Source organism: Chaetodon trifascialis, chromosome 17 (assembly GCF_039877785.1).
Source record: "Chaetodon trifascialis isolate fChaTrf1 chromosome 17, fChaTrf1.hap1, whole genome shotgun sequence".
NCBI lineage: Eukaryota > Metazoa > Chordata > Actinopteri > Chaetodontiformes > Chaetodontidae > Chaetodon > Chaetodon trifascialis.
This window is the reverse complement of record NC_092072.1, coordinates 14,816,844-14,882,540: the sequence shown is the minus strand read 5'-3', so window position 1 is coordinate 14,882,540 and position 65,697 is coordinate 14,816,844. Positions and strand designations below refer to the sequence as shown.

Below are 65,697 nucleotides of genomic sequence, written 5' to 3'. Positions count from 1 at the left end.
TAGTATTGTTGCACTTCACAAATTAATGACCATGAGTTCCTACTTGATAAACTCCAACTATATCGAGCCCTCCTTTCCTCCATGCGACGAATATCAGCAGAGCGGATACATCCCCAATCCCGGCGACTACTACGAGCGGCCAAAAGATACGGGCTTCCCCCATCACGACGAGCCATCCTATCCGAGGTCAAACTATACAGAATCGAGCTACGATTATGGGAACGTTCCCGGCACCGGACTAGATGATTTCGGCGACGGGCACCACGCACAGCCGCAGCCGGTTCCACAGAGCCACGGTCCGCGCCTCGCCACGGCCCCAGACGGTGGCGCAGGGGCAAATGCCAGCAAAGACTGCAGCCTCGCCAGTGAGGTATATCCCGGCGTAGCGAAGGGCAAGGAGCCGGTGGTCTATCCTTGGATGAAAAAGGTCCACGTTAACACCGGTGAGTTATCGTCACGGTTAAATAGCAGAACCACTGAGAAACAACCACTGGAACACACGCAAGCCCATTGAGGCAGCACTAGTAGCAGCCCTTAGAACAGCAATTTACGACTATCGAGCAGCAGGGTCGGTAATTAAGGACCCTCGTAAATTTTATTGCCTGTGTTCGTCTGTCGGGGCCATGTGCCTTTGTTGCTTTTTAACCCAAACTACCTCCACCACTGGAGCCGAGCCAAACTGTAATATCCAACCCCGCTGTTTTGTTAATCATTTCTAAGCTTGATCTGTCCCCGGATGCGAGTGCTTGTACACTCGGCATCTCCACATTAAGGTCATGTCCGTAAACTGAAACAAGACAGAGAGTAAAACAAACAGGGCGTCTGTGATTTCCCAGCAAACCCAGAGATGGTTTATAGTTTTTCTACCTTGTAATGTGTCCAGTGGAGGAAGTAAATGGCTTTGGAATAAACGCTATCACCCTGCATGTAGCCTAACACCTGCTTGCTTGCCTGTGTATGGCTTTTCTTCCCCCCCTCCAGTCAATGCCAGTTACTCAGGAGGAGTGCCCAAGAGGTCCCGCACTGCCTACACCCGCCAGCAGGCTCTGGAGCTGGAGAAGGAGTTCCACTTCAACCGGTACCTGACTCGGCGCAGGCGGGTGGAGATTGCGCACACCATGTGTCTGTCCGAGCGCCAGGTCAAGATCTGGTTTCAGAACCGGAGGATGAAGTGGAAGAAGGAGCACAAGCTTCCCAACACCAAGATCCGCTCCTCCAGCTCGGCCTCAGCCTCGGGGGCCCAGCAGCAGCAGCAACAGCAGCAGCAGATCAAAACAGGCCAGCAGCTTGTCCCCACGCCGTGCACCGCAGGTCTATAGTGCTTGAACGAACCCCACCCCACAAAAACCCAATCCAGACTGAGATGGCAAATGACACAAGTGGAATTTGATGGACCGATTCTCAGTATTTTACACATGGTGTTCTCTCTTCCCCTTGCCTCTGCCATTGGGCCCCTGTCACGTCCTTTGTACCCTTTCCCTCTCCGCTCGCCCTCTTCATATAAGCTTGAAAATCACCTTCAGTTTCCACGGTGGCAACTGAAGTGTTTATATATTTGTTTATTATTATGAAAGAAGGATAACGCACATTCAAACATAGGACTTGGATCAAAAATGTATCATTACAGTTAAAACTGAGAGAGGTAAAAGTAAGTTTGAACTCATTTTTATATGTTCTCTTTGATTATTGATTTTTTTTTTTTATTATTATTACTCATGGAAAGTTCTAATATACTTGAAAGATATTTAGCGAGACTCTAGATGCCTGTTAGAAAACCGGACGGCTGTTTTAGAGGTATGGCATCAGTCAGAGTAACAGTGTAGTTTGTGTGTTTGAGTGGGTTGGTTTACTGTTGAATGTAGTCCAGGTGACTTTCACATTTAATGTACATAGGCAAATCATAATGAAGGCACAATAGGCAAAGAATTTCGTCAAGTAGAATTATGTTGGTTGTTGTTGTAAGGTCTAGTTTTATTTGTGCTAGTCCGTCCCATGTTGTGCTGTGTTCTAAACTGTGAATATTTGTATGTGTTGTCTCAGTAAAGACCGTTGTGATGTAGACTAGCGTAGACCCAATCTGTCCTTGTGAAATAAATACGTGCTTCACTTATAAGGCTGACTTGGCTTTGGATATTTTGTCCTGGCAAATGCTGATTTGATTTGAGCGCAACATGTATTTTTGAAGCCGCGCGTATTAGCGTACTAAATGCATATATGTGCATCCCTTTAAAAAATGAAATTAAAAAAAAAAAAGAGTTGGAATTTGAGGATCGCATTTTCAAATATTCATTTTCGTGCTGTTTGTTTTCATTTCAGTAAATGGACCTTTTAGAACTTTGATTTGAAGCATCTGAATCAGCCATCCAGTGTTTGGAAACGCGTGCGTAAAATTGTTACAGTGTGTCCGAGCATTGGATAATTTACTGCGTCCCACTTTCATAATACTTTGTATGTATTTGGTATTTTATCTGAATGGAATAAAAATCAATCTGTTATATCCGATGCTATTTGCAGAGAGGATTAACTTGTTAAACCCGGCGCACAGTTTCTCTCAGATTTACAGGGACAGAAACAGCTCCAACATATCAAGGTGTTAAACGTGTGCAACCAGAATCAAGCGTGTCTCATATCCAACATACTGCATAAAATCTGTCTGAACCCATTAAGTCATTTAATGCTCAACTGAGTGAAATTCTACTCCGTAAAATGTGCACGGATGTCACGCGTATTTCGTGGATAAAGAGGAGATGTGATTGAAAGTTAGAAGCCAGATATCAGCTGCTTAAGCGTCGCAGGCTTTGCTACTTACACGGGAATCAAACCAACCCCGAATTGTTAAATGTGTCCGGCCACACATATTGTTCTCACTTGCCATTATAAGGAGATCTCAGCCAACCTCAGTACGCCAGAGTGTGAGTGTTGGTCACTACCTGCTACATCCAAACAATAGAGAGTTCAACCAGGGGACACGGCCGGCTCTGGCCAATCACCGGCTCAGAGCACTTCTTCTGACCCCTGACCTTTCGACACACACAGTGTTCAGACCATACATCAGTGCTGGGACCTCCGCGAGCTTTTTCTTCTCATTTAAGATTTACCCAGAGACAGCGCGGAAACAAAAACGATGTTAAGGTGTGAATCTGATCCATGAATTTTCCCGAAAGTATTCCTAGAGACAGCTCGTCTGCAGTTCATCACAGAAACACCGCTGTCAGGCCGTAAAGAGAAGGCAGATAGGAGCTGAAAGATGCTGCCACTGTACATGTAGTTCAGGATAATTTCCAATAGATTTCGTCACTAATAGTTCCTGCTCAGTAGATTTTGACAGTAACATCACAATGAACGCGTTTGCAGTGGATTTAAGCGGAAATTAGATAAAAGCGGCATTGACCAAATTTCCAGACAGAATTTACACAAATTCTAGTAAACTTTTACATCCTCGGTATAGTTTTGTTCACTCTTGCACGTTGATTAGCTATTAAATCTGCACAAGAAAAAGAATCCTGCAGAATGTTAAACCCCTCTTTGCACTCAGCCCTCTGTGCAGCACTCGCTGCAGACATGGAAGCTGTGCAGAAGATGGCGTTGAGGCTGATTGGCACCGTTTTTGCGCAGACTCCAAGAAGTCCAACTAGTTAAATTAGAGACTTCAAGTCATTTGATTCGCGAATAGAGGTCACTTCCAATGTACTGAAATTTTAATTCACCCTTTCACGTGACTTGTTGAATAATGAATGCCCCAGGGTCAGAAATAGATCTGAAAATCTGCCTTATTTTCATTTGAAGTGAACCTCTTCAGGCTGCGAGTCACATCCCCTCTCCCTGACAAAACCCTGTCCGCTGGACACAGACCGTCATGACCTGTGAGTAACTTTAGCTTTTTCTTCTCTTAAATTTTGTGGAGAGCTTAAAAAACTTGCATAAAATATGCCGGAAGCGGAGTTAGTTTCATGATCATATGGCGCAGATACTGTGATATGATCTGTTCATCTGCAGCTGACCATTGCTGCAGAGTTTCTGAGCTGGCTATATCACAGTTTCCTTATTGTTTAACTTAAAAAATCATACTTCTCAATTTGATTGCAAAACATTTTAATTCAGCTTACAAAAAATATTTATTACAAATTTGTGCTTAAACATAATGCTTAAAACATATTTGAAACTTTCAGTACTTTCAGTAAATATGATAGAGGACAACAGGTGTAATTTTCCACAAAGCTTCTTTAATCTTCAAACCACACAAATTAGGATCATAAAAATAAAACTCTACTTTAAAAAAAAAAAAAAAAAAGTTTCTTGAGACTTAACATTTTTGCAAATGTGTTAAAAAATGAATTGCTATAAACATTTAGATGCAGATGAGTAATGGGTGTAGCTGAAACTTCTCTGGGTGTGAAGGAACACAGTCACTTAAAGTTGACATGATTAACAAAAAAACATCAACAGTCTGCCTTCATATGTGCCAAGTTTACCTCAAAGATATTGCAGCCGATTTAAAGATGGAACAAAGCTCAATTGTTGTTTGCATGGATTTTGACAGTTTACCATTCCTTATTTTGATTAATATATTGATTTCACTGTTGAATATACAAGTGAGAGTAAGTGTATTTAAACAACAGTAACAATACAAATGGCTGAAAGAGCCTTTCAATGAGAGTGAACACAATAGCCAATTGAAAAACAGGTTAAACATTAACAGAGTCCTTGTGAGACAAAGTCTATATTAATGAGAATACTTGTATTATTAGTGTTATTATTAATAATAGTAGTTTTAGTTGTACTTGCTGGGCTATTTTAGACGTACATTGTTACATTGTGGAGCAATGTAACAGACAGCTATTGAACGATAGCCTGTGATCTATGAATCCATGATCTGGGAACAGCCACAATAAAGAGCCAGCAAGTTCAACAAGAAAATTCAAATAGCTTTATTACAACCACCTTCACGCACACAATTATGCTCTCCTAGTCCCTCTGCATCCACAAGAGATGGCTCCAAGTCATCTTGAGCGTTGAATTTCGCATTAGCCTTGATGTTGGCCGGTGTAAACCTCGCAGAAAGAGTTATCTTCGACAGAGTGTATCGGTAACCCAAGCCTGGCTGTTAAGAGCTCCGAGTGTCAACATTGTGGGAAGATATGGAGCGCCGTCTGGCCAACATCCAGAGGTCTCTAACTCCTCTTCGCTGACAGCGATGAGGAGCCCTAATTTGTGTAAATAACTCTGAAACGTTTGTTTTATGCGAAAACCGTTGAGATTTGAAACATAATCAATCAACTACTACTTTTAAGCAAAGGACAAGTCTGGAAAAAAAAAGCGCAACAAAAAGTGAAAGAAGGAGGCTACCAGCTGAGGGCCTTTGGTTTCCAAAATAACTTCCCACTCGACTCTCTATGCCTCTGCCCGGGTCAAGGAAGAGTTCAGGTGCGGTGGCGACAGGCTACGTGGGATCAGCTCCGGGTGCACGGTCATGTCATCCTGGTGACAGCTTCACATCTGTAATCGTGGAAGAAGAAAGACAGAACAACATTTTAAAGACGCAAACATTCCGCTTAACAAAAGAAAAACAATCTTCTTTTCATCACCGTGCGCCTAAAACCCGTGCGTAAAACTTCATTTTTAACCCTGATCGTTGATGTTCCTCCTAGGTGAATTAATAAGAGCCGGTCTGCTTCTGTTCCTGTCTTTAAAAGTTTACCGCTCAACTTGTAGTTTGAGAACACAAAAGGCTGGTGTGGGAGTGGGATGCCGTCTATGTCCGCCCCGAATGATTAATAGTTGTGGTGGGGTTTTTCCACGCCCGCTGCTCGGCGTTGACGGCAAACAAGCGCCAAACGGTGCCGAGATGAGAGAAGTTCTTCCGGGCTGTAGGACTGCTGGCAAGGAGTTGCAGAAGCCAGATATCTTCTAAGGCGCACGCGTGACACGCTCTTTAAATAGGAACTGGTTTATATTAAGGTGGTTTTGGTAAACTACAGCAGGACAGGGGCGCTTTTACCATTGTGCCACCTACCCCCCTTCCCCGCCCCCCTTCCAAAGCTCCAAAACTATTCCTTTACGCACAAACCTGTAATTTCACTCAGCTGGTCGCTGGTCATAGGAAACGCGTAAGCACATGTAGGTCGAATGGGGGTCCATGTAGTGATCAGCGGGGTCGAGCAGCTACTCTTTGGTTACCTCACCTCCACTTTCCGCTCACTGCTGACTGACACGCACCCCTCACGACCACCAGGACGCACACCCTCCCTTTGTAGGACAGGTAAATGTGTGACTTTTCCCTCTCAATTTGGCCGACAGCATGCAGGCTTTTGCTGATGGAGAACCAGAGGCTGACTAAGTGGTACTACAACCATGCTGTGGGACTGAGGACTGGGGGGCGATATTGAGTAAAGCTTTCTGTAGCCTTGGCTGTGCTGTAAAGGGAAAGGAGAAGAGGTTTGCTGGGGTGATGTGTAATCATTATGCCAACGTTAATTTGGTATTTTGTCGAGGGGACCCTCTCCATCTCACACAGTGCAAAACATTCTGGTTTTAGCTTGGCTCAGAGGTCTGGCCGCACTTGAAAGTCAGCACAATACAGCAGGATTAGCTCTTTCAGCCGCTAACAGGCACCAAATATATGGCACTTTAAAACTGACAGAACAGCCTTTCCCTCTGAATGGGCGACACGTGGAAAAGCTGCTTCTCTGCGAGAGACTTGCTCCTCTGCCAGATACATTGCAGTGTCACATAGCCCTCTTTTTTCTCCCTCCAAACTGATCCTTTTCTCCTCAGGGGCAATGACTGCCTCCATTAATGATTCACGGGCTCAAATAAAAGGGATTTAAGTTGACGTTGCGTCACGTGAGCGGGGCGCATAATACTGCGCGATGTTATGGCACGGGGAAGAAAACCGGAGCCCCGGTCTGGCCATATGATGCTGATTATATGCGGGTTACCCCCACTTTCCGTGAGGGGAGTCCGGGCTTTGTAGTTTTGTTTATCGAGAGGGAGAAAAAGAAAAGAGAAGCAGACTGAAAGAGAGAGGATCCCGGGTTTGTGGATGTATTATACTGCTGTCACGGACGGATATGTTTTTCCACGCGGACAGAGTCAGAGCGTGAGCTTTGGGAGGATGGATTTTATTTTGAGGTATTTCCGCCGATTGTTCATTACTGTCGTGAGTTATTGCTGCGCGAGGCAGAGGTCAGTTAAAAGAGGTCCAGAGGTTTTGCAGGGCGAGAAAATAGACAGGTACCAAGAAGCTATCGATATTCATATGTGTTAATATCTCAGATGTATCATAGCTAATAAAGCGAAATATAAATAGGCCTACAGAATATACAGCCTGCATATATAGGTGACCATTTAAGGGTTTATCTGGGTCATTAGGATTGAGCCATTGTTCCCTTTTGTGTTTCTTAGCCTAAACATTATACTAAAGCCATTATTAGGTACAGTGTAAACTCAGGAGCAGCTAAGAATTAAATATTTCTACATCTTTATTAACATAAGCAGGCATTGGGATAAATAGGCCCAGACAACCGTTTGTAAATAAGGCGGCCATTTAAATATCTGCTTCCAAGACAAACCCCAAACAGAGCGCGCGGCCGCTTCAAGGTGCAACCGGTCCTATAAAACAAAACATCTCCTGTCTTTACGTGAGTTTTTCCCCCCTTTTTTGTGTGTAAATGATACATCAAGATGGGCTCCATAAAAAGCAGGGGAAAGCGGTGGGGTTGTGTCGCTCCGCCGGGGAAACGAGGATATAATGGAAGACGGAGTGCCATCCAGGACCGCGCGGCCGCGCTGAGGTCACGGCACTCCTGCTTGATTTATGGGCGCGGGGACTTGGGGAAGATGGTGCGCGAGAGCTAATGACTATTCGATCCGTTTTGAGAAAATGCAGCAGGGAAACAACAAGCACGTTATCTGCATATAGGCCCGCTTTTATGTTATTAATGATATTAGTGATATTACGCTGATAGGCAGCAATATTTGGTTAGAATGTTCTTGTCTTCTAAGAGTCTTTGCAATCTGGATTTTATTTATGCGGTTTGTTTATTGGTTTCTGATGGCCATGTGTTTCATGCGGATGAATATATTTTGGTTGATATTTTGTTGCACAATGTGATAAAATGATTATAGACGTTACGGTTCTTCGAATCTGTGAAGATATTATACCAAATAGATATATTTAACAGGCAGACTTAGAGCCAATGTGAAGTCTAAAAATCTGACCCAAATAATAATCTTGAAAATGTTTGCATGGAATTTTACTAAATTTTAATTTGCCTCTTTCCTTGCTGTTTCTTGCTTTACAAGCCATTTTAAAATGAGGCCTAAACAATTACGCATAAAACAGTGTTCTTGTTTTTTCATAAAAATATCCAGGTCTACAGGGAGCGCCTGTTCCAAAATAGAAATCACACTGATGTATTTTACGCGTTGAACACGTTAAAAGGTTGTTTTATCCTCTGAGAAATTAAAATCATTTATTCCTCTTTGCAGAAACGCAGCCAAGTAAATTCAGGCCATCGCACGGTCTCCGAGACACCTTGAACTGCCTTCGGTAAGTCCATATATCTTTATTGATTTGTGTTATGAATGCTTGATGGCGATATCCTTATTCAATTTCTAATAAGTACCACACACGCCCACTGAAGCACTCGCAGGGGTAGAGAAGCAGCTTATGGCTTGTACATTTCCTTGTAGCAGCAATACGAGCAGCCCGAGAGCAATAATTCCTTCTCTTCCACTTGTCTTTGTGGTGTAATTTGTCACTATAAAAGTGACGAGGGGAATCGCAGCTCTTGGAGCGGTGCCTCACTCCTTTCAAAAACTCCTTTCTGTGAAAGCCATCTGTTCGTGGCTGCTGTAGTTTACTGCACTGAAGTTTTAAAACATTTTGTTTTTTTCTTTCATCAACATTTCGGATCTTTCTCTTCCCTCCAATCTCCATATTGTTTTAGGCCTTATTATATGCACGGCGGCATATGACCACCACCTCACTGACATTTAACCCTCAGCTCAGCGCCGAATTAAAGAGAGAGACGAATCAGCATTTTAGCAGAACACAAGGAGTAAATAATTACACAATGTGACTACTCTGGTTTGGAAAAGAAAACGCCGAGTTGGCTAAAAAAAATCCTCACGCGTGAATTTTTGTCCCACTCACCCTCCCACGCCGTCCGCGTATTCTACCCCTTTTTTTATTAGTGTCATTGAATTTAGTCCCGGAGCATGAAACCAGCAGAAAAGCTGCAGTTCTGGGCGCGTTTACAGCCCGGGGAAGCTTGAGAGGACATAAATCTATTTTTTTTTTTTTTCATTCTTCCTTTTGGCTGCAAAAGGCAGCATTACCGCGCAGAGGGATTCCCCCTGCTGCCGCCTCTCTTCTCCCTGCTCCTCGCTGCATGTCCTCCGCCTTGCCTTTTGGTGATGAAACTTCTTCCCATTTTTCACACCCTGCTCCCGGTGGGGTTTTCCCTTGATACACACAGAACAACGGCTTTGATGCGAAGTTGTTGTGCTTTCTAATCTTTTAAAAAAACATACATTGTGTTGTGCTCTTCATAGAAGAAGCCATGGACGCTGAAATGAAAACGAAATGCGCGTCCTTGTGCCAAAATATTGAGGATCATGTGCAAATAATGCGAGTTAATGATTAAGCCCGTGGGTAGAAGCCCTTTATGTCCCGTGAAAATGGAAATGCAGCATGGTCAGCGGCGGATTATTCCTTTGTATTCTCCCCTCACTCCAACATTCTCGTCCACTGAGGCCACAATCCCACTGCAGGACGCGGAGAAGATAATAACAAAAAAAAAAATTAAAACACTTCAAACATGGGCTTCCATGCTATTTCTAACGATGCATTATTTTTTTCTAGACACCCTGCCTCATTTGGTTGGGGGAGGAGGAGAGACAGCCAGTTGATTTGAACTGGCTTTCAAGGCGCTACTTATTTGCATAATTTTTTTTTTTTTGTCTATGGTGACGCTCTGGTTCGGGGCAGTTCACTGGTGTCTGCATGGTACTGGTGAAGGATCACATAGTCCAGCATAGCCTCGGCTGAGTTTAATATTGCTATGAAGCCTTGGCCACTGCTCTACAGCATGACCATAATTTCAATCTTCAGGCCAGATAACTCTTATCTCGCTGACCTGACCGCTCACGGCTGCTTTCGTAATCTAGGTGTACCCATCCACGTCGAGTAGGAAAAAAAGAAAAGGAAGAAAGGAAAGGGGTTTCTCTTGGCTCTTCCCTTTTTTTTGTTGTTGTGGCTGCTAATGCCTGGTGTATGGCAGGGCGCAGTCTTCTTCTGCTGCTGCTGTTGCCGCTTCACCCCGCCAGCCCTGCCTTTAAACTTTTTCCTCTGGATTACTGCTTTGATCGATTTCGTCGCTGAATGAGAGAATATCGCTCGGTGCTGTGCATTCGTCGTCAGAGGCTAAGGTAAGCAGGCCAGAAATAGGTTCCCTCTGTTGTAAATGGCGGAGTTTGTGTGTCGCGCGGTGATTTATCACCGTATGACTTAGATCTCGGTTCAGGAAGAGTTCACACACAGACACACACTCACACACACACACGCACAGTCAGGCAGCCAGATTTCTCAAACGCGGAGCGGGCTGCACCGCGTTAGAAAAGCTCAAGTCTGTCATTTGTCTCTCTTTCTCTGCCATTTATGACTATCGCAGCGGCTCGCCTGGAGATTCACAGCACAAAGCTCTCTGATATCTTCTCCAGATCAGCATGAGTGCAGATACGGTGGAGACACCTTCTTTCACTCTGCGGTTTGGCTGCGCTGAGGGCAAAATCAGGGCTCATTTTAAACCGATTTGCTTGTCGCTATGCGCGTCTGCACAAGCCAGAGGTGCTCGACACGTCCATTCCATTTCTTTGTGCTCATTTATTGAAAATGCATTGTAGTTATGTGTCTGCACCGGGACTTCACTATACCCGTGGACTGTGAAAAAAACAATGCATTTTTATCATTATTATAATTATAATTTTACTCCAGCCTACGCTAATAACATGTTGGGATTGCATTTACTATCAGACGCATAACACCAAGGCCGAAGAGTTTCAGTTCGAGTAAACACTTGAAGTTAGGGCTACAAACAAATGATTTTGATCTTATTCAGTTCTTATTTAATTTATTATGTCTCCAAATGATCTGTCTCCTTAAGTGGGGCGACTGTAATGGTTAAATATAGAGTGCAGATAAAAGAACTGCATGATTTCAGAACCAAATAGTAAATCATTAGAGTGGGTTCAGAGTTTTTTGGGTTTTTTTTAATTGAAAAATCGTGCATATTATTATTATTATTATTTTATTTTTTTTTTATTTTTATTTTTTTTATTTATTTTTTTTTTTTTTGTATTCACTGCACTGCCATATTTTTAATGTCAGTGGTTAATCCACTCTTTCATTAATAGTTATACATTATACATGATGACCTGTTTATTATGGTTTATAGTTTCCCCAGTAATCTCTCAGAGGCTGATCCCCATGGTTACCTGCGTGAATTATGGTGCCTCAGGAGCAGAGTCTAGCGGTGCCATCCCAAGTTTCTGTCCGCCTGAGCACCGGGCTTAGGCTGCTCACCGGGCCGCTTATTCTGAGCAGGCCGTCCCGGCCCACTGACTCCCATACATCACCGCGACGGGCGGCCGAGCAGACAGCACCGACAGCAGTCATTATTATGGGCCTGCAAGAAAAAGTTCACACTGTGGTCATAGAGATGCACGAATGCCCGCCCGGTTTTTCAGGTTTCCTCGCTGGCCCTCCCATTCATCTTGCAGTATGCAAAGAAAAGAAAAAGGAGAGAATGCGGTTGTTTATGCTTGGGCCAGGTGGCTGGGGAAGCAGAGCGCACTGAGGTCCATCCTGTTACTGAAGGAAGATTTTGTTTTTACTAACTGTGAAAATCAAAAAGTGGGAAAGAGTCTGCGGGACACACGGATTATTTCACTCTACATATGAAATTAGATATAGTGTCGACAGTCCTGTTGGTAGAATAACAATATAACAGAAATATTATTTCCCTGTGTGGTAACCCGCTAATAAGCTTTTCCTGCAGCACGTCTTTTTTTTACCTATACAGCATTTTCTGAAGTGTAACTCTATATTCTACTTCATTGTTAATAAGCTCAGAGGTTTAAATGTCATGCAGTTTCTTGTTAGGTCTTAAAATTGATTTGGCAATCTGAAATGCTTTTGAAAAGGTTTTTGTTTAGATGTGGTTTGGCACAGATGGTAATACAAGGTTAGTGCGTGCCTTTGTGCCCTGTGTAAGCCATAAGGTAAACGGTAATAGTCTGCAGAACTGTTGGCCCTATCTTGCTTCCATAGTCTCCAGTGTCAGGCCTGTATTGAAAAGTAAGATGGATCGCCACCATTTCTTCTCCTCACAGTGCTTCTTGTAACCCTAGGTTCACCCGAGGAGGCCATTGGCGGAGAGGCGTCACGTGACCACGGGGTGCCAATGTTATTCTACAAGGGTGTCAAGACCCTGTCAGTTTCTGAAATAAATATTGGGAAACGGCGAGATGCAAAAGGCAACCTACTACGACAGCTCCGCAATTTACAGTGGCTACCCATATCAAAGCGCAAATGGCTTCAGTTATGATGCCAATCAGGTCCAATATCCCCGGGCCTCTCATGTGGAAAGCGAGTACCATCGACCTGCCTGCTCCCTGCAGTCTCCTGACGGCTCCGTGGCTCTGCAGAAGCCGGGGGAGATGGCGGAGAGCTGCGACAGGACCACAGCCATTCAGGCGGCGCAGTCCAAGGTTCATCCCGAAAGCAATCAACCGCAGGTGCCGGTGTCAGGCCCACCCCCTCCCTCACAATCCCCCGGTGCTATCAGCCAAAACACAAGCAACGGGTCCAGCCAGCCCAGTGCCAAGAACGGCTCCCCGACCTCTACTGCTCGCGGCAAACACATCTTCCCCTGGATGAAGGAATCCCGTCAGAACACCAAGCAGAAACCCACCAGTAGCTCCAGTTCAGGTACTGAACACAGCTGCTGCTGCTGCTCACACGCACACACACACACACACACACACACACACACACACACACACACACACACACACACACACACACACACACACACACACACACACACACACACACACACACACACACAATTTGACAGCCTCTGAACAGAAAGTTCCATAAGTTTTGTTGAGGGAGGACACAGGACATAGGGTGCGGGGGGCGGAAAGGTAAGAGTTTAGTAGGCAGGGGGCAAACCGCAACAGGATAATGCTCCTGTGAAGGTTAGAATCTTCCGTTTTTTTTCTGTCAGGGTCAATTACTCTATATTTCTAAGGCAGTGGTTTGTGGTATTGTATTTCATTATACGTGTATGCTGTTCCCTCTGGGATCCTTAAGTTATTCAGGAGCTGCTGCCTAAAAATATAATCAAGACCTCCGTGACACAGGCAGACTATGCATAGTCTATGTATATGTTCAAATATGAATCCACATTTAGTCACATCTTTCTCATAAATGATACCCCTAACACTACAACACTATCCATGCATTACAAGGTTGTGGACTGTAGGAGCAACGTGCCTCAGCATTTAAAGTCGGTCCCACCATTTGTTGTCCATGTGCCCCGCAGCTGACCTGTCCCTACTGTAAACAAGCATCTCCACTGATCACACAATGTTCCCAGAGAGACAACAAACAAACACGCACAACAGTTGTTTCAGTTTGTCCTGCTGTTTTGATTAGGGGGAAACTTGGCGGGTCAGGATGGGGGGTTTGTGCTTATTTACATAGAGCCAACCTAAAAATTCAGGGATGCTCATCTTCCCATGACCACCTTCTTTTGCAGATTTTGTGGATAATATTCCAGGGAATGTCAGAGGTAGGATTCGGCAGTAAAAATGAAAATGCAAAGTTGTGTGGCTTCAGTTTGATTTATGTTTGGGGAGGTGTTTTCGTTAGTTTTTAACAACCCGCGAAAGTGCTAACCTCTAAGTGCTGACCTCTTAGGCACGTTTTACGCACAGTCGGATCCTGCTGCTTTGATGAGAAGGAAACTTGGTGGGTCAGAGTTCCACATGTACATCAACCAAAGACATGTTCTTGACCCTCTTTTTTGTAAATTAGGTGTTTTTTTTTTCTAAATAAGTTATATTTTCGGACAATAGGGGTCGAAATAGTTGAAAATATAAATCAAGCGGCGCATTTCATTGAATTTTACAATGATTTATGTTTAAGGAATGTTTTTAATGACACGTTCATGTGTTAAATATATGGAAACCCTTTTACACACGTTTTACGCACGTACGCAAGCCAGGCACTGCCAGGCAATTTAGTTAGGTTGTGGAGTGTGGATTTGGGGTGTATACTTGCATAGAGCTAACCTAAAAGTAATGCCCATAACACATTTAAATACTGTAAATTGAAATAGTAATTTTCTAATTCCATTATAGGTATTCGTCTACTTTAAGCACTAAAGTGCAACGCAGTGGCGCCCGTATTTTTACGCACAAACGCAAGACAGATTCTGCTTTTTTGATTAGAGGGAAACTTGGTGGGTCAGGGTGGGGCGTTTGTGTTTGGCTCTTTGTAAATAAACACCCTAATCTGGACAGTCAGGGATGCTCACCTTCCCATGGCCCTCTCATTTTGTAATCTATGGGTAATTTTCTAATTAAGTTATATCCACTCTTCTGCAGTAAGGATTTAAAATGCAAATCAGTGTGTCGGCCTTCACAGTGATTTATGTGTGGGAAGGTGTTTTCATTAGCTCTAACAACACGCTGAGGTGCTAACATTTATGAAAAGCTTTTTACGCACGTTTTACGCATTTACGACAGACAATAATCTTGCACTTAATACACGTTTCCCAAATCAATCTCTTTTATAAATCTAACTAACCAGTCTTTTAAAATGAATTCATAAATAATCATGCAATAATAATCGTTATCACAAGTGATTGCCCTACATACATGGGCTACATGGGCTATAACTTCTCTTTCATCTCTGTAATATCCTAACGGTTCAGGTTATGTCATGCTGCATTCCTTTTGCGCCAGGTTTGGGCGACAGGTAGTGAAATTTATTAAGTGTTGGCCGCCTGCCACAGCGGTAAGTAGACCAACACCTTGCTATTCTGCAGGCAAGCTCCAGCCTCTTAGAAGGGGAGGCTTATCAGTGAGGGCAAGGCGAGCTGCTTTATACACCCTGAGGAATACATAATGCTTGTGCTTGCATTACGCGTGTGCTACTCTATGACTACGGGGGAAGATGAGGGTCAAAATGCTTTAGTAGGAAATCTGAGGTTACCTGGTTCCATATCAGATATTGACCTACTATTCTCCAGTTACATTTTCCCCTTTGCAGTAAGTGCCGCGTGCACACAGGCACGGTGTCATTACATTGATTGTTAATTGTCTTATGGAGCCCTCATGATAACCCTTGTGCTGTGCAGTAGGGGGCGGATTTATCAAAATGTTGTGATGTTTGCAACACAAGCGCGCACGCACGCGCATACAATAAGAGGGAGGGGGAGAGAGTAAGAGTCGATGATAAAAACCCCTATTTAAGTAGTGAAGCGGGGCATATTTATCTAATAAACTGTTTGCTCACCATCCCCACCCCCTCTCGATGGTTGAAAGTTCTGTTATCAGCTGTGAGCGTGTTGTCACAAGGTTTAGCTTTCACTCTCACTCCTCAGTCTCTGCCTCTGTACCTCTCTCTCTACCTCTCTCTGTCTGTCTGTAATGGATTACTGATTGACATCCTCCTCTCCTCCTCTCTGACAGTGGACAGTTGCCCCGGAGACAAGAGTCCTCCGGGGTCAGCAGCATCGAAGAGGGCCCGGACAGCTTACACCAGCGCCCAGCTAGTGGAGCTAGAGAAGGAGTTCCATTTTAACCGGTACCTCTGCAGACCCCGGAGGGTGGAGATGGCCAACCTGCTCAACCTCACAGAGAGACAGATCAAAATCTGGTTCCAGAATCGCAGGATGAAATACAAGAAGGATCAAAAGGGCGTAGGAATGATGCCTTCCCCTGGCGGACAGTCCCCAAGGAGTCCAGTGGGCCCAGCCTCGGGCGGTGGAGGCGGAGGATACCTCAACTCTATGCATTCTCTTGTAAACAGTGTACCTTATGACTCCCAGTCGCCGACGTCTTACAATAAACCTCATCAAAACGCATACGGCATGGCCACGTCATATCCCCCTCCTTTGAACAGCTCCCTCAACAACTGCCCGCCCTCCCAGAAGAGGTATCCCGGGACCGACTCGGCCACGCCCGAGTATGACGCGCATCCTCTCCAAGGCAATGGCAACTACGGGACTCACATGCAGGGCAGCCCTGTTTATGTTGGCGGAGGTTACATCGACTCAATGCCCAATTCTGGGACCTCCGTTTTCGGTCTGACCCACCTTCCGCACCCGCCGTCCGCAAACATGGACTACAATGGAGCAATCACAATGGGCAACAGTCAGCATCACGGAGTGTGTGATCCGACACCGACGTACACAGACCTAACGCCGCACTACTCTCAGGGAAGAATCCAGGAAGCGCCCAAACTGACGCATCTGTAGCGATGGCGCTGCTCGGATCACTCCGCCCATTGTCTTATCCACCTCCAGACACATTACTGCTTTGTTTCTGCGCCTCCTCACGGCTCCCACCTTCTCTCTGCCTTTGTTTATGTTTTATATAGTTTGATGTGTGAAGTAGCGTAGGATAAATAATCACGACTTGCTTGAATTCTACTATTTGCTCGTGTCATTGTCTCACAAAGACCTTTATTTGGGCTGTAGGACGTCTAGAGCGGGGGGGAGGGAGGGGGGCGGTATATGCATAGGCCTATTTAATCTTTTTTTTTTTTAATCTTGGTTTAAAATTGAAACGCAAACAGGGTATTATGAACAAATATTATTCATTTCAATGTGAATTTGTCCGTCTTTTATTTATCCGCAGTTGAAGAATTGTGTTTTTGTTTTTTGTTTTTTTGTTTTTTGCATTGTGTTGCACTTGTGAAAGGATCCTTCAAGACCCACGAGCTGGGATGTATGAAGGAAAATACATGTTCAAAAACAAGGGTCATGAGCTTACACGCAACCTCCCTTGCTTGTGTTGTTCTATTGGATTTTCTAATGTTATTTATTTTGTTCGGTGTAAAGATAAAACAGTCCTTTAGTATTACTTGACACCTCTGCGATCTTTGTGTGGGGAGGAGGAGGTTGGTGGAAAATTAGCGTCTCGGCCCTTTTCCAGCCCATACATGCAGTCTGCAGAAGCTCATTAGCAGCAGCAGCAGCAGCTATCACAGGCTTTATGTTTCCATTTTTTCTTCTTCGAGGAGGTGTTTGGTTTTCTCAGCGAATGTAAAATCAATCAGTCATGCAATAAGGTTGGAAAGAAGGACACACGTTGGCAGTTTCTTTATTGAAGAAAAAAAAAATCAGAAACAGGCATCATCAGTTTTTTTTTTTTTTTTTCGATGTCACACATTCCATGCTGCTCCGGTTCGAAGAAATAAATAAAAGAATTGAAATATAATTGTAACAAACCTCATAGTTTTAATTTGGAAATATCAGAAGCATTTCACGTGGTCACATAATAAAAAAAACAAGGCAGTTTCTTGATTAAAAATGTCCAAATAGATATCTAGTTTTGCAGTTAGTCCATTTTTTTTTCTTTTTTGTCGTTATTATATATTTCATGACGATGCAGAATTGTGGAGGTGACAATAGAAAAAAACCAACACATTTTTAAACAATTGGCAATATGAGAGAAGGCTCACACAATACAATGTTAGTTCAATAATACGCCATGGATGATAATTTGTCTATATTTGTCTAATATCCATGTATGCAAAATCATGTGAAGCCAGAAGCCATATTTAATTTTCAGTAACATAAAAGGGAAATGGCCGCAGATGAATATTGAATAAACGCTACTTGATTGTTTCTCTCTTCACTCGACGTGAAGAAAACTCTCCGGTGGCCTTCTCCCCTCCTCTCATCTGCGTGGGCACATCCATAATAATAAAAATGTCACCCGGGCCCTTCATGGAGACTCTGCAAGAAGACAACAAGCTAAATGAGAAATCGTTTGAAAAATAATTCCTCGATATGTTCAGTCAGTCAAATGCGGTCAGAGCGGATGCAGACTGAAGTAGAATCGGAACGGGGTTTATTTGTCTCATTGTTCTTTGGATTAGCAGATGCCAGTTCAACACCTAATGTCTCGGTTATGTGTATGTTTGTCAGTGTGAAGCCGAAAATCGGAAGCGTATTCCCGTGTGTTGTTAAAATGAAGGGTCTGCTTAGAAATTATTATCATCCATCTTTTTCACGTTGAAATGATTTGATTGTTTGCAGTCATTTCTTAGCATTTCTCAAATGGGGGAAAAAGCACAATACACGCACACATGGAGCTAAAATGATATTTTCTAAACCGTTCATTTCTTTCAGGGAAAAAATGGCTTTTTAAAAAGCATGCTCAAAGATTTTTCTGCTTTTCTCATCAAATTATCAACACCTTTCTGTGGCATGTTTGCTTTTATTGTTTTGATATGCCTTTGTGCAACTGCAGTATTATTTGTTCTCACTGATTTTGCACCAAGAAATCATTTTTAGGGCCAATCTGATTGATATACGAGGGCATGAACATTAGTAGCCCTGACATATGGTTAGCAGGGAAACCTAGAACAATTGAACCATGGTGTGTCACAAAAAAAAAAAAAAGCTGATGCACAGAGTATTTCTGCATCCAACACACACACACACACACACACACACACACACACACACACACACACACACACACACACACACACACACACACACACACACAGCAAGGCGCTGATTTGACCCATATGCGCTATACACAGGTAGCACATAAATAACGTTTTAACTGAAACAGAAGATTTGTATTTCTTTCATTGCATTTCCATCCGTGGGAACGTGCTCTTAAATCAATCCTGCTGTAAAGACAAGTGTGTAGGACAGGCCGGGGTCCACTAAATGCCGCCACCCACTCCTTTCCTTGCACACAAAGACTGTGCGTAATTCCAAAAAAGCCATCCATCTCTTCCCCTAGCAACTCTGTCCTTCACCACAAGGTCTGATCCCCTCACAAAACCCGCATGTCGTCCAAAACGACAAATAAATGCCGTTGTATAAACTGCATTCACCATTCAAGGGTTTAATAAAAAGCCAGGTGGAGAAGCTGCTTCGCCCTACTCACCGTTGGCGCTTTACCTCCTCAAAGAAGGAAACGGTCGCATCTTGTGCTGCTGGATTCTTATTTATCTTTTAAAACATCCCTCCAGCGACAGCCCGGCTATAACTGCGAGCAGAAACTGGTTCTAATCTGAGTGGCCAGTGTTTCTCGCCGCTTCCTGGCTGCATTTGATCCGGGGGAGAGTTAGAAGCCTTAAATGTGTTGTGAGGGCACCGAGCTGTCAGACCTTTTGGCGAGTAAGATTGATCGCGCACAGGCTTCCAGGACTCTTTGTTTGGTATATAAGCAACAAACTGAGAGAGGCCTTCCACTTCTCTTCTTTCCTCTCTCTTACTCACCAAGCCATATTTATTTTTTTGGAATAAAAATACAACATGTACTGCTTGATGAAAAACATCCCAAATGTGGCTTTCACAGATTATTGTGGAAGGGCTATAAAACCACTGCAACACTGCGGGGACGAGCCATTCAATAACACTCCCATCTACATAATAACTCTGCAAATGGATTCGCTGTGAATGGTCGATTGTGAGCGTGTTGGTGTTTGCTTCAATGCAATTTCAGGTAGAAGTGGAACTGGAAATACAGTGAGAAGCCTTTGTGGCTACTGCCCTCCCAGTAAACCCTGCTCTAGCCTCGTGGTTTCCCACCTTTAAATATGAGCATAACATTTAAAAATAAGCTAACAATTATGACAGCTTTTGGCAATCGAATAAATGGACTATTAGCAATCCCAAAAGAAAGCGCGCGCTCGTGGCTATATTCACGCACATGGGCGCGCATGACCTCCTCGTAAAACCAACCTTTGGTGGAATAAACGAAAAACCGTTAATATCAGCTCTAATACCACATCTCCAGAGACCGCGTTAAAAGCTTATAATAAAACAATGTTTGTGAGCGTACATGCATGCGTGTGTACCTGTTTACAAGTTTATGTACCTTATCTGCAAATGTCAAACAGCTGTTTTGGGATGAAATGGTCTGGAGGTGTCATATCCGTCAATATTAACTTAATGGATGGGCTTTTTACTGCAACACATGTCAATGGATGCACTGCATATTTCATTATTATGCATCTTTGAGGAATCTGTTCTTGAGTCCACACACACTGAACAGACTGGATTGTTGGGGGTTTGCTTCTGTCGAAAAGTCTCAATATCAGTTTTTTGGGGGGTATGTTTTTTTTCTCACCTCTGAAGCCAGACTCTTGCCTATATGAATAGCTACTGGCGTGTGTGTGTGTGTGTGTGTGTGTGTGTGTGTGTGTGTGTGTGTGTGTGTGTGTGTGTGTGTGTGTGTGTGTGTGTGTGTGTGTGTGTGTGTGTGTGTGTGTGTGTGTGCGTGCGCGCGCGGTGGGGGCGTTCTCGACTGACATCCTCAAACAATACGAGAAAAGAGGAGTGCACGAATCCGCGCACCCTAGGCTGGGCTCCTTCCCTGTAATAGTGAGCGTCAGCCATTCTTAAAAAACACATTTTGTAGCTTAGTGGACTGGACTGGAGGGGCGAGAAGGAGGATAAACTGAGCGGACAAAGATGTAAATAAAAAACAGTCGTCCCCCAGCTGAGCGAGGCGTTCTTCATCCGAGTTTTTGGATCAATCAGGCAGACAGTGGCTTCTTTTGATTAAACCCCAAATTGTCATTGGGCAGAGGTAATCATGTGACAGGCAATTCGGTCCAATTTCAACCTTGTCTCCATGAATTCAATAGTTTAATAGTAGCTCGGTCCCCACACGGCCGTAATCAGTGAAATAGAAAAAAACACCACCAGGAGATTTTTTCTAATGATTTTTTTTCTTTCTCGTCCTCGCTGAGCCGCAACATTTATAAAAATACGCGTGCAAACTTTCCTCGGCTCTCAGGGAGCGGAGATGAATTACGAATTCGAGCGAGAGAGCGGTTTTATCAATAGTCAGCCGTCGCTTGCTGAGTGCCTGACATCTTTCCCCCCTGTCGCTGATTCATTTCAAAGTTCATCAATCAAGAGCTCGACGCTTTCACGCCCGACACTGATTCCTCCTCCCTTTGAGCAGACCATTCCCAGCCTGAATCCGGGCAGCCATCCGCGGCACGGCCGGCCCAGACACAGCCCCGACGGATGCAGCCCGCTGCCCACAGCCTCCCTACCCCCGGAGTACCCCTGGATGCGGGAGAAGAAAGCCTCCAAGAGGAACCACCTGCCGACCTCCACCGCTACCACCATCTCCAATGGACCCGTGTGCTTCTCCCCGAAAGGTGGGTCATTTTGAAACATTTGGCTGTGAAAGTGTTCACTTATCTGTTGCTAAAGCTGGAGCTCAGTGCTGAGGCCTTAAGAAAAAAAAAAAAAGAAGCTAGGGACGTTTTATTTTGATAGATTTATGGTTACTGTTTTGCTGTGATTGTGGATGAAGCAAGGGGGAAAAAAGTTAGAGTAAAGTTTGGTGATGTAAGATGATTTATTTCCCCCTAGCCGTAGCTGAGTTTTGATGTGTGACAGTAATGAAGAGTGATGGAGTGCCGTTGCCGAGGAGGGCAGCTGGAGCATTCATTAGTATCCCACACCAGCCTGGACCTCGCTGCTTTTACACTGCACTGTGTTTGCTTCACGCTCATGCTGGACGTTATTTCATGTGTAAAACAACCTAATGAGTATCTTTACGCTGTAATCATTTTTTGGATAAAGGGTTCAGGCTGCAGGCAATAAGCCTGGGTCATTGGCTCCAGCGGCCATTTTGCTGCATAGTATTATGAGCCACTCTCTGGTGGTTTGAGACAGCCATAACGTCAGATTCACGGGCAGCGGGGTTATGCAACTGTTGTGTCCTGTGTTTTAATCCCACGCTACCGTGCCGCTCATTTTCCAGGCTCGCCTGAGATTGTGGAGAGCGCCGGGGGAGGAGGAGGCTCCCGTCGGCTGAGGACAGCGTACACCAACACACAGCTGCTGGAGCTGGAGAAGGAGTTCCACTTCAACAAGTATCTGTGCCGCCCGAGGAGGGTGGAAATCGCGGCCCTGCTGGATCTGACCGAGAGGCAGGTCAAAGTCTGGTTCCAAAACCGGCGCATGAAGCACAAGCGGCAGACGCAGAGCAAGGAGAACCACAACGTGGAGGGGAAAGGGCCGGGCGCCGAGGACGGCATCCACAGCGACGAGGAGGACGAGGCCCCCCCGTACGAGCGGAGCGGGGCCCTGCTGGAGAGAGATACCTGCTCTTTTCAGAACAACTCTCTCAGCTCCACGCAGCAGCTCCACAATGGCGAGTCGGTGGGCTTTGCTGCTGCGCCGCTGAACAGCAATGACAAAAATCTGAAACATTTTCCCAACCCGTCACCCACTGTTCCGGGCTGCATGTCAACAATGGGCCCAGGCTCGGCATCTGGCCCGGACAATGGCGACAGTCCCCCGGCCCTGGATGTTTCTATACACGATTTTCAACCTTTCTCCTCGGATTCCTGCCTGCAGCTCTCCGACGCAGCCTCGCCGAGCTTGTCAGAGTCTCTGGACAGCCCCGTGGACATTTCTACGGACAGTTTCTATTTTTTCTCGGAGTCCTTAACTACAATCGACCTGCAGCATCTGAACTATTAACTGAAATCAATCACCATAACTTTTCAATTTTGGGACAATAAATATCAGGCTGCGATGGTATTAACTGATGTTATTTGTATATTCGGCACATTTATTCTGTTGATATTTGACTTGACGATTAATACAAGGTAAGGATGAAATTAAATCACTGAAATAGCTCTACTCAAACGTGACTTGTGATTACCATAACAAATCGATCCCTTGGAATGGAAATTATGAGTGTTTGTGAATAATTATACAATATTAGGCCTATGGAACCTGGTCATTTTTATTTTTGTATAGCTTCCAATGTCTTGGATATTTTTGTTAGAATACAATTAACTTGCTACAATCCCTTTCTCCTGGTGTTTTGAGTCGTTTCTTTTGCTTTGACTGTGTATTTTTTATCTTGAATTATTCATGTAGAAAATATGCAAAATAAAAGTAGGGCATAGAAAGATAGAGACCTTATGCAAATTTAACAACAGGTTGGTAATGAATATAAATAGTGCAGCCCGCGTTGAGCTGAGAAGGCACACACACGTTTGAATTTTCCTTTTATTGTAGAATTTCATTTCAACATTGCATACATATCTGTACAGCTTATATATTGTTTGAAATAGTTTATGAATAGAGGAAGTCTGTCTTTTTTATGAAATGAATGCGAAGGCAGCCATTTTTCTGATTTAAAACTTTGGCGATCAAACTTTTTTTTAATGTAAATTAACTTTTACATTTCTGCAAATGAGCAGTTAATTAACAATTATTATACCGCATAGCAACATTTGCTTTGCTGAAATTACTTTAGGTGTTTTTTCCCCTTTCCTTTCCTTTCCTTTTTTTTTTTTTTTTTAGTTACACATTAATGTTAGCACCATTTCATGCTGCCTGCAGAAACCCTAACGCTGATTATTTTTATTTTCACCTTCAAACTTCATACTTTGCAGAGCAAAAGCAAATACGCCTGCTCGAATCTTAGCATGACAGGGGCTCTTAACATTGTGTGCATGTTGCAGGCAAATGCCCGAGCCATGTTTGCCTTCAGGAGCTCATAAATCACTCCGTGGCATGAATGAGACGGACATTAAGGAGACCAATTGTGGCGTAATGTGCACAAATAAAACCCCACTTACATTTTCATACGGGACTCCCCAATTCCTGGGCTAAAAGGGGGCCGAGTCTCTGCATGCGTTTGGTAATAATTCATTTTTATAGCTTGTTTAAACACGGCTCTGGCTCGGCGACAGCGGCAGCATGCAGTAGCTGCCTGTTATGAGGCTGCACACTTCTGCCAGTGTGTTAAAAGTAGCACAAACTCAAAACAGACTACTTCTGGGTTAGATCCTTATTTATCAACCATACATTTACTAAAAATAGCTGTAGAGAGAGGTTCATTACGCAATATCTGGCTTACTTTAGCAAGGGAGTTGGTACGTTTTGGGGGGATTTTTCAGCATTATGGAGCAGTAGAAAGTCTTGGAGGTCAATATGGGGATTATGAATGGTCTTGCTCTATTGTATTGCACTTGAGTTGACTTATGGGAATCAGATATTAGCTCATTCACAGCTTGACTCAATAGGTTATTCCACCACAAGAGCTTTGTGTGTGGGGGGACAGCAAACACAACCACCGGTTGCGACGCCGGCCTGCCCGGATCGATTCAGAAACTCATCTCCACGCGCGAAATTCATAAGACCGAGAGTTCAGCGGCGGTTATCGAATAATCTGGAAGCCATAAGCAGCCCATCGACTGGCTGAACATTAGCCTACTGGTTAACTGGAGTGTGTGTGTGTTTAAGGAGGGGTGTAGCGGGGTAAAAGCGGGGGAGGGGCGGATACTCTACACTCCTACACTCCAGCACCCGGTGACTAACCGCGGGGCCAGTATAACCAAATCATTCCGAGACAGCGCGCCCTTTCTGCGCACACATGTGTTCACACAAAGAGCCAAGAAGGCTCCAAGGCCTGGCGAAGTTTCCACAGGCAGGCAAGCCAATGATCCACTGCGCCCACTCCTTACTGTTGCAGAGGAGGCTGAGGGGAGAGAGGAGGGGTCGAGGGGGTGGTATTGACCCCACTGCGCTTTTTTCACTGGTGGGAATTTCGCATCACAACTTCTCTGTCTTTATTATTACATGAGCTTGAAATGTATGAAAACTTTCAAGTATCAGATTTCAAAAGACGGCCATGTGTATTTTAGTGTGGCTACTCATATTTAATCCAACTTAGATCTAAACCTAAAGGCTGTGGAAGAAGTATTCAGATCCTTTACTTAATGAAAAGCAGCAGTCACACACTGTGCAAACGCTCAACATCAAAGAAGTCATATTTAAAATGTCACTTAAGTGGAAGCAGATAAGTATTAGCAATAAAATCAAAATATTAAAAATTAAAGCATAAAGCAACAGAATACACCCCCCCCACACACACACACACACACAAATCTGTGTTATATACTGCTGTATCACATATGACATCAGATCATTATTACTGATCAAATGCAAGCAGCATTTTCATCATGCAGCTGGTTGAGGTGGTGTTAAATTGTTCATATACTAATAGGTATCATTTCTAAAGTTATCAAATGTTGTCTGTGTAACATCTGAAAAGTAACTATAGCCATCAGATAAATGAAGCAGAGTAAAAGGTACACTATTCCTCTCTGAAATCAAGCGAGGTAGAGGTACACCTGATAGTTGTACATAACCACATAATTACTTTCCACCACCACATCTATCTATCTATCTATCTATCTATCTATCTATCTATCTATCTATCTATCTATCTATCTATCTATCTATCTATCTATCTATCTATCTATCTATCTATGGGAATACTGTCATCATACATTTCTTAACAAACTGTATGGAGCATTTTGGGTGTTGAACCACATACGGCCAACGGGGGCGCTAATCCCTCCATGTGATCCTCTCTTCCTTCCTCCTCCCTCCCCTTTCTTTTCCTTCCTCAGTGACAGGTTGGCCCTGCTCTCTGCTATCGCTATACCGCAGCTCTCCCACGCACACTCTCCCCGCTGCTCTGGCTGCTTTCCCTTTCTTCCCAGCGCAGCTTTCTGTGGCCATTAATTTCTCCAACAGCTTTATTTGATGAACTTAACAGGATAATCAGCCCACACTCGCACCTCGGGCTATATAGGCGCATTAGCTCCACGACGGGCCGCGCATTATCAGATCATTTGATCACTATACATGCATAATGAATACATGTGGGAGTGAAATCAGAGTAGATAGCAGACCCCCATGACCCTGGGAGAGAAAAAATTAATACCACATCATCTTAATGTTTAATATGTTGTCTTGTCGTTACGTCACCTGTGACCTCCTGGCAAGTACTGAAAAGCAGCCAAACATAATGCGACCCTGAATAGGGAACAAAGTTAGATTCAAAAAAGAAAGCCCTCTTAGACTGAACAGGAGTACTTTCTGCTTGTGTCAGGAGTGAAGCCTTCCTCCATCCTTATGTCACACTGTGACAATATTTGCTAAGCAAATCCCTCGCAGTGTTAAAGCGTGAAACACTCCGCATTGGAATGGGACACTGAGAGCCAACCATAGCCTGTGGCGGTGGCACAGACACACTACTCAGCTATCCATCCATCCCGCAGAGAATGACACTATTATTTGTGGGACATCACGGCTGTTATGCTTGAGAGAAGGCAGACACTCACGGAGGGCACACGCACAACCGCGCATGAGCACGAACACAAACATGCACGCACACCTATTCTCCTCTCTATTCCAAAAATACCGTACCTGAGGTCAGAGGGCTGGGTCGTCCTTGTGAAGAGGTTGCAAAGGGTAAACCGTTCATCTCTCCACGGACAGCAGAGTGCACAGCGGGGGCTAGAAGACGATGTGCTTGCCGTTCCCCGCTCTTCAAGCGACCCCGGAGCTGTCCACCGTCGTCTGCCTCCCAGCTCATTGTTTGCTCGGCCAATACATTAGTGGCGACGCGCGTCACCTTGATCGACGAGCGCCTGGAATTTAAATAGCCACTCAAACAACAATCTGTCACCGGCTAAGGGGATAAGGACAAGTACCTCACTGGCTGACCCGGGCCCACGTGACAGCGCCCGTTCATTGATATCGGTCAGTGCGCTCCCCCTTCTTCCACTGATAGGGACAGAGTATAGGTAAAGGTTGGCACGGTCACTCAGGGTACGAGGGGAGAGAGGAAGAGATCAGAGGGTGTCTGGTGAGCGGATGGTCCCTCGGCCCTGGTAAAACGATGCTACAATGAGCAGTTTCTTAGACTACTCTGTGATGAGCGGTGAAGGTGGCTCATGCTCTGTCAGGGCTTTCCACTCGGACCACGGGATTACAACTTTCCAGTCTTGTGCGGTCACTGTCAATAACTGCGGGGCGGATGACCGCTTCATGGCGAGCAGGGGTTCCCCTGACGGCATCCCTCACCAGACGGGGTCATACCAGTCTACTGCGAGCTCGCTGGGTCTCGCCTATGGGGCCCATCCGGCCTGCAGCTCCAGCTATGGACCCCAAACTTTCTGTTCTACATATAACCATTACGCGCTGAACCAGGAAGTAGACTCCACAGCGGGATTCCCCCAGTGCGGCCCGCTGATGTACTCGGGTAATATTTCTACCTCCATGGTCTCTCAGCATCGCCAAGGTTACAGCGCCGCCCCCCTGGGTCAGCTACAGTATGCCCACGCTGCCTACGGCAGCGGACACGAGCAAGCAACGCCCTTTCCTGGGTGCTCAAACCCGCTGTCACCACTGCACGCAGCTCACCTGGAGGCTTGTTGTTCACCTCTGTCTGAGGGTGCGTCTTCTGCACAGACCTTCGACTGGATGAAAGTCAAGAGAAACCCACCAAAAACAGGTGGGTGCTAAGTTGTAGCTGCAGCAAAGTGTAAGCACTCTGTCACTTATAAGTAATATCAACTGAGGTGATGTCAGTGTTTTTCTCTTTTCTGTGTGGGTTGTAAACACACTGACAGCCAAGTTTGGATTTTTACGCATTAAATTTGCTTGGTTGTACCATCAACCATAGTTTGTTATGCTCTTTTAGAGGAAAAGACTGAAGGCTGGGGGACACTCTTATTGTGTGAAGTATTAGAATGTAGTAGCAGTTGTTTTAGTGTTATTGTAAACCTGTGGCCTATGTATTACAGCATGTTAAAAATAGCTGACATGATTTGACTGCTGCGTAAAAGTTGCTTCTCGCTGCGTAAAAGTTGCTCCAGTTGTCTCATAACTCATGCGTGTTGTGAGAAAAGAACATGTTGGATAACTGTTCTGCAAATCCGCGGTGATTTGTTTCTCCGTTTGCAGGCAGGTCCGGGGAGTACGGTTTCGGGGGTCAGCCGAACACGGTCCGGACCAACTTCACCACCAAGCAGCTGACGGAGCTGGAAAAGGAGTTCCACTTCAACAAGTACCTGACCCGTGCACGGCGCGTCGAGATCGCGGCCGCGCTGCAGCTGAATGAGACTCAGGTGAAAATCTGGTTCCAGAACCGAAGGATGAAGCAGAAGAAGAGAGAGAAAGAAGGGTTGCTGCCGGCCAAAGCTGCATCCTCAGACCGGGGAGAGCGGATTCAAGAGAAAATGGACGATGCAGAGTCAGAGAAGTCTGTGTCAGCTCCCTCTACTCCATCTCCCACATCCTCCACGGTGTCTTCCACGGGGGCTGATCCTTACTCCTCCAACTAAAAACCAACTGCCTCTTTACCTCTTTGGGCCATAGGCGGCCTGTATATATCAAAGCTCATACACAGTGTATCAGAGTCAAAGTCCTGGTTGATGGATGACATTTAGGATGAGTTAATGCACTATTTGGGACTTTGGACAATAATGTGGACAATTTCTGAGTCATAGATATGTTTTATATGGTGTATTGTGTTCAGAAGAACGATGACATTGCTGTCCAAACAAACGCAGGCCATGATTTAAAAAAAATGTGTCCACTTTCTTTTGAAATCTGACATCAAACACGCCACGACTATGATGGTGCAAAAGTTATCCAGTATCTTCCTCACACCTGCTCCTGACCTGTGCTGCAGAATGTGCCAATGTAAAGTCACAAAGCTGCACACACAAACAAATACCTCAAATAATGCCAAAGATGCGCGTCATGGCCACGGCCAGGCTGCTTGCACTGGATGTCGTCAATTAGGCATCACACAATCAACGAGACGACCTCTTTATTAATCGTTATAGATTGCATTGTTATCGTACCTCCTTAATCCTTAATCACTGTCACCTCTGTGTTTGAGGCCTGTGTGTTTGTGTGTCGCGACTGTCTGAATGTCTATTGTGTGGGATTTGCATGATGCGTAATGCTTTCATGTATTAACAGCGGGGCGCTGAGTTTTATCAGTTGGGGAACCGGTCGTGTGTGGCCATGTGTGTTCCAGGCTTTTATCTGTTATCTATTTAATCCAGTGGAGCACATACAAAATGTTTTGTCCAGAGAGACGTTTACGGGTCAATCATGTGTATTAAAGTGCGTTTATCTCAAATATTCCTCTGTGTCATTGCTAAGGGGAAGTATTGGGAGAGACAGAATTAGACCTTTCAGACGTTTTTAAAGCAAATCTTCCACCCAAGACCGCCCATCAGACATTCATTTTAAGCTCTACCGACAGGAAAGGAAAGCGCTGTCCATTTTCCCATCATTTGAGAAGCCGCACGTGTCACTTTTACGTAGAGCAGAGTCTCTAAATGTATGCGGCCGTGCGCGCTCCCGTCCCTGGGGTAAAGAGTTATTGGCATTATAAAGGCATGTTTATCCACGGAGGATATGAGAGCGCGGACGTCAGCGTCATTTGTGATGACAACCTTATCGAGCTCTGGCCTCATTGAGGAGACAAAAAAAAGAAGCTCTATTGATTAAAACATCGAGGTTAGGCTATCGACAAGGATGGGGCTCCACTGGCCCTGTCAGCGTTAACTCCTCAGCTCCCCAAGTCACACGGAGGTGTCATCGTCCCCACCTGATGACACGATGAACAGTGAAAACTTGCAGCAGTGCATGTCACACAGTCAGCTCCACAACTTTGACTTACCGACAGATATTATTTTAAGCTTTGCTTTGATTTACGCCCGACTTGTAAATCTGTTCTTGAGGAATATTGAATTTTAAGCGAAAAGCTCTCATACTGTCTTCAAAGTCAATTTAGATTATAAGTGGAATAATATGCACTGGACTAAAAACTTGAAGTGTTGTTTCGTATTATTTCACATTTCAGGTTCAAGGTAGCCTCTATCCTCTGTCCAATTTCCAAACTAAAAAAAAAAAGGGGTTCCTGATTCTTTTGCTGTTTTGATTCCTGGTGTGCAGCCGGCGAGTCCATCTTACCATAAAAGGGCAAACACCGCCAAAAGAGCCATGATTAATGAGCGACGTTCACCTTTACCTTGGATCCACCTGCAGGAGCTGCTCTATTGGAGCTGTGGAGACCTGCTGAGGCTGCAGCGCAGGCTGCTCAGCCTAACTCAGCAACAGCAAGCATGGAAAAAGAGAGTAAGTCATGTAGCCGAACTCTGTTTTATTCATCTCACCTCCAGTATATTCTCTGTCGATACTGTCATGAATTGTTGTTTCTGGTGCTCTTCTACATTCAGGAGAGAGGATGTTCTGTGTGAAACGTGTGACAAGGCTGGTTTGGTAACTGCAGACGCCCTCATTTTGTTGTAAGAGGGGTTGTTTCGGTATAAATAGTGAATTATGTACACAGAGTTTTCGCTCAAGGCCCGTCTGTGTTAGTCAGGCCAACCTGAATGAGTCTGAGCAGGAAGAAAAAGAAAAGAAAAGAAAAGAAAGATTTATGTGCTCTATCTGTCTTACAAAGTATTTTGTTTTAACAAAACAATTACTCTATCCTTGATTTTCAGCAAGTGGTCGGTAATAATATCAATGAATGTTTATGTAATATCTATTTTTATTATTCTAATAGCAGATTGTTGGGAATTGCTAAGGCAAAAAGAAAAGTAGTTGGATGCCGTGCCCTTTTCTATCAGTATTTCTGCTTTTTGCTTAAACACACTTTAAATGATTATATGACAGGGCTACTGAGAAAGATTAGACCGATGAAAGTACGTGGATTAGATTTACATGCTGTACCCAAATTTAATTCTTTTGAATTGTAATGGTCTCACATTATTTTGATCAAAGGAATACACATTTTAAAATGCTTAAATTAGGCTGTTAAAAGTCAGATATATGGCCTAACTAAAAAAAAAAACATGTTATATTTTTAACAATTTATTTTACGGCGAGAACTCGTAAAAATGTTTTGGAAAAATTAGTTCTCATCAAAACTCACCAGAATATTACAGACTTTATATTTCTGGCTTTGTAAAATATTAATTTCACTGCCTGATCTGCAAATGTAAAAGTTTTAAAAAGTAATTCTGATTTTGTTTACGAGCCTCGATAAAATATTAATCAGCAGCCTAATTTATTTCACATTTTCACAGTGACTCTCAATCTGCACATCTGGCGTTTACCTGTTTTTGCTCCCAATTCCAAATTCACATCTGTGCAACAGGGACTGACAACACTTTGGCACACAGTTGCTCATTTGGCCCCAGTTTCCAATTGAATTAATTTTTTTTCGAGTAGGGGTCCAAATCTGACAAGATTTTCCACGTTGAATTAATTTAAATGCAGATTAAAAATGAAGTTCTATTAGAGAATAAAACGAAGAGGAAGAGCTATTTTTTGTTTCACATTTTAATCAGTTATTAGCTCATTTAGATCAAACAATTACACGTAAAATTAAAGCCCGTCACTTTGTTCCTGGAGACCCCCATAAACCGACCTCTTATGGGAAGTTTAAGATGGACGGTTCTCCCTCCAGGCCCCTGCGCGCTATGCAGGGGCCACAAAGAGAGCATTAGAAACGCAGCTGATCTTCAAAAGAGACCCTGGGGTCAATCCTCGGTCACAGTTTGAGTTTGTTGTCCCAGCACCACCCACATAAACAACAGTTTACAGACCACACCAGGCAAACAAGCAGCTCAACAATGCAGTCACAGTCCAGCTCCGACGGCCTGTTTGACCAAAACACATCCAGAGTCTTTGCTAAATGCTAAGAAGGACCTCAACAGGACGTTTTCAGTGGCCCGACCGCCAGAATCTGCCTGATGGTTCCCATTAGGGCCTTCAGATAAACACATGGACGATGACAGATGTTTGACGAAAACCATTAAGGCTTTGTGAAGGAGGAGAAGATGTTTAAAGCGTCTGACTTTAAGGGGGTGACACAGAAATTCGATGCAGAAGTCATTTGCGTGTCCTTGATGCGGCTTAATATGGACGTGCGCCCTGTGCCAACCAGACATTTGGGCCATGGAAATGATCGGAACACAACATGTGAAAAATGACTGTGACTTTGACAGTCAGATTAAATTATTGTGCTCTTAAAACAGCTACGGAAAGAATTTTTAGGCTAGTCCTTTGACAAACAGGCGAACAGTGAATCTCTAATTTAAAGTTATTAACGTGGATGATAATTTTAAAACATGTTGGGAAAATAAAGACTGAAAATTCTGATTCAGAAACTTCAAATACTAACCTAAAATACCAATGATGCAAGTAGGTTATACTTCATACAACAATCAAATGGAGATTCGAGATGAAACAGGAATATAGTTTAAAATAATATTTAACAAAGGTGATTTCCAGCATACAATTACAAGAATAAGTCTCATTTACAAACATGCATTTTTAAATATCAGCATGTGAATAGTAAAAAACTGTTTTGGTTAAAAAAAAAAGGGATGATTTTTGAATTTATGATGTTTTTGCTATGATTTTGAATTCTTTATGTTCTTCTGCATTTTTTGTGCAAATGTGAGGTCATGGAAGTATTTAAAAATATATAACATCAATTACTAAGGAATGAGACTCTCCAAAATTTCAAAGCACATTTATTACACATCAGATCCTCCAGGCCTATATTTTCTCATGTTTACATTTTTCTTGTCCACATTTGTAGTTTTGATGGGCTTCTCTCACAGCGCTAAATTATTCAAGATATCGATAATGTCTTAATTATAATGGAGTATTTATATTTTGGAGGATGCCAGGGACAATTTCACCTCCCAAACTATTTTATCTGAGCCTGAATCCTTGCTGTGAAGGACTCTGTCTTCACAGGGTGCTGCAATAGTTGACTGCGGCTAAAAAACAAAGACTCTGCTTTACTGACATAAAACACTCTTTTTCTGCAGCAGCAAACAGTGGACAGACACAGATGCAGAGCTGACAACAAGACTCATAGGCCTTCACCTGAGAGTGGACAGGTATTTACTGCAAAACCACACACACACACGCACGCACGCACACACACACACACACACACACGCACACACACAGAAATCCAATCACAAAATAGTTTTACTTGTTCATGAACAAATGCAAATACAGGTGCTCGAGGATATGAAGATCAGGGACAGGTTTACGCATGCACGCATAGCCGGCAAGACACACACACACACACTCACACTCACACACACACACACACACACACACACACACACACACACACACAGAGCAGAGAGTGAGACAGAGAAAATACGTTTAAAAAAATGTTAGCGTCGAACTGATGCCTCTCCCTCACAATTCTCACCTTGTTGATTTCATTTTCTCATTTTTCTTAGAGGCTTAAATGTATTAGTGTGTGTGTGTGTGTGTGTGTGTGTGTGTGTGTGTGTGTGTGTGCGCGTGCACCAAAAGACATTGAAGAGGACCATAAAGTCCTCAGAGTATTACCTAAAAAGAGAAGGAAGCAAATGAGAACTCTTCTGTAAAAGAAATAAATCCAGAGGCCCGGGTCGTTGTGCCACCTATGGAAAATACCCATTTGGCACTGCCATCAAACCTCATTGACCAAAGCTTTTGAGGTTCAGCATCATTTCTCCATTATAATAGAGAAATCCTCTGTGTCCTAAACATTATGCAAGTGAGAGGTTCAGGGATGTGATCACAATATACTCAGTGAGTCCTGGAGGCCTCTGCAGTGACACCTGCACTGATCAGACTGTGCTCTTACACATATGATGTCTTTGTGGTCAGCAATGGTCCTCTCAGACACTTTCTGCTCAGACAGAAAGTGCTGGAAGCCCGGAGAGACAGAGAGAGTCAGACAGACAGAAGTCACTCATCAGGGTAGTCGAGGTATTGGCACGTCTGTGCTCATTGACCACTCCCCTGTTGTGATTGGCAGCCAAAATGAATTCCTCCATCGACAGATGTGCATCTCCATGTGCGATAAGGGGAAGGAGCCGATAGAGGGATTGACAGTATGATGGAGGAAGAGAAGGAGGGGAAAGAGAGGAGAGATGACATCATGTGGTTAGTGGCTGTTTGTCGTGCATATGCGTGTGATCAAACAGTGAGTGAAGCAGTAAAGAGTGTGGTGGTGTTTAGTGCGAGGAAAGGCAGAGATTAGGTGGTAGGTTAGAGGCTGACTTTACATCCACAGCAGAACTCACCTCAAAGAGCTGTCTGCAGGTTTCTTTGAGCTCCGTTTGTCTGCTGAAGCAGTCCCACTTGGCCAAATGGAGTGACACAAAGACATGTGCACAGACGAGAGCAGTCAGGGCGCCTTAGCAGGTCTGAGGCCCAGAGGAGGAGAGAGGACTGGGAGAAGGGCAGCGGTCTATCCATCACACATGTCCTGACCTCAGCTTGACCCCAGCGTAGCAGCCAATGAGGCGCCCACACAACCTAAAGAAAGCCCCCCACCACACACATACACACACACACACACAGACACAGACACCCACACATGCACTTTTCTGCCCTCGCACACATGCATGCACGTACGCACGTATGTACGCATGCGCACACACACAAGAGATCGGATGACACTGAGAGGAGTCTGGTTGTGCTTTGTTGGCCATTGTTGCCTCCCAGAATGCTTTGCTTTTTACATGACTAATGTGAGTACCAACACCTGACAGACAGGCTGTTCATCCCGTCTCTCTCTCTCTCTCTCTCTCTCTCTCTCTCTCTCACACACACACACACACACACACACACACACACACACACACACACACACACACACACACACACACACACACACTAGGTTTTCATCACTTTTGGGGACATTCCATAGACTTGCATTCATTTCCTGGAGACTTACCTTAACCATAACCATGACCACTACTTGAAATGTCACACCCTAACCCTTGTGTGTGTGTAATGTCACAAATCACACTCATGTAGGCCGGGCTCTTTAAAACTGGATTTTAAATGAGCACAGAGAAAATTTCCACTTTCAGCAAATGAATGTGAAAACTAGAGTCAAGCTCTGCACATGCATCATTCTGCAGAGTGAAGGTCAAACATTCAACTGTAGGAACAAGAAGAAAAACATGTTTTTGATTGGAGGGGGACTTTAACATTAAGCAGAAAGGAGGATAATTAGATAAAGAGAAGAGGAAAAGTTGCAGACAGATTTTTGGGCTTTTGAGTCTGTGCTATTTGGATTGTAGAACAAAACGGTCACAACTCAATACTGAAATTGTTCAAAAGTGAAGTACTTCTATGTTTGATCCATGTTTTATTTACATGTGGGCTCTTTCAAGGCTTTTTTTTTTTTTAAAAAAAGCACAAGGTGTGTTTTCCAATTCCAGTTCAGTTTTCCATCAGTATATCTGGGCACAATTCAACTTTAAAATAAATGTCCATACAAATAAGACCCTTATAACACCATTTACAAATAAATGTCTACATTCTACTATTAATTGCAAATACATGGTTCTGAGCAGATGCATCACAACAATATGAGGGCAATTTATCTGCAAATTCAGATGATTTAATGTCTTACCAGATATCAAAAATAATTTCATTTTATACTTACAGCAGTTAATCTATACAATCTCCTCTTTGACAGCTGAATATAATTTTAGGACAATCAACGTAAGCTCTTCTGCATAGTAATGGCTGACATCACCTGCCGTGTACCATATATCACAGTGATTGGCAAGTCACTTAAAAAATATAAGTTATTACATATTTCTCATTGAAAACTTAATTACTCATTACACAACATCAAAAATGATTAGTTACATTATTTAATACATTACTTTTGTAATGCTCAGCAGCACACCTCCATCAAAGGCCCCTTTACGTAACTTCTTAGTCATGTCACATACTGTATTCTGCATTTAACAGGTGTAGAGACAGAAAACTAGACATGGTAGTTTTACAAGCAGACAGGCAAATGTTAGGAGGTTTTCACTGGCCAGCAATTGCCAACTTTATCTTATCTTGGTGAGGTGTCATCCTCAAATGAAGACTAACCAACAGAATGCATGTTAAGTAATTGGTGGCTATGTGACTGAAAATTTATATCCTGGTATTTTGTTTGTTTGTGATGGTCCGACATCACAGAATCACAAAAATAAAAGGGATACTCCATTCCAAACATGCTTCTACCTCTTTTAATCCTATTAACAATGAAAGGCAACACATCTTATGAAGAAGAAATTATATAAAAAAAGGATGGATGTGTTTATTGGCTCCAAATAGGGATGAAAATTAAGTATAAGCCTACGTGTGTTCTGGAAGGAGTAACCTGCCTCACGATGTCGGTTAATTAATGTAATGTGATTCATTCTCAGTTAGACAAGGGGGAGCGTTAGGCATCCCAACAGCATTTATTCGGCCAAAGCAGCACAGCAGAGGGAGATTTCCTGTAACAACAAAACCAGCTGAGCTTGTGTTGCAGCATGAAGTGTGAAGATAACGTTAGCTCTAGCTGTGCCAGATGACACAAAAAGTTGCATGAAAAAACATGTTCCTGCATCCAACCAACTACTCCGATTACTTAAGTGCCTACAAATGAGGTTTAACGTTCACACAGATTCTCTTGACTGACCCTGAGTATCAAACACAGCAATATTGATCCAGCATGTGGGTACACAGTAGGTGCTGCTAACCACATTAGCCGCAGAACGTGCTAATGCCAAATGCAACAGGCTAACCAGCAAAATAAACAGTAAAGGAACATAAAAAAGTCAAAACTCAATCAATCCATCCTTGAGCTTCATCCTGCTTTGTATTGGCACTCAAAGCCTGTCTTAAGTAAAATGATTACTGCACGCATACACAAGTTTCCCAGATTGTTGGGGACATTTCCATCAAGTTAATCCACTGGGTCTGCACTTCTTTGGATGGTGGGAGTAGATAATAACTTTGGTTGTTGATTCTTGCAGCCAACAATAAAGAAACTGGCATGGTTGTTTGTATGTTACCTTCACATCTTCATGTTGGCAGAAGTTGACACTGCTGAGGTGGACACAACCAGTGTACCAGTTATGAAGTGAAGTCAGAAACTGAATTATTGGGTATCATAATCCAGAGATGTCTTTTTTTGCCTTCATCTGCAAATAAAAGAAAACAATGTGCAACTTTGTAATCATGAATAATCACAACTATCTAAAAAATAACTCATAAAAACACATCTGTTCCTTGTCAAACCAAGACAAAGAGAAGGCAGGCCCTTCGCACTGTATATACTGTGGTTTTACATGCACAGTTGTGGTTTCTGTTATGCATGTTGTAATTTTCTTACTGAACCAAAGATGCAAGACTAACTCAAAGCAAAAACATAAGCCCAAACCTTGAACTGCATAGCAAGCAACAAACATCCTTTCCTGAGTGCTTGTCAATAAGCGAGTACAGCCTGAGCCAAGTCTTTGATAACAAGGACCTGAGCCTTTGGTCTCAAGAATAACTAGACAAGTGAAGTAGCATGTGTTAAAATGGACTCAAGGAGATAATTGCTAACATATCACTGAGCGAAACGCACAACTACAGTCACTGCTTTCACACACACACACACACACACACACACACACACACACACACACACACACACACACACACACACACACACACACACACGCACGCACGCATACGCACGCACACACACAACTCCAGGGCAGAAGAGAGGTGTCAGCACCTCAGATTAAACATCTCCATGTCAGGGAGAGTTTGGAGATGTGTGAGCGCCGTGCTCTGCCCGGGGCGATGTGCAGCAATGGTCGGAACGTTTGAGCCTACCTGACACCGTTTTACCTGAAAACCACCTGTCAGACTTCCCCACAGGAAAAGAAATGGTGCTCACGTGCGTTGTGACAGTAGACCATTGGAAACACAATATGGGAGGGATTAGGGAGCAATTTGTGTGCTAACTGACACAAAATGGAGCTTTCAACTTCTTTGATGGTTGCTGACAAGCGCCATTAGACCAGGTCACACCAAGAAATGTTGAGAAATTCCAGCAAAATTTGATACACTTGTTATACTTGTCTAAGTGTTTTGACTGATATGTGAGAGCATTTATGATATTAATAGGAGTAATTGAAATGAACATATTTCAACCACTTTGATCCATTCGATGAGGGCTGCCATTCAGAAGCAATGTCAAGTTTATTGGTCCCAAATACTCGAGTGCTTCAGCGCAGTTTAGTTTTTCGATTCCAGAAATTACACACACACACACAGCTGTAAAGCCAGCATGGATGTAAAAACAGGCGGTGTTAATACAGCAGCTTGTTATTGTAAAGAATGAAGGAGATGTTTCAGTGACAGATGTACGGTTTAGTGTAACTCTAAGCCTCTCGTTTGTACACGCCTTGAGGCGCATCACACTGTGGGAGTCTGAGAAACAGAGTGAAACTATGCAATGATAGGCTGCCTGTCCCCTTTAGGCAAAGAGCTGTCTAGAGTTGAATCTCCAGCACTAGTAACAGTAAGCTTAGCAAGACAAATTGATTCTGAAAAAATCTTTGAGATACTGTATGTTTAAACACGCTAGTTAAAAGCGTCTTATCATTTTGTTGGAGTTGAGATGCTGACAGAGCAGCAGTGGGCATCACAACACATCATCCTATGAAAACCAAGATGTTGTGAATGTGCAAGGCTTCCTAATTTTTGTGTTTGTTTTGTATTACAGTCATGCCTCTGCACTGTTATACCCTGAGAGGCGACCACGGCCTCCTTGCAGTCCCCCTTGCAATATGTTGAGCTCTCACATTTATGATACCCTATGAATTAAAGTGGTGTTTGGTGCAAAATGGGCTATAAACGTTCCATTTTGCAATTACGGTATTCATTAAAAACAATAAGTAAACAAACAAAGATGCACAGAGTCAAGACAGGCAGAGATGGAAGCTGGGATGCTCCCAGCAGCATCCCTCCAGAGGACGAGACAGACAAGCTAATCTTCAGCAGCGACTTCTCAGACATCTCAGAGTGGAACCTTGATGGAGGTCATGAGCCAGACAGCTTGGCTCCCTCCATCTCAGGCTCTCCTCCTAGTTCTCCCGTCTCCCCATTGAGAGACCTGGAATCTGATTACGAGGGCACTGCAGGAATAGGAGAAACGTCTCCCGCCTAGGTCTAGGTGCAAGCCTTTCACCAAGGTCCACGAAGATATGGAAAAAGGGTTTCTCTCCATCCCAATGTTAGGGCAGAGCCTAGCAACCACCCTTCTCCTTCAGGCAACTTCCAGCAGCAAGCACAAGCCATCGCTGCTGACTCTTCTGGATTAAGTTTACACCCGTCTCTCTGACCAATCACACCAGTGTTCAGTCAGATTATTGCAGCTCCTTCCACAGAGCTACCACCAGGTGAGGTGAGCTGTGTAAGCTTGTCCAGGCTTGGTGCCTTCATCCAGGATTATGGCATGGCAGACAATGATGCAGAGAAATATTTGGCTTTACAAATCTCATCTTCTCCCTGTAATCAGATTGGAGCTGCTGGGTGCTCCGAAGTGCCACAGCTCAACTGCGTGAAGCAGTCAAGGAAGCAGAGAGGGTGTGGAGGCACATCTTATGGGGAACAGCTGCACCTCAGCCTCATCAGAAGTGCAGAGATGCTCACTCCAGGATCAAGTGCCCTGCAATTGCTGCTGGAGCTGTGCCTCAGCACACAGCTGCAGGCTCCGGCATGCATCTAGCCCAACCCACCCGCTGAACCTCCTCGTACACATCAGTGTCAATGGCAATGACTGGCCACTGGCCATTTATGCTCTCACTGATTATTTTATGGCTTCTTTGGCACAGACTCATGCCCACTGCTGCACACACAGAACACAGTGCAGCAGGTTCAAGTCGGTCACCTCCTCACATTTTCATTAGCAGTAAATCAACACTTAAAACGTCCATTACTGACCATAAAGAACTGTCACTATTCTCCAATTCATCAGACTGAGCTTTCTCAGCAATGCCTTTTTCACACTCAGAGTTTGAACACACGGGCTGAAAACTGACACTGTCGTGTGCTTCCGATTGCTGTTGGCTCTTCAAGATGGCCTGCTCGTGGACAGTGATGAACGAGCACTCATTTCACAAAGTGGAGGAGAAGGGTATGAGCTGGCTGCAAACCATGTCAGCTGACACTCCACAGATGTGCACACACACCCACTTGCAGAGCGCTGTTCAGAGTGGCAAAGCCTGGTACTCATGGCAACATGGATGCCAAGGCTAATTTCAAGAGGCTACATGCTCCAGTTCACCAGTGCCCCCCTGCCCCTTCCCAGTTTCCCGGTGTGTTGGAAACAATCTTGTCATCTCGGACAAAGATAACAGCCCTGACAGCAAAGTGGTGGAACTTCCAGGGAAGAAAGTGATCTCCTGAGTCCCCCTAGGAGAGGAAAATGAGGGGGTTCGTTCCCCTTACTAAGAAAACAGGCAGGAAGAGACCGAAGTCTCTGTTCAACAGGAACATTATGAAGTGGCCTTTCCACATGCTGACAATCAGACACGGAAAGCATACATCCTGGCAATTTGTTCACTTCCATCAACCTGAGAGATGCATATTTCCACATTACTCATTCCGAGGCACAGAAAATTCCTGCATGTCTCCTTCCAAGGAGTACAATAGCAGTGCAACAGGCTACCATTCAGCTACTCAAGCTCTCTGTATGTTCTCCAAGTGTATGGAAATGGAACTGGAGCCATTACACAGGAAAGGGATCAGGGTTTTGTTCTACTTAGATGACCTAATCCTTATGGCCCCTTCCCAGGAGAAAGCTGCACCCCACACAGTGGAAGTTGTACAGCATCTGCAAACACTTGGTTTTGCCATAAACTTGCAAAAGAATTATCTGCTCCCCGCCAAGTCATTAATTTACCTGGGTGTGGAAATTAACTGCACCACCAGAGCAAGCCAGATGCACTAAACTCTCTGCTGTCATGTCTCGCTTTCCACAGGGTGATGACGGCGTTGTCAGGGATGCGTCTGCTAGGTATGATATCCAGCCACATGGTTGTTCCTTTGCGACTCCGAAGGTGAAATCCAGAGAGAAATCCAGAGGTAGCTTGGTCATCTGTCCTTCCACCTAGTTAAGGTAAATGCTGACATCCCCCTCTCACTGCTGCCAGACCTAGCACACTGGAAGCCCCCATTGTTCTATGGATGGAGGTTCCCCATGGGAGAGCAACATAACATATATCACTGTGCACATGGTGCATCTCTCTTGGGCTGGGGCTGGGGGGCGGGGGGTTAAATGGGGTATGGTGGGAAAATTTGAGAATCTTCGATCATACCACATAAACTTTCTGGAGGTGTCCACAGTACTGAAAGTGCCAAAACACTTTGCTCTGCTGCTGACAAACAGACATGGCTGTTGGAACTAGCCTAGAGCCTCCTGCTGCGGTCACATAACTAATATTCATCTATGACAGAGGAAGGCGTATTGTATGTAAGAGCATTAATCTGATGACTGAGGTAATGCCTGCACAAAATGTCTCTCACTTACATAGCAGCCTTATATGTCACCACTGGAACTGAGGCTAGTTCTCACTTTGTGCTTAAGGGTACTGACCCACACTCACTTTCACAGGGTAGTTTTCTGTACTAGACAATGTTTTTTGTTGACACCGTGTCAGGCGAGTGTCAGATCCTATGTCACTGTACGGGAATGCACTATATTGAACGTTTATTTCCAGTGTTTTTTTTTTTTTTAAGTTCATTGCCCACGTGAAATATGAACATGTACCATTTTTATTTCATCCTATCAACAAGAAGTCAGAATTCAACATAATTTGTGACTTTTTTATACTAAAATTGAACAAATGAATATTACAGAAGAGAGGAGCTGCTCTGCCCTACAGATATAAACATATTGAATTGATTCAGACTAAGTTTAATATAGCTTCAAAGCACTGGTATGGATGTAAAGATAAGATTGTCAGACTCTGGTACTGGAGAAAAATTGAGATACTCCCCACAAACCAAGTGAAACAGACTGAATAGTAAAGCAGACATATGTGATATAGCCTATTTTGTGTCCATTCTGTAAAGGTATTTGGTGTGTGTGTGTGTGTGTGTGAGTGTGTGTTAAAGCCAGCTGACCTCTCTAATGCCACACGCTCACCTGCAGACAGCTGGACAGTCACCCTCGTCAACACCTCCCCCCTCTTACTCCCCCTCACTCGTTATCATTTGAGCTCCGCAGAGACTCTTCTAATGACAGCGCTTGTCTATAACCTCGTCGTCACGGCTTGTGTACGTGTGTGTGTTACGCTTTCTGTGTGTGTGTGTTTGTGCACTCGTATGGGTGCATGTTTGCCCTGTAATGACAGCGGCTGTCTATAACAGCTCGTCCTGGCAGGGATCATTCGGTCCGCCCTCTCTCCCACGTCCGCTGTCCGGTGTCACCCGTGTCCGGGTGGACGATGATGTGATCTTTAGTCCCCTCTGCGATCTATAGACTGGCATTTGGCTCAGGGAGCGTCCCCCGGCCTTGACATGCATGCTAAAGCTTGCCGCTGTTCTGCCGATATCCCCTGTGTCTGCCTTACCTCCCCCAACAGAAAGTTAACGCCAGCCAGCGCAATATTCCGACAGGCTGTATTAGATACTCGAGTGGCAGTTAGCCACTGAAGTTGGGGCCCCTGAAGGGAAAAGTATAGACAGTTTGTGTGTATGCATGAATGTCTGATGCAGTGTGTCTTCTGTTGTTGCACAGTAGCAGTTGCATGTGCAGAATTCAGTTTCATTATGCATAACATTAAAGAGCCATTTCATTTTGATTAGATGCTAAATGTTTCAGCAGCTAATTGGAAAAGCTAACGTGGGTGCGTCATTGACTGAGGTGAGGGGTTAAAGGGTATATTGTCAAGGATACCTGCGGCATGCGGTTAGATTTTTAGGAAAAATCTACAGATTTCTCACATTGATAGCACCACCACAGCACTAACTGGATGTGCTGCATGGGATCATGCCATATCATGCCTTAAAATACCCACAGTAATTGTGTTTGAATGCTTTATTTACTTTGTGATAGTTACTCAGTAGATAGGCCTATGAGGCCATTCTGTGCGGTCGGCATGTTTACATTGTGTGATTAACTGGTAGAGAGAGGGAATAATAGCATTCAGCTGGGTTTGCAGTGGAGATATCTTTGCTAAATGTGTGTTACTGAAGAGATAAAGATAGCTGAGCCTTTTTTCATCTTGCTCCATGTTGTCTTCACTCTCACCAATCTCTACACGCATCAGAAACTCGTAGGAGAAAACCCTGACAACCTGGAGACTCTTCAGTCCCCACTTTGTATCTCCATAGCTGCCCATACCCTTATGTACACATAAATGATCACTATAGACAAGAGATTTTAGAGATTATCACTTAAAAGTAGTTAAAATGTGCATCACAGAGTTTCCTTTTAGTTCATATGTGTTTGACCATAGAAAGTCTATCTCTTATTAGCTTGTTATATTGACATCTGGTCTTTTTATGCGTCCGTGTTTTCTGTCTCTAATGTAGGCTTATATGCTCTTTGGTGTGCTATTCGGTGTGTGTGTTCTGACTGGTGTGTGTGGTCCTGAGGGACTGGCCGTGTCGACTCCTGCATTGATGCCATCACACTCTCATCTGCATACCTGACAGCACAGACCTTATTCCATCTTGCAGCCCCCTTTCCTCTCGCTCTCTCTCTCTCTCTCTCTGTCTGTGTAATTCTGCCAGTCCCATCTTTTGCTGTCATTTCTCCTCATTCCCCGCGACTTTTCTCTTTTCTTTATTCACCTTTCTTCATTGTCTTGTCTTAGTCACACTCTCTCTTAGTGTTTGCTTTCTCACCTCCTTTCTATTTTTCTCTCTGGGTCAATACCATGTGAGGTGGGGATTCAGTGGTTGCAGTTTCTAGATAAACACCCTGTTAGCAGGATTATCCCTGTTGTCCTAACAATGTAAACCCGGGATTAGGCCTGACTCTCCAGGGATATTTGTGTGTGTGCATGTGTGCGTGTATGTGCTTTGTCCTAACTGTGTTAGCTCGCCATCTGAAAAGGCGTCCTTTCAAAGAGTGTAAGGTCCCATTAGCTCACTGCACATGGAATACGCCAGTGGAGGCAGTGCAGTTTTTTTTCTAATATTAACCTCTTCTTGCCATAGCTGCATGCACTGTTAGAAGAATTTAAGGTAGCCTGTATCCTAGATTTGTTTTTGTTTTGAAAACAAACAACGTTATGCTAACATTAAGTGCTTCTCGCTAAAATCCATTGTGTGTGTCTCACAAATGGGTCGAGTGCATTCACTTCCTCGTTATTCAAAGCCAATCGCAAAACAAATTTTTTTAATCGTGCGTTGTTTACATTTGTGTTCACTAACATGCTAGCAGTTACCAACTCTTGAAAAAGACAGCGCTACAAGTATATTGCTGTCAATGACTTCACAGGGTGCCAATAAAAATACACAACAGGCAGTGCTGGTGTGGGGGGGGGCACGTTGTTTTATACACCAGTAAGATGATGAAATCTGATCCAGGAAGGCTGATTTGAATAATATATCTATGTGTTCAAAAGCTTATCATACCACAAAAAATGATATTGGGAGGGAAGGATTTCACATCTTTGACAAGTTATTACGGTGACCGTCATCTTCCACTGCAATGACTGCCCACTCAGCTACCACAACCATCTGAATCGGGGTCCCTGCTGTATCAACACAGTGGCTTAATTGGCATGAATGTGGGGCTGTCTTCTTTCATGCATTGCTCATGTCTGTGTGAACACGGCCTGAAGCTTCCCTCACATGAAATCGTGTTATGGGGATTTTATCAGATAAATGTCAAATATATCTGTTTTTGTTGAATATGTTACTAGGAAGTTTCTTTTCTTTTGTGTTGATTTTGAAGATCAGAATCAAACTGAACAACAGAAACAAACCGACGAATCAGCCAAGCATCGTTCTAGGAGCTCTTGGTAACGAGACTGCTGGGGAAGGGGTGGAGTGCAACGAGCTGAAAAGATGTTGAGGCGGGGAAGCGACTAAGGGGGTGGTTGAAAAGGCGGGGCATGGGCTGTGGTGGCAATGAGGAGGTGAGAGGGCAAAGGTCATCCCCCCTAGTGATATCTCCTGAGCCACAGAGGCAGTCACGACCCGGTCAGCGGAGGTTCAGGTGTCAGAGAGAGACGACTGACTGACGAGACCAAGCGGGACCTCTCCTGCGCTCCGTCCCGGTTGGACCTTTCATCCTTCCTTCCCTCCCTCTCCCCGTCACTCCTCCATGACCCATTCCTCTCTTCCTTCAACCGCTACCTTCTTCGCTCTCTTCACTCTCTGTCTACCCACAGAACCCCGACCCTGTCATCCTCTCAGCCTTCCCTCCTTCCTTCCCCCCCCACTCACCTTCTTTTTCACCCCTTAAGCTAAACATTACCACAGGGTTTCACTCAGCAGGCCAGGCTGACTGAGGCAGCTGGGGCTGCATGTCTTCAGTCCACCATCATGTGCTCACACTCACACAGAAATATACACACACACATGCTGCACATATATGCACACAGGTTGTTGGCATGTACATATACAGAGATGCCAATCCTACAGGAACATTTGGACTATTTGAGTATGAAAGGATTTTCCAATTTTATTTTTATACTTGTTGCTATCATGCGGATGCCACAAGACAAAGACATCTATGTGAGGCAAAAAAAAATATGACCCTGAATATGAAAGAGCATTTCCAATACAATGGCCTGCTCTGTTGCTGAGCCTCTCTGTTGTTTCAAGTTCCAGCACTAAAACTAATTTGTTTTCAGCTCTTTCTCCTCCACCACCTCCTTCTTTAGGAAGGGGACAGTTCAAACCTGTGTTAGGCTCAAGTTCTGTGGTCCCTTGTCACAATGTTGTAAGGCGATCGAATGAGACTTTATGTTATTTTAGTTTGAACATTAAGTTTTGAAAGACAGTAATTAGTATCCAATGAACAATTGTTGAGTCACTGCTATTGATTCCATTAACCTCCACAGACTTATTATGGTAATTCTGTGCTGTAGGACACTAAAAATGTTATTTATTGCAGCTTTAACACATATATACTCATTTCCATCTTTTGATGCATGCATTAAATCAATATAATACACCTATTATTGTGGGTGAATTGCATTGTAGACCTGATACCTACCATTAAATTGGGAGCAACTAAGCTGCTATTTCATCATCAATGACTATTTCCTAATTACAGAACACTGTATTACCAAGAATTAAAACTACATATCAGAGAAATGTTCACATGTCAACATACTTTTAGAATATGACATGCAATGTCATAATAGGGGATACTCACGTTATTGACTCCTGACTTGGTCGCCACCCAGAGTCGGTAGATTAACTACAGCTGACTGCAGGTTACAATGAAGGTTTCATCTCAGCAACCACTGAACAAAGAACAAAATGTTACTATAAATTATTGAGATAGTGACTTAAAAAATCTTAAGAGATCACTTGCGGCAAAACGGTACAACCTTCACCTCTTGATGAACCACAAAACCAACAAAAACCTAGTGCAAACTGTTAAATGCATTTCCTCTGAAGCATAGATTTCTTTCATTAGTGATAGATTTGTCATATATTTCGTCATCATATTGCCACAAGTCACAACCTGGTTTCTAACCTGGAAACCAGTTGAGAAATTTCACTGCAGATATTTTCCTGCTTCCTCACAGTCTTCACACACCCCATTCTGGTCCCAAAACTACAGTGCAACAGACCACACTCTGCAAGCCTATTACCCAACAAGAGCATCATAGTGGATTATTCTGCAAAACCCAGGAAGTCTTGACTTTCTTCAATATCTTACTATGGCAGATAAACTATACTACATATACTATGTCATATAATACATGGTCAAGGTTAGGAAAATATTGTGGTTATGGTTTTTAACACAAAAAAAGAAAAAAAAAAACTAATCATAGTTACGTGATGGGACATGATCTCCAATCTCCTACATGAAAGTCAGATTTCTTAAATGCCCATCATCCACCTGATTTCCACACCCTTACCCTCCGTCTTGCTACATAAAGGACACTACCTCTCTTGCACTTGTACTTAAAGTTAGCACTAGACAGAAATGGATCTTAGGACCTATTTCCTGAGCATATGCATGCATACATATACATTGAAACCATCTACTTTGCATTACTGTGGCTGCTCGTGTCTAAGATCCCTTTGAGGCAGTCTGTGTGAATTTCATTTGCTGAATACAACCATTAGCTAATGACATGTGATGAACCCGCAGGTCTATCAGAAGCTCAAATAGTTTAACACTTTTGATGGACTAGTATGCAAAAGTTTGACACACTGCACATAGTCAATTGTGTAATTCAGCAAGTCTCGAGTCTCATTCGAAATGCATTAAATATTGTCACTTTTATATAGGGCTTATGATAATGGGGCCTCAAAGTACAGTACAATGTTTTTATTTAAGTATCATTTTCTCCTTCAGCTGTCTTACTGCGTGTAGAATTGGAATTTCTTATATTCATAACCATTTCACGTCTACAGAACGGACCTCACCCTGAAGGTATGGATGAGCTTCTCATCACTCTCTCACTGTCTCATCATCGTGTTGACTGGCTTGCATGCCTGAGGACACGAGACAGTCAGACATAGGCACTGGCAGGTATGCACACACAGACATACACTTTTGGCAGGTGCAGACTGCACGAAGGGCTGCCAGTCGTTTCTTCTGTGTTGCTTTTCATTAACTTGTCTAATACAATCAAAGACTGTCAGCAAGAGTGACAGAAGGAGAAAGAAAGGGAAGGAGGAGAGAGAGATTGCCTCTTTCTTTTCACAGATATGACTCTGTCCATGCAGCTGCATCTAAAATTAAACTTCCTTTTTCTGTCTGATAACATTGTGTCTGGCCTTTTGTTGCTCCTGAGATGTCCTTGGGCGTTTTGCACACACGTACAGGTGAGAATATGTAGTGATAAAAGCGTGAGTGCTCCAGGCAGCATGCATTCTACACTGTCAGCTCATCATATTGTATATCTCCAGGAGCGCACACCTGCATGTTCCAAAAAAAAAAAAACAACAAAAAAAAAGTATCGGAGTATCATTGTTGAAAAGCGACATTTTCACTAATGCGATCAGGACGTTTAGTGAAATGCCACAGCTTAATGGAATAACGACAGAATACATTTACCTCTCTGCATGGCGGATGGCTTATTTCTTTGCTTTCGGGAGGCGTGTCACTCCGCTAAAGGTTAAAGGGAAGATATTCTAATCAGGAACTCTTTACAGAACAGCAGCTCAATAAGGTCAACTGGTGTCACAACATTCAGGTTGGAGGGAGGAATGTGTGCATACAAGTGTGTGTACGTGCTTGCGTGACACTTACTTCACAGGCCTCCTCTGTTTATCTCAATGTTGCTCATGCTGTGTTTCTTTTTCTGTTCTCTCTCTTTCTGTCTTCGGTTTCTTGTTTTTTTGTTGTATCCCAGCTTCCCATAAAAACACTATCACAACACACACACAGGCACACAGAGAGTCCACAGAGTCACATGTGAAGCGCTGGTGTCTGACGGGGTGATCCGCCGGCCAATCGGCTGTATTGATTATTGGGCCAGAGGAGGTTGGTGGAGCGGCAGCAGTAATTAGGGCTTTTTGGTGTGGATTAGCTGAGAGAAAAGGTCACCTGCTCAACATCAGTGGCAGGACCACAGGCAGGGACAGGGAGGGGTGGACGGGTAGAGGGGACTGCCCATAAACGTGATGGCCATGATTGGCAGGGCAGTGTATGTATAGATATGTACGCAGATGCAGAAACTGAGTGAGAGACAGCTTGGATCTTATTTTTGCAGCTTTGACCATCATGTTGCACTGGGGACATCCAAAATCTGACAGGGCAAGATTTTTTGGATTGTTCAGACAAGTTGTAAACAAGCCAACGGTTTAGACAGACTCTCAAAAACTGTGCGCAGAACTACGGTAAGGTACAGTATGTTCAAGTTAAACCAAGAGGTCATTTTGGGCAGTAATTTCACATTTTGCTTTATTTTATCTTCAAAATGAGTTTAGCGTGATTTGTTTAAAGGGAAAGTCCACTGATTTTACACATCAGAGTCTGTTTACAGGTCTTGGAGAGTACAGCTGCATATGTGGAGAAAAATTAAAGTCACTTGAGGCAGTATCAGATGGGGCTGAAGGCTGCAAGTCTGATAATGAAAACAATCTGGGGGTGTGGAATCAGAAAGAAGTGAGCTTACTAGATATTTGTATCCTGCTCATGATTTCTGCTTGAGGCTACCATACATTAGCTGCTACTAGCATAACACATACACAGTCTCTGACCAAATTTTTCATGGTCGAGTTGTATTATGGATAATGTCAGTGTCAGGTTTTGACCACCAAGAAGAAAGCATCAAATGAAAAGTTCGATACCTCTGGTTCTGTTGCATCCATTTTGGACCTTTTTTTAAACTGCGCAAAGCTAAAACGGGAGTACTGAAAAACTGTCTGAAGATTGAAGTCATCAAATTTCATTTAAGTAGACAAAGCCACTAATTTGCCCCAAAGGGCTTTACAATCCACAAAACACGCCAAAGAATTTTCCATTAGATAAGACATAAGAACATAAGAATGTTATTTACTGCAATTGCATAAGCATGGCTTTAAATATCTCCTGAATCACCTCATGTGCTGCTGTGTTGACAATTTTGATTTTCTTAAAACTTTTCTCCTCTCTCTCTCTCTCTCTCTCTCTCTCTCTCTCTCTCTCCCTCTCTCTCTCTCTCTCTCTCTCTCTCTCTCTCTCCAGACCTGCAGGTTGACTTCTCAGTGGTATGGCAGGTCTGAGTGTATCTTAGAGGGTCATGACCCTCGCAGACTGTGACCTGGACAAACAGGACCGAGGAGCTGCAACAGGACATGGAATGTCCCTTTTGTTTTTGTTTTGTTTCACCTTTTTGTGAAAAGGTGGAAAATTCCTCCCCCTGCACTTGCCAGAGCAAAAGAAAACATTTTCATGGCAACAAAGGAGGCAGTTTACATAAGAAACACTGTGTAACTGTAACACAAATTATAAAGGCTCAGGCAGTGCTCTGTGTTCTAACTGAGGATGCATCATTCTTCCTTTTCTCCTTGTGATTGTCGTCTTTTCAGCCACCGAAAATGTGATTTATTTTAAGGTCAGCGCTTTTTCTTTGTGAGCATATTTTTGGTGTTAGCACAGCCACTTGTCTGCATTATCTGTACGTCCCACATTATATATGTTCGCTATGCGTCTGGTACCATGTGGAACCAATTGTTTCTTAATAAAAAAAATGCCGATGTGAATGATTTAGAAGGTGTCCGCTTGTCTACATTTACTGGGTGTCAGCTCCCCTTCTTCTGCTCCACAGCAGCTCAGTGTGAGGCAGTGGCAGCTGTGGCAGATTTGGGAGTGCTGGTTTTGTGCAAAGCTGCAGCACCCCCAGTGGTGGCACATAGAAGTGGCACTCATTTCTGCAAATCCATCCAGCCAGGAATGCTGATTGACTTTGTTTTGCATCACCTTGTTTTTGTGTGTTGTGTTTTTGCAGTGGGAGGTTGTGTGTATGTTTGATGGTGGTGGTGGGAGGGGCACACGTGCCTTTTCTGTCTCATCACACAATATGTGTGTAAGTGCATCATGTGTTCGCTTGCACATCCGGGCTCAGGATTTGACCCTTTTCATGTATGAGACAGTGTGTATGATTTGTAAATGTCAGTGGAAATGGCGCCAACAGAGGCTCTGAAGAAGTGTTTTGTGACAATAAAGGAAATACACAACCGGGAGGCGAGTTGGAAATAAGGATGTTAGGGCCAAACAAACCTTAAATCCTGTTAGTGCCTTCGTCTTTTAGATGAATGTGAAGACAGTGAATGTGGCAGATTTCTGTCTGTATCCGATGCCAACATCTGGCGCGCTGAACATCCGACACAAGAGAACACCATGAGATGTTTACAGCAGCTGGTAAAGGTGAAGAAGATTGTCCAATAATTAGCACTTTGATGTATTATGTAACTAAAGGTGCCTGATCAAAATTCAGTCTACAAAGTCAACAAAGTATAAATGACATTCACTCATCGCAAAACACACAGTCCCTGTAATACCAGGATTTCTGTTGTCACAGCAAACTGGTGTTGATGAAGACTTTGTTGAGATTTTATTTTGTTTCCATGACAAAGGTATGCAGCTCTGATCTTGTCTTGCGTCTGCACCTTAGGATCTGTTGTCATGGTACCCTGGTCATATAAAGCTAACAGTACGCCTATGTGGTACCCTACAGTGGCAGGATAGGCAGGGCGGCCGGGGTCTATCCGGACTCTGCACAGCTCCTACATTACAGAGTTCACCAGAGGGTCAAAAGTGTCACCACATACATCACAGCTGTAGCAGAACGGCACACACCGTTGCCATGGTGATCGCCATTTTTTTTGTCCCCACTGGGCTTAGCCAAACAGCGGTGGGTGGGTGCCGAGATACGAGGAAAGACAAAAAGGATTGTGTGCCTGGTTTTATGTATTTTTCAGAGTGTGTGTATGTAAAGTGAGTGTGTTTATTTGGCCTGGCGTATTTCAGTTACTACCACATGCACTTTCCTTGTTTGGTCTGACTATCTGTGGTCTCAGCTGTAGTCATCAGCAACCCTGTGCAACAATAGCTAAGGTGCCCGTGGTGGGAGCTGCACAGCGTGATAAAACTGCCAAAATGACGGTGTCAGAAGCTCCATTGAACATAATCAGGCTGTGGTAGATGGGCTCGGCTGTTGGGTTTGGGACCATAAGTCTGGCGATTAAACATGCATGTGGAGGATCCTTCATCACGGGGCGAAACAAAGCCGCCCTGCCCTTCCCACGTGTTCCAACATCGCCATGGAAAAAGCCTGTTTCCCTGGCAACCAAACTGGCTCTCTTTGTCACAGGAATGGGGAAGGAGGAGGAGGGAGGCGAGGAAGGGGAGTTGAGCGGAGGCATGACAGTCCGCGCTGACCTCCACCTGACCTCTAGGTGAACATTCCGTATTGGTTTCCTCCTTTCCTGGAGCGGAGCGCTGTGATTGGTCATTTTTAACGAAACAAAGACAAGATCTGTCTAAGTTTCCTTCTTCTTAAGTTTGACACAGTCATAACAGACACTTACAATGTTTCTGTCAAAATATCATACATATTTATACAGTAAAGAGAATGTTCTATGGCAGCAAGAGGACAGACATTTACGTGGGCTGTCATGACTCCATGCTGACAGACAGCGCTGCCTAAACGCTTTCCTAAGAGCCGACATCTTTTCTTCTACTGCCCCCAGTGGCGGGCTGCTGGGCCACTGAAGGTGAAACAGGGAGAGGCACATAAAGGTCTGAGTGAAAGAGAAATGAGTTAAGATGAGGAAATGGAGGATGCAGTTCAGAAAGCGTTGCGCTGAGAAGAAGACAATGGCTTGTTAATACAGGCAGCCAGAAAAAGAGAGGAAGGGAGAGGAAGGGAGACAAAGTGAGACGCCGCTTTTATGTCGGCTGGTACTCTCCGTAATGCTAACCTAGTGTTTCCCTAATGGGCTTAATGACATATGGAGCACAGATTGCAGCAGGAGCTGGCTCACTTTGAAACCACTGTCGCCTCCCCCAGGGCTTCACAAACACTACATTACGAAGACGCGGCGACTATGGACACAAGCCATACATATCTGGTTTAACTTTAATGGTTATCCGATGATAGCTGAAAGGATCTTGTGTTGACCTGAAATGTCTTTACGTGTGAATGGCTCTCAACAGGTGTAATACTTTCTTAGTGAATTCCGATCATTATCTAAGACAACGCATGATGATGTGCCTTCTTTTGTAAATTCTCGCCACTGGCCTGTATGACATCTCCCTAAGCATCTCCCAGTGGCATATCACCCGCCATTTTGTTTCAATTTGTTCCCATCACCGATATCTCTTCCTCCTCTCAGCTCCTTTAGTCTGTCCACATCTCACTTGTCGTCTGGCCGTCATCTTCTCGCGGACTGTTACTGATGATATCGGATTGCTGTTGGCTTTACTGCGCTGGGAAGTGGAGCTAATGGGCTTTCAAATGCTTTATTGTGAATGCAACCTGTCAAGAGGGGAGAGATAGGATCAGATTTGATTAGGGGGCGACAGCAGCAGAATAAAACGTATTTAAAAAGAGAGGGAGCATTGTTTGTTTTTCTGCTCATCTGTGTGCAGTGTGTGGAAGAAAGGAAAAGAAACTTCATAAAGAAGGTATATTTAGACAGATTTTCTGCTTTGGCTAACCTTATTAGATGCCCTTGGATCATCCTTATCTCGGCAAGTCTTTTCATCCCTGCTCCCATTCTGCTTTCCCCTTTTTCCTCAGTTTCCCTTTTCCATATGCATCCCTCGCCAGCAGAGCAGAGAGTAACACTGCCTCTTTTGGTTGGACGCGGTAAATCTGCTCGTCTCTGGCAGATGAATGATGTCAAACAGACATATTTATATTCATTTAGGACTGAGGAGGAGGAGAACCCATCTGTAACGGATGTGATAGGAACCGCTATGTGTGAGTGTGCATGCATTCAGGGTTTGTGTGTGTGTGTGTGTGTGTGTGTGTGTGTGTGTGTGTGTGCAGGCACACGCGTGTTTGAGCATGTGTTCCAAGGTATCCATCGTTTGTGATAAATGAATCGTGCTGTTGTGTGAGTTGATACCGTGTTTGTGGATTTGTGTGTGTATGTGTGTGCGCATGTGTGTGTGTGTGTGTGTGTGTGCCTGCATGCAAGCGAGGTCATTCCCCGGTCACTCGTTCAGGCTGTGTGATGAATGAAAAGGACTGGTGCCTGCAAAGCCGGAGAGATTTGGGAGAAACATTGTTCTACGGGGTTAAAAATGGTCTTGTGTTGTGCCAGAGGCTGGGGGAATGTTGCTAAAAAAAATGTTAGACCACAACTTAAGTGGATGTTCATCATATCCGATGCTTAATATCAAGCTCGGCAATGTAATAAACTAATAAAATATTAATATTAGCCATTTGATTGTGCAGATTTGCTCAGTGAGAGATTTTGCAAGTAAACGAAGTATCTGAAATCTGCTCCCTCTGTATGTTCATTGCTTCTTTCCTACAGGAGAAGTGAGGAGGAAGTGGCTGTGTTTGGTTTGGACGGCAGGCCGGTGGGGTCAAAGACATCTGACTGAACCAGGAAGTATCAGGTTGCAGTAGACAGGAAGTCAGTGGACCAAACAGGAAGGACTTTACGGAGAGGAGGCTACTGAAAGCTAGCAGCCATCAGTGTCTGTCAGCATGGGGCTAAAAAAATAGATTGTGTACAGGCGTGTGAGTGTGTGCGCGAGCAGTTTTGTTTATTTTCTATCCTAAATAACCATATGTATTCTTGTTTTTTCGACTCCATAGCGCTTGCATGAATCCTAAATTGTCTCTTTTTTTTAAATCTAAACATTTTTCATCAAATATGAAGAAAACATAAATAGAAATCACCTTTTGAAATAAATTGAAACATTCAGACACTGATATTGTAACCAGTGCAAGGTGTGCGAGAAAGTAATCATTTATCTGGATGTAGACCTGATAGAGGTCAGCTGTGATCTGAGGAACTACTGAGAAGGTAAGAAATTTGTGTGTGTGTGTGTGTGTGTGTGTGTGTGTGTGTGTGTGTGTGTGTGTGTGTCTGAAAATATGTGCTTGGGACAGTGTGGTCAGACAGAAGTGCATTGTGGGATCGATGTCCACACCTCGTCCTAAATTATTCATCCTGTCAGCTGGCCTGTCCACCATCGCCGTGGAAACCGCTGACCAAGAGCTTTACCCCCATCCCTACGGATTCACCTCTTCATCCCCTCCTTGGCCCTCACTTCCTCCTCTCTCTCTCTCTCTCTCTCTCTCTCTCTCTCTCCGTCTCTCATTATCTCTTGCCTGTTTCGTTCACTTACAGCCTCTCTCGCCCTCACTCCTACTTTCAGTCTTCCTCACCTCTCCAATCTTTTCATCTGTCTTTCCTCCACTCCCATTATTCAGTATATCTGTCTTCCTCATTAGTCCTTAACTCCCACTGACTCACTTTCTATTTCTTTCTCTCTCTCTTTTTTCCCTTTCCGTCTTTTCTCCATGCTGACATTCTCTCCTCTGCTACCCCCGTGTTGCTGACTAAGATTGTAATGTGTTGGCTTTGTACGATGTTTATGTTTGTGTCTTTGAAGTCTGCCCCAGTGGCCTCTTGGAAGACAGCCATAATCCTGTGCGTGTGTGTATTCATCTTCATACATGTGTGAATGCATGTGTGCACATGATCAACTCTGAGTGCAGTCTGTGCGCATGTGTGTGTGCGAGCGTGCAAGTGTGAGTCAGTAATTGTGACATGGCTCATACATCATGGCCAGAGCCCGTTTGATTACAAGCGGAGGGGCCCGGTGATTAATCGTTGGATTCAGCTTCCTGGCCCGAGTTGTGACACCCGGTCACAGAGCATCTGTACTGACACACCCCCCTAGCCCCACTGCCCTGCTCCAGCATAGCCCCATACCACATACACCCCTATGCACACACCCACATGCACACCCAAATACCCCCTGCCTCCCCAGTACTCCATTACCTTCTCTTGCCTCCAACAGACACCTCAACTTTTCCATAATTCCTCAGCAGCCTTGCCTCCCTTGTACTCCTCTGCCTCCTGTTTTATCTTAGCCTAACCCTCCCACTATTCCCTCTCTCCCCCACCTCCAGCACCACCGTATATCTTGTCTTTACCACTTTGCACTCCCCACCTCTGCACTCCCTCATCTTGCTCCTCTGTCCTAACCTTTCCTTTCCAAGTCGTTCTGTGCAACCCACAGCTTTGTATTAAGCAAAGCCTTACTGTTCTGATATTATCACCTTCAGCCTTGCCGTTTTTTTCCTTCTCCCACATGCTATGACCCCTCCATACCCTCTTTTATATATACCAGCCACAAAAACCCTTTTCCCTAATCTGATTTTGCTCTCCTCGAAATGTATCTTGACTCCCTCATGTACACACAGGCAATCACACATACAGTGTATTCGTCCTCACACAAATACTGCTCACTGCCAAGCCGAAAGCTTCTTCTGTACTTTCAGTTTCAGCATCTTAAAGGATCTTTAGCCTTCTCCACTTGCCAGTAAAGACCATGTGATTCAGGTCTCTGAGGCCCAGAGCAGCCTTTAATCCTACAAGGAAGCAAGCTTGAGGCCAAGCAACTGCTCTTTTGTGCCTTGTATATGGTACCATCAACTAATATATCTGGAATTGTATTTGTGAGTGCTTTTCTAACCAGGGTTTGAGCAGCAACACCTCGAGCCAAGTCTAATTTGTTACAAATCAACATTTCTGCAGGTCTCTGCATGTGTGCTTTTGTGTGCACCATGTTTTTTTTATTACAAGTTAGTGTAAGAGCAAAAATGAAAAAGTAAGAAATATGAGTAATAATAAGCATCACAATATTGATGAAACAAAGAGTAATTTAAAGGACAGAGAGGAATAAGATGCCACGCTTCAACTTCAAAGACACTACTTGTCAGCAGGATTAATTTACTGTTAGTTTTGGTCTTTTCATTGGATTTCATGAGACTCTTAAAACGTAGGACAGATCTGAGAGATCTGATACTGAGGAAGATAAGGATAAAGACTGTGAGGAAGCGAGAGGTGCAGGAGAGGAGTCAATGGGAAACAAAGGAAGAGAATCTGTGAGTGTGAGCAAGCAAGCTAGTGAGAAGCACAGACAGTTTGTGTGTGTGTGTGTGTGTGTGTGTGTGTGTGTGTGTGCATGAATGTGTGTGTGCGCGTTCCCCTGGCTCTCACCTCCATGCGGTATCAGGATGAGGGATGGTCCTGCCAGCGATCAGCCCAGGCCTGGACTCAAGCTCCGCACAAGGATTCCCTGCTGAAACCATTAGTCTGGGCATTAAACACCATTAGAGCGCGCATACACACACACACACACACACACACACACACACACACACACACACACACACACAGTCGTGTTTCCATCACTTTTGGGGACATTACGTAGACCAACAGTCTTTTCCTGGAGACTAACCATATCATAACCAATGCCATTATTTGTCTAACCCTTACCCTAACCTCAACCCAAGTCTTCACTCTAAAATATAATGATTTACATATGGGGACTTGCATTTTGTCCTGTAAAGTCCCCACAATGCAACCGTGTAAAGTCTTATGTCCTCACATGCCAAGTAGTACACATCCACACACGCACAAATGTGCCCACACATTCAGAGTGTAAGCGCTTTACCACAACCATACGCTATACATCCATGGTATCAGTGTGCAGCTGGATGCTCATACACACACACACTTTCAGTTCTCATACCCACATGAGATCATGGAGGCGCACACACACAACACTAGGCCAGAGAGTGGAGGAGAGTGAAGGAAGGATTGGTTGAATCTGAAGGTAAAACAGCAATAGGAGAGAAAGAACAGTGAGGAAAAGGAGGGATGGGAGGAGTAGAAAGGAGGGTGGAAGGGCGTTGAAAATCCACTTTTCTTTTAATGTCTCATTTCTCTTGCCATCATCTACTCTATTTGCCTTTTCTAATGCATAATTAATTAACGACAAGTAAGAAATTAATTTCCTGGATGTCAGGGGTTTTTTTGTGTAGGCTTACCTCATCTTTCACCCACCCTGCACGTGAATGCTTTTTACAAATCTGCATGTGTATGTATTACCTGTTTCATTATGCACGTGAGTGGTTATGTGTGTCTGTGCACTCATGTTGCATGCTGGAGCGAGTGTGTCCCCGGTGATCCAGGTGTAATTGGGTTAGTGACAACCAGGACAATGTGACACCTGCAGGTCTCAGCTGTGCCTCTCCCCACTGAACTGGCCTGGAGTCAGTTGGAGCTCTGTCATCTGGACTGGCCTCAGCTGAAATGGCCAGTCTGGGACCCATCCAGGGTTAGAGGCTTCAGTGGGCACAACAAAAATATCAGTCTAAATAGTAACCTCTTGTATTTTACCTGGACAGAAGCAACAGTGAAGGACGGAGAAAGAGATTATCCATCCATCTCAGAATGTTAAAAACTACGACAATTAAGAGCAGCTCATTTTCAGACTCTCATGTACAACAAAGTGGAACATCATGAAGAGTGTTATAATGATGAAGTGGTGCACAAGATTTTTGTGTGTGACGTTTAGTCTGGTGTTATGCATTTACCAGTTTTTACTTGTCTAATGCACTTAAGACAGTATGGCTGCCATTTTTATTCCATTTTCAAACTGCTTTTGAATATGATGTGATATGTGATGATCCATCCAAATCCAAAACTAAGCATATAAGCATTACAAGTCTGTGTGACTCATAGCATGACCTTTCGCTCAGTAAGATAGGGTTTTGTTGGGGTTTTTTTTTGCCAATGTAAAATGAAGAAAACTAGCAAAACATGCTAAATGGACATGATGGTGAGTTACTTAGCAGCAGTTGTTGAGCAGTTGTGAAAACCAGCCTAGACTACGGCATCTGATTTTTCACGTGTTGCCATTTAAGATTTCTTTTTTCATTTGCATGCAGATTAACAAGTACATATATATGAAGCATCACTTCAGGATGTTTTGTCAAGATTGTATATTATCAAGCAAAACCTTGCCTTTCCTTTTTATATGTGTTTCTGTGAAATGGATGCATTGATTCAAGCATCAGCAGTTCAAAGATATTCATTCCTTTGAAAGGCACCTTGTGGCCTGAGCATTACGGACAAAGTATCACACATATACATGCAGCAAATAAACGCTGCTGGTGTGTGACAGTTTCCCGGATGCCTTCCTCCTCTCATCAGGCAGAACTTGTGATCACAGACTGATATCATCACACAAACGTCTCCCTGTCACATCAGATTTCTGCTACTCATGTCTGAGGACTGTCTCTCCAGGCCCAAGTGGCGGCAGACCATGCTAACCAGCGCGACGCCATCGGAAGCTAATAAATCATCTGTGGTTTTATTTCAGATTTATTCGGACCGTAATGAAGACGCGACGGGCCCCGGGCCGTAACCGACGGCGACAGGGTGACACTGATGAATGGCTGAAGGTGCGTTCTCTACAGTTGGAAGGAGAGGGAGCGCTGTCAGGCTGCAGCGATGCACTGTGTGTGTGTGTGTGTGTGTGTGTGTGTGAGAGAGAGAGAGAGAGAGAGAGAGAGAGAGAGAGAGAGAGAGAGAGAGATCACTTGAATTCCGAGGATCTGTTAGATCACACAAAAGGCATATAATATATACTGTAGCATTTCCATCAAATGTAGAATTATTGCTTTTCACAAAGAGCATGTGGCTCGTGGTACCAGAGAGTTTTAATCAGCCTTGTTATATTCACTGTCATCATTACCAGAAGTATGGCTATTGTCTCTACCATCCTCCTCATCAAAATCATTAGTAAATTTCTAATCATCATTATCACTGGCTTCAAAATCATCATCATCATCATCTTCACCTCCTACATGATGAACACAACATCGTCATCATCTCATTGTCCACATTACCCACATAATATCTTTTCTGTCAGCATTTACATCCAAATCCTTGCCATTAACTCCATCACATTTGTCTTCATCGACAGTGTTGTCATTCTTAGAATCATCCTCATGGCTATTACCATCACCACCCCCGACTGTCATCGTCATTATTTTGAGTCAGTGTTGATTAATGTTACTTTCAAAGTAATTTGTTACATTACAATATTACTGCCATTAAAAAGTAACTTACAGCATTACCTACAGAGAAAAGTAACTAGTTACACTTCTTTTGCATGACCAAAAATGAAAATACCTTTGCGATTCCTTGCACATGTTGGGTGTATTGTCCAGAGGGTGCATAGCCTCCTGTACGTCCATCTTTGAATGTCTTGACTCTGCTGTAATAGATTGCATAGCCTCATCTATGACCTAAAATCTGCAATTCTGCAGGCTAATAACAGGAAAACAGACACAATCTCCGCTTTACGGCTCTTTATTAACAAATCAACTGCTGGGGTACTGCGGCTCAATGCATACAGCACATACAAGTTTATACAACATGGAATTGTTTTTTCCAATTTAAGTGCAACTGTTTGAAGTACCTGAAAGTAAGTAGAAACTAAAGTCACCCGTGCACAACTTGCATTTTACTGTGATGTTCTGTCCCTCAAAATATCGCAAATACTTCCATGGCATATCCATCTCATCTATCGCTAGCAGAGCTACACAGGCACACTGACACCACCGTAGGATTGGACACCGTCCACAAGCAACTACACCCAACAAGTAGAAAGAAAATGGAATTGGAAAACCATTACCTCCTTATTAACATTCATGCCATTGTAGAAGAAGAAGAAGAAGAAGAAGAATCATACTTTTTATTATCACACTACATGTTGCACACTACACGCCATGCTTCCCGTGAAATTAATTCCTCCACATTTGACCCATCCTGGTCGTCCTTCCTCTGCAGCAGACCAGGAGTGGTGGGCTGCCAGCTGACATTCGACAGCGGCGCCCGGGGACCCAACTCTCTTTGTCACCATTGGTCAGGTGGTGATCTTCTTGCATGTTTTTAGTGGGGGTAATCCAAATCAAATGGCCTTAACATTATCCCCTATCACCACCAGCAGGATCATCATCATCTTCATCACCATGACCACAATTATCATCAAGATCATCACCAACATTATGAATGTTCCTACTAACTGATCAATCATTTTTACCTCATACAAACATCACTATCATTATCGATAACTTCGTCGAAGGTTGATCAGACTGATCCACCTTTTTTTCTCCCAATACCTCAACACATCAGATCTGTTCAGATCAGATGTGTTGAGGTATTGGGAGAAAAAAAGGTAATTTCTTTTTACCACATATGAAATCTGCATACCTCACTGTGTGGATGTTATTGGTCCACTATAACTGGAAGCAGAAACATTCAATTTCATAATGACATAAACAAAGCAGCTGTCGTTAACATAAACGTCATCAACATTATTGTCATTATCACCATCTTCTTCATTACTAACAGCACCAAAGGCATTGCTTTTAAGTTTACTGGCATCATGACTATCAAAGCCCTGACCTCTCCTCACCGTGCATGCATTCCCATCACTCCTTCTGTGTTACTCTATTACACTGACTGTGTTTTGATAGCACGCTCCTTCTGTTTGTCATCACAGTCCTCTCTGTCAGCCAAGGACAAATCGACTGAGCCAACTCAATGCTTCAAGCCTGGCAGCTTCCAGTCATCTTGTCAATCAATGAATCCATACGAAGCTCGTCTTACCCAGGCCTACAGTATGGCACAGCACTTTCTGAAGAGCACAAAAAGACGTGGATAGTACACACAAAGCACTGTGGCAGCAATAGAACAGCAAGTTTGACTAAGTACTCACCCAGCACAAAAAAAAATGCTATTGGAAATTGTTATTAAAGGAGTGCTTCACTGAAAATCTATCTTTTGACTATCACAGACTAACCCACCAAGAGGATTGAAACGTATCTCTGGAAAGTATATGGATTGCCCTGCAGAGGATGGCAGCTCTGGTCTGCTTGGATCAGAGTATTTACAATGTATTAGTGACCCAAACTCCCAATAAAAAAAGTGTCAAAGCATATCAAAACATACAAAAAAACTTCTTCTCTGTTGTAGATCTCTAGGGTCACACTCTCACAACTGTCACTTAAACAACAAATTAATAAATATGCTTCTTCTGGTGGAGTTTCAGAGGCATGAGGACACAACAGCGGGACATAGAAGCAATCTACTGTATATTGTGGTGAAACTTCATGGAACAGCGGACCAATGTGTTTCTTCCACCACTAGTTAACACCACTGCTTATAGCTGAACCTCTGAAGCCACAGACGCAGTTGGTTACTGTTGCTACATCAAAACAATTAATTGAGTAACGGTGAACAAAAAGACTAGTCTGTTAGAGAATAAGACCATTTCCATACAGACTGCTACATGTGAAATGCTTTTTTTTTCTTTGCACTTTGGTCCTCTGTCCACACTAAGCCTGCATTTTTCATACCTTATATCAGTGGCAGGAGAGGAGCTCAGATCTTGTGCTTAAAAAAAGTAGTGATACCACAGGGGAGAGATACTCTGTCACAAGTAAAGGTCTTGCATTTAGAAATGCACTTAAGTACTGTACGTAGCAGTACTAGCATCAAAATATTCTCAAAGTATTAAAGGAAATGCACTCGTCATGCAGAACGGCCCATTTCAGAATCATATATCACTGAATTGTAACTATGGATGTATAGGTACTACTTTAATGCTGCAGTTGGTAAAGATGGGGCTGATTGTAACTACTTTATATACTGCTGAGTAGCTTAATCTATTATAGAACAGATTATATATTCTCAAAAATGTAGTGGAGCAGTAGTATGGAGTAGCAATACTCAGAAAAGCACAGTACTCGAGCAATTGTTCTTTGTTACTTTCTACCAGTGCTGAGAATGGAGCTTATTAAAGACATCTGAAAACTCAAAAAATGCTAGCCTTGCATTTTAGTGTGGATCAGCATGACATCTGTCTTCAAAAATAACATGTCTGCTCAGACAGGCAGTTGAAGTTTTAAAATGATCTAGCTCTCATACTGTTCATGCTGGCTCACTTAATAAGTCATTAAGTAGAAGAGAGAAACGCCTCGCCTGTGTTTGAAGTGAAAATGTCTCCTGTGAAAAGGGTCTGTTCTCAGTGAGAACATACAGAAACCTTTTCTGTTGTAAAATGAGCCATTCTAAGCCTTTTAGGTGTAAGAGTACTAATTTGGAGTAAGTGAATCTTTCGCAGTCAGAGACAGAGGGCTGTGACGTGCACAGATGCTTTTGCAGCTCTGGGTGTGTATAATGTTGTGCACTGTAATGTGAGTGTGTTTTCACTCCATCACTCTGTCTCTCTAATTACTACTGTTTGTCCACGGCGAGACAACATGAAGGCATTTGGCCTCTCCGGCTGACAACCAACATGAAAGGACAGATAACACACTCCTCCTTTACACAAGACTGGCACCATCTCTCTCCTTCCATCTTCATCACTCCCTCTCACACACTCTGTTACACTCCTTCACTCTGCCTCTCCATCCCCTTTCTACTCCTCTGCAAAGCTGTCACTCAGTAGCTGCAGAAATCTCTATCACAATCTCTTATCCAGTTATCCACCTTGTCTTTCACTCCTCACTTTCTCTCTCTCTTATCCACCTTTCCTATCCTCTTCCCTCCTGAGCCTAAATGAAAAGTTGTGGTCTGTTCACCATATTTGCAGCACAGTTTAACAAGGTATTAGCATACCCTGTGGGCCTTCACGTGTTAGGCTTCATATGGACGACAAATGCGTTCTCATACACACATAACAAAAGCACACGCACACAACTATAAGTGCACAGAGTCAGTTAATTAGAGCTCGAGGCCCTTCTCTCCTAACGAACCTGAGGGTAATTAAAGAGCCCCTGGACACGGGTGTGTCTGCGAGCTGCTTCTAATTAAGCCCCAGTGAGCTGATTTAGCTAATTAGCTAAAGGCTCGATGTCGGACACCAAAGCATTCCAGCCCCTCGGAACACAGGAAGTTACAATGTTCCCACATCGTCCCTGGCAACACTTTCATTTCCTGGGGCATTAATCACCAGAGTTACAACTGTCGCCATAGTGACTGTCGTACAGGAATGGGTAGGGGGTGTGGGGGACAGCTGCAGCCCTGAGACAGCATCCACACGAACACATTTTCATTTTAAATCAGAACTTTGAAATGAAATGTGTTCCAGCACTGTTTCACTAACAGTCTCCATCCAAACTACAGGCCTGAATCACACATCACATGACCACTCGTGCACTGGGCCAGTGTAAACAGGAAGCAGATTGTCAGGACAGGACAACAAAACAGGACAAAAATGATGAGACAGGGGAACATGACTGCTCAGAATCCTCTCAGATTATCCTGTTTTTCTTTCAAGTGTTATTAAAACAGAAAGTGAAACAGCTTGATTTTCGAGACAGACAGAGAGAGAGACATGGAGAGAGACCAGAGGAGGGAGTTTTTGTTTTTGGTGTGGGAAGAAAAGGCCAAATGTAAAAAAAAGAATCTATCTTTACTCCACTTTTCTTCCCACTTCAAAGCAAACACTCTCCTCTGGTCTCTCTCTCTCTCTCAAGTGAAAACCAAATGCATAGACATAATTTCTGTATTTCAGTGTCTTTGCTGTTAATGTGTTTGTTTTGGTGTTCTGCACCACGTTTTTTCATTTGCAGCATGTTTCTGTTGTTGCATTTGTTTTGGATTTCTGTATACGTGTTTCAATTGCCATTGTTTCTGAAGCTCCGTGTAGGGCTCCGAACACTGCTGGACACAGGAATTGTCCCAGTTTGCTCCAATCATGGCTTGCCTCCTGTGCACGTAGTCCGTAGCAGCATTATAAAATGCATAATTTAACTGCACAACAGCCGCCTTATACGGACTCTAAAGGGTACCTTGTGTGTCTGTATGAGATGCCGGAGGCTGTGACAACCTGTATCTATATTTGACGACCTGAGAATGGGAACGTGTTGAACATACTCACTGAAGAATGTAGTTTAGAGACAGACTTGGATTAGCTTTGGCCTACTATACTTGCCATAGTTGTGCAAACTACACCGTGCAAACATACAGGACCATTAGCAATACTCAAGCTTTTTGTTTCACCAAAAGAAGTGGTCTAGATAATCTGTCTGATCTGACGAGCACTTCATTTGACGCAAAGTGAGGCCTGACAATTCAGGAAGGAATGCCGAAGCCCACCTCAAATAAGAACGGTCCACTGTGTGGCAGTTGTCCATTATATAGAAAACAAATTACAACAAAGATACATTAACATTTTATATATATCTAAGGACCTCCAGCAAAGTAATGACTATCATCTGCATCATGTGCAAAGGTACTAAGTGTTTAATAGTAAGCAGAAACAAAAATGCAGAGCAATAGGAGCAAGCACTGTTCTCATATCACAGGCAGGAACACTTGATATTATGAATTCAAGTGTTTCGTAAGTCTTCCCGGAAATCACAAAACTTCTAAGAGCAGATCCATCCCAGAGTAGACGTTCATCTCATTTTGTCTGCCTCCTCCTCACTTTCATCTCTCCCTGTCTTACTCTCGTGTCACCAATAACTCAGCATCCTACTTCATAGCTGGAGCGCATCTGATCCCCATTCATTTCCGCAGTGGGAGAGGGAGAGCTGGCGTTGGCCACTAAGGCCCTGATCAATCATGATCTAGCACGACAGCTTGTATTAGAAACGGAGAGATGGAGGGATGGAGAGATACAGAGGAAGAGAGTGGGGAATATAAGATATTCAGACATGGATATTTCTCTTTTGGAGCGGCATGTGATTTGTCGACACGACCAGATGTGATCAGAAGACGGTCAAAGGAAAAAGAGTGAGAGGAAGAGGGGGAGATGAAAAAAAAAAACATCCCCAGCCCTGTTCGTCATTAAGAGATTAAATCCCATCTCTGACAGTCTTGTCAGTGCTGGAGACAGAATCGAGCACGGCCGGTAATTTGACTAGTTCCCTATCTCCTCACCGCTCAGTTGGCCGATGACAGCCAGGCGACAGAGCGTTGAATATGCAAGATGTCTCTTGCCCATCCCTCTAAACTCTACCCTCTACCTCGCCTGTGAGCACTGTCATGGCTGCCTCAC

At 43.8% G+C, this 65,697-nt stretch overlaps 4 protein-coding genes across 6 annotated transcripts; all 4 read left to right on the top strand.

Annotated features, from left to right (window-relative positions):
- The first annotated feature begins 25 nt into the window (after positions 1–25).
- On the top strand, positions 26–1,484 carry hoxa4a (homeobox A4a). The gene is made up of 2 exons (XM_070984771.1): positions 26–443; positions 982–1,484. Exons 1-2 carry the CDS (start codon positions 26–28, stop codon positions 1,317–1,319), a joined length of 756 nt encoding a protein of 251 aa, XP_070840872.1. The 3' UTR covers positions 1,320–1,484.
- Positions 1,485–6,901: 5,417 nt separating this feature from the next.
- hoxa3a (homeobox A3a) lies at positions 6,902–16,802 on the top strand. Of its 2 annotated transcripts, XM_070984320.1 has the most exons (4): positions 6,902–7,131; positions 8,491–8,551; positions 12,415–12,994; positions 15,769–16,802. In XM_070984320.1, the coding sequence occupies exons 3-4, from the start codon at positions 12,532–12,534 to the stop codon at positions 16,554–16,556; spliced, it is 1,251 nt and encodes a 416-aa protein (XP_070840421.1). In that variant the 5' UTR covers positions 6,902–7,131; positions 8,491–8,551; positions 12,415–12,531; the 3' UTR covers positions 16,557–16,802. The 2 variants fall into 2 exon arrangements, with proteins under 2 accessions (XP_070840421.1, XP_070840420.1); XM_070984319.1 differs by lacking the exons at positions 6,902–7,131; positions 8,491–8,551 and adding an exon at positions 10,019–10,434.
- Positions 16,803–20,519: 3,717 nt separating this feature from the next.
- Positions 20,520–23,045, top strand: LOC139345790 (homeobox protein Hox-A2a). Of its 2 annotated transcripts, XM_070984630.1 has the most exons (3): positions 20,520–20,862; positions 21,244–21,445; positions 22,057–23,039. In XM_070984630.1, the coding sequence occupies exons 2-3, from the start codon at positions 21,355–21,357 to the stop codon at positions 22,779–22,781; spliced, it is 816 nt and encodes a 271-aa protein (XP_070840731.1). In that variant the 5' UTR covers positions 20,520–20,862; positions 21,244–21,354; the 3' UTR covers positions 22,782–23,039. The 2 variants fall into 2 exon arrangements, with proteins under 2 accessions (XP_070840731.1, XP_070840730.1); XM_070984629.1 differs by having other exon boundaries at positions 20,520–21,445; positions 22,057–23,045.
- Positions 23,046–27,011: 3,966 nt separating this feature from the next.
- hoxa1a (homeobox A1a) lies at positions 27,012–28,456 on the top strand. The gene is made up of 2 exons (XM_070984853.1): positions 27,012–27,624; positions 28,077–28,456. Exons 1-2 carry the CDS (start codon positions 27,018–27,020, stop codon positions 28,454–28,456), a joined length of 987 nt encoding a protein of 328 aa, XP_070840954.1. The 5' UTR covers positions 27,012–27,017.
- Positions 28,457–65,697: the final 37,241 nt, after the last annotated feature.

Bases quoted from the DNA above. Each gene is read 5' to 3' on its own strand.
- hoxa4a (XM_070984771.1), top strand. From the start codon at position 26: ATGACCATGAGTTCCTACTTGATAAACTCCAACTATATCGAGCCCTCC. The intron at 444-981 runs GTGAGTTATCGT...CCCCCCCTCCAG, and splicing joins AAAGGTCCACGTTAACACCG to TCAATGCCAGTTACTCAGGA.
- hoxa3a (XM_070984320.1), top strand. From the start codon at position 12,532: ATGCAAAAGGCAACCTACTACGACAGCTCCGCAATTTACAGTGGCTAC. The intron at 12,995-15,768 runs GTACTGAACACA...CCTCTCTGACAG, and splicing joins CACCAGTAGCTCCAGTTCAG to TGGACAGTTGCCCCGGAGAC.
- LOC139345790 (XM_070984629.1), top strand. From the start codon at position 21,082: ATGAATTACGAATTCGAGCGAGAGAGCGGTTTTATCAATAGTCAGCCG. The intron at 21,446-22,056 runs GTGGGTCATTTT...CTCATTTTCCAG, and splicing joins CGTGTGCTTCTCCCCGAAAG to GCTCGCCTGAGATTGTGGAG.
- hoxa1a (XM_070984853.1), top strand. From the start codon at position 27,018: ATGAGCAGTTTCTTAGACTACTCTGTGATGAGCGGTGAAGGTGGCTCA. The intron at 27,625-28,076 runs GTGGGTGCTAAG...CTCCGTTTGCAG, and splicing joins GAGAAACCCACCAAAAACAG to GCAGGTCCGGGGAGTACGGT.